Here is a 71344-nt window from a genome sequence, read left to right as displayed (position 1 = left end):
TTTTATTCCTGACATTTTTTGTCTTTTTCTTTCCTTTTCCTTTTTGATCAATCTTGCCAAAGCCTTTGTCCGTTTTATCATTTGGTTTTGTTGGTCTTTTCTATCAGTTAAAAAAAATTGTTTTAGATTTATTTATTTATTTATTTGGCCACACAGCGTGGCTTGCAGGATCTTAGTTCCCCGACCAGGGATCGAACCCAGGCCCTTGACAATGAAAGCACGGAATCCTAACCACTGGACCACCAGGGAATTCCCTATCAGTTTTTGTTTTTAGTTCCTTAATTTCTGCTATTTGATTATTATTAATGATAATAGACTCTTTTTTTTGGCATACTTTTGGGGTAAGTAGGGCTGCGATTTAGTTGCATTTTAGCATTTTTGCTATAAGTAATTCTTCATATCTTGTTTTTGTCTCATATAGTAGGCCTTTCTGAGCTTTGACTATTATTGTCCAAATAAACTTTGCTTAAAGCTTAATGTTTACCTCTAAACATCCTTTAATTAAATAGTGATTTATAATCTTTAAATCATGTTAGAATTAAAATTAGCTATTATTGATGTTTTTATGCATCTTTATGTAGATATGTTCATTTGCTCCTTTCGGTGTAAAAAATCAAAGGGGTTCTTTATAGATAATGAATTTTCTGTTATGTCTAAAATGAAAGTCGATTTTTATTTAATATTTTGGCCCCCCGCAAAATATTGTATTTTTTAATTCAATTTTGGGTGTAAATGTGGAATTTTGGGGGCAGACCTTAACCTCTGTGACATTGTAGGGTTTTTAAAAATATTCTCTTTTGATTGGACAAAGTTTAAACGCCTTTGCTCTGTATCACTTTACCCTTAGTAATTATTATCAGCAGGTGTAATAAACTATATTTTTTTATTTCAACTTTTACTTTAGCTTTTCAATGATCTGTTTAAGAATAATGCAAACCGTGCTGAGAATACAGAAAGAAAGCAAAATCAGAATTATTTTATGGAAATGATGACTTTAGAAGGAGTCTATGATTACCTGATGTATGTAGGTAAGATATCTGTGGTTACTGTTAAAACCTGTTTCTCATCCATGTATTATATTTTTTCTGTGATGCAAATTAATGCTCTTGAGTATTGCCCCATTATAATCTTTTTTAATTGAAGGTACTTTTTAAAATAAGAATTCAATGTATATAATTGATCTTGAACATATTAAAGTTATTAGTGTTTACAAATAAAATATTGACCATTTGTATTTTTTGCATTGGAAAATGTTCAGATATCTATTTACCTTAATGAAGTGTTCTGTGTGATCCTTCTCAGGACGGGTGGTTTTCCAGGTTCCTGACTGGCTTCATCATCTCTTAATGGGAACTCGAATCCTCTTTAAAAACACCCTGGAAATGTACACTGATTACTATCTTCATTGTAAACTAGAACAGTTATTTCAGGAGCACCGTTTGGTTTCACTCATAACACTTCTCAGAGGTTTGTATTTTCTCATGTGTTTGTTTCATGTTTTGAGTACTCGTAAGGATTTTAATTAGACCTAAAAGAGCGAAAAGTCTTGCTTTTCTTTGTTTTATTAGTATTTCTACCATGAGGAAATACTTTGTATATAATAGGTGAAAATTCCAGCAAATGTTTCTTTTTGTCTCTTTTTAGATGCCGTATTTTGTGAAAACACTGAACCTCGCTCTCTCCAAGATAAGCAAAAACGAGCAAAACAGACTTTTGAAGAAATGATGAATTACATTCCAGGTAATGTAATATTTAAAAAGTAGTTTAATATAGATTAGCACTCTTTTGAGGTCATGATGTATAGTAATTATTGAGGCTAATTTTTACTGTGAGTTTTAATTTTAGAAGTAGTTACAGAAACCAATTAAAATTAACTCAATTGGTTAAATAAAATTTGGTTTTTATGATGTTAGCACTAAGAACTTTAAGGTAAGGCTGTTTCTACTCACACAATAGTCGGATTCTTTCAATAACTTAGAATCAGACTGATCAAAGTGATAGGTTTGTGGGACGGTTGGAGTCCTGCTGCCCAAGCACTTCACCAGGAGAAGAGCTAAACTAGTGTGTGTGAGTGAAAGGTCAGAATTCATTCATTCATCCCAAGTTTATTGAGCACGTTCCATGTGCCAGGCACTGTGCAGAGCGCAAGGGATATAAAAATCGTACTTGGGTAGCTCAGTCTGGCAGGAAGGTAGACATACAAATAAAACATACATGTGATTATAGAGCCATGTTCAAGTTACATAGTATCTCAAAGGAGGAGGGTGATCCCCTCTCTTGTAAAGGAGGTAGGCTTGGGCCACTAAATGAATGAATGGTAGTAACCTCTTACTGAGATGGGAAACATGAGGAAAAAACGTCAAGAGGTCAAAGCAGAGGATATTTAGTTTAGGACATTTTGAATGTGAAGTGCCTATACATTATTCAGGAGGAAATGTCTAGTAAGCAATTAAATATCCAGGTTTGGAAATTGGAGGAATGATGATATAGGATAAATATATGGGAGTCATGTGTGAGTGGGTAATAATGCCCAGGGAGAAAATATAGAGTAAGAATGGAAAGTACCTTAGAGAATTCTCATCATTGAAAAATGAGTCTCAGAATGAGCCTGCTGCTCTGTGAAGACAGTTAAGTTAAATCCCTGGTCTGAATGTGAAAGTGAACCACAGCTGTTTTTGAGTGAATCTTCTCTAGGTATATAATGAAGTAATTTCTTACTTCTTTTGTATTATAGTGACCTTTAGCATTTACAGTTTTAATAACAGTCTTAGTTTTAACAACATGGAAAGCCAGTGAATGTAATAATTTCTTATTTTGCTCAGGCACGAATTTGAATCACATCTACTTCAAGACTTCATTTGGGAAGAAGTAATTTAGCTACTGAGGAAGCTTAGCATGCTTTCTGTTGTCCTCTACTCATTTCTTCCTTAGTAATGAAGAATCTGAAAGGATCGTTTATTTTTGTCCATTATGCTTCATGCATATTAATTGGGAAATTCTGTGTAGTATTGGTGAATTAAAGGATTCACAAAGACGCATAAATATCAAGGATCTACTAAACTTATTATAAATTGAATTTGGCTTTTGCCTCTCAGGGTTAGATTTACCTTATAAAAGCAAACATAAAATGAGCATTTTCCATGAACAGCATTAAGAGTTTCATTATGATCAGAGTGGAAAGGACAAATATTTGAGCACCTTGTTTACTTAAAAATAATTTTCTTTTCCTGCTTGGAGGAAAACATTCAGCACAGATTTTAATAAGGACTGACTGTGGTAATAGGAGTGATACATGACAGCTGTGTAGTCACACATGAATTGGAACTTTGGGGACTCTAAATTAGTGTGTAAACATTTTCCCAGGAGATTGTTCTGTAAGATAGTCAATACTAATTATGCAAAAAGTACAGAAATAAAGTGGTCATATTCATTGAAGAGAGTCTATGTTCACCATAAAATTAAATTAATTATTAAAAATATTAAGATATTCAAATATTATGAAAACAGAGAGAGTAAAAAGTAGAAGCCATCCTGTCCCCACTGTGCAGAAGTAGCTACGAGCTCCCGTTTGGTGTTAATCCTCACAGACAGTTTTTATGTATCTCTATACATGTATGTACAAATGTACGTGCATAATTTTAGCATTTTATTTTGTTTGTTTTACTTGAATGGGACAATAAAATATGTATTATTTTCCAACTGTCTTTTATCACTTAATAGTATAAACAGATTTCTTTACTGCAGCATTCCCCAGAGCTTGCAGTATGCATTGTGCATTGTGAATCTCCCAAAGGAGGATTCCCAATACTGCATTTCTTGACCACAGAACCCTTTTTTCCAAGAGCTTCTTGCCAGAACACTGATTTAGGAAATGCTAATTTACAGTATTTGCATAATACCCGGGAAAGAGAGTGGAGATTTTGCTTTATGATCCAGTAAATGATAAGTCACTTTATAATATAAAATTGTTTCACATGTGGCTTTCTTGTTTAGATCTGATAGTCAAGTGTATTGGTGAAGAAGCCAAGTATGAAAGCATCAGACTTCTTTTTGACGGTTTACAGCAGCCAGTTCTCAACAAGCAGGTAAAATTCATTAAAGCAGGTTGACTAGTGTTGGCTACGTTTAGCAAATGACACAGTAGGGTGTCTGGTATATTATTAACTGTGAAGTGATGCTATACTAAAGGAAGGCAATGTAATTCAAACATTTGGATAGGAAAAAGTATCTTTGTTAATAACTCTCTTTTGCTGAATACCTTTTTTTCTTTATAACATGAACTGTTTTGATTTAAAATAAATATATATTCACTATAGAAATTTGGAATATACTAAAAATTCATGAAAAAAGTAAAAATTTAAATATCAAGAATTCCATCATTCATTCAGGTTACATAGAATAACCACAGTTAACATTTTACTGTTTATAGTCTGTTACATAGCCCGTTGAGATCTTACTACAGCTACAATTTTGTATCCTGCTTGTTTTCTTTAAAATTGTTGTTACATATAAAATGTTTAACATAAAATGAATTATGAGGAATAATAGTAAAATGAACTCATGTGTATGTAAAACTCATCTTTAAAATAGAACATTATGGATACTATTGAAGCTACTGCTTTTGTGCTTGTTTTATATTGTCAGTTTTATTCCCTGCCTTCCCCTTTAGCGGTAACCATAGTGCTAAATTTGTGTTTATCGTTTCTATGGGGTTTTTTTGTCTAATGCCTTAAAAAATATTTTTTTGGCGTTTTAGCTGACTTATGTTTTATTGGACATTGTGATACAAGAACTGTTTCCAGAGCTCAGTAAGGTAACTGAAAAGCGCAATTTTTCTTTATGTTTTTAGTGGTATGCTGGCATTTATTTTAATTAGAGACATAAAAATTAAGGAAACCCTTGTGATTCTGATCATTTTAAAAATGAACACCCTTATTTTCTTCATTCAACATGCTCAAACATAGAGTGGATTTTGGGAGATAGGAGCTGAATAGCCTCTGCCTTGACTTCCTCCTTTCCCAATTACAGTCAGATAGGGACACTATACCCTGTAGGGCCAGAGGAACCTGCGAGTTTACCTCCTAGCAGTAGGATGGGCCAAGCTCTGCAGGCTATCATCTGCAACACTGAATGCTGTGTAACTCAGACTTGAGCATTTTTGAAGCAGTTGAGCTTATATGAACCCAAGAACACAAAATGAATTGGAATTGGAGGATGCTAATATTATTATTATATTGAATTTTGAGGATTTTGAGTTTTGAGCATTGCTTTTTACTGTTTTTATTTTTTGACCAATCCCTTTGGTCAGATGAAATAACTATTCAAGGTTGTGATACAGCAATGAAATGTCAGTTTCATAGAGGAAACCAGATTTGGACTATTTACCTACTGAATACAAGTTTTCAAGTTATGGCAGTATTAAATGTATATTAAAGCAGGGTGGCAGTTATGGATAGTTTGTGTTCAGTTTACATGGGAATCAGTACCAGGAAACCTCCAGCTCTCTGCTTGAGACTTTATGAGGTCTATCGCTATACCTTGCCATTTTTCTTCTCTCTAAAACGTAAATAATTTCTTGTGGATACATACACACACACACCCCCCCCCCCCCACATATACACAATATCTTAGGTTAGGATTTTAATACACTGAAACTGTTAGGCAATTTACAAATCAACTCTGGTTTGTTTGTTTCTTTCTCTTCTATTAAATAGATTTCTTTTTAATTTAGGTACAAAAGGAGGTTACCTCTGTGACGTCCTGGATGTGAACATTTGGATTGGGGATAGAATAACCAGTTGAAATGTCTGCTATGCTAGTGTAGTCGATATGTGCTGTTTTTTCTTTTACTTTTGTATATTCTTATATATATCATGTAATTCAGTGTCTGAAATTTGGATTTTGTTTTAATAAAGACTAACACGGACTTAATAATGATGAAAAGTGATTGGGTCTCATAGCCTCCTTTATGAGTTTTTCGTAGCAAACAAGGGACTTCTTACTCTTGCTGGATGATTGACAGGTTATATATAACCCTTTAGGGTGTAAAAACTGAGTACTTAAAGACATTTGTGTGATTCAATGTGTGATTGAAGTTGCATTTCATTGAACTGTATTCCAAAAACTTATATAAACAACTTAGTCAAGTAGATTTTGGGTTTATGTTGTCTCTCCAAAAGAAAAATATGAATTAACTGTATTCTTTGAGGAAAGTTAAATAATTATTTTTAAAGTTTCAATGTTGAGAATTCTACTGATAATTTCTTCCCATGATATGGTTTTCTCCTTCAACCACATTTGTCTTTCAAGAGTGGGCGTTTTGTGTTTGGTTATTGGCTGTAGTGTTCATTCACAATATATTTATTGAGTTTCAGCCATGTATCAGGCACTGATAATGTGGGAACTCTAAATATAAGTTGGAAAACTAACCCATTTAATGGTACTATTCATGTATGTTTTTCAAAAGTTTGTAAAAATGGTCATTAGATATTGTAAATGTTTTAAAGGTTTTGCCAGTAGTTCTATTATTTTTTTTAAAATTATCAGCATAGAAATTTATTTGAATTCAAAATAATATGGTTATATTTAGGATAATATAATAATTCTCTAAAGCACATATCATCGTTGGCTCTGAGACAGTTCTAAAGATGTCATTCTTTTGAAGTCAAAATGTAGTAAGAATGTACAAGGAAGCAAAAATATAAAAAATAAGTTTGCTAAGTATTGGGAGTTGTTATAAGAGGGGCACACCAAGGTAATGTAACAGAGTTCAAGTTACATAGCATGCAGCAAGGAGTTCTCTTGCTTTACCAACTCCTGGAAAATAAACCAGTAACCTCAGAATGCAAGAATACCACCACTGGGTTAGCAGGACAAACTTTCTGAGGGACACAGGGAGTAATTCACTATACTTCCCCTTTCTCTAACTCCTTGCCTCACACCGATTTCTTTTCTTTCCTCCAGGATAGGTTTTATCCCATGGAAAAAAAATGTGGATTTATTTGTAAAATGGAGTAAATAATATCCTGTTTGAAGTAGGCAACGTTTTAACTGACAATGCTTAGGAATCAAACTTTTGAGAAAGGTCAATCAGCTAGCTAGCAGAGACCATCAGTGGCTTGCAGAAAAAAAAAATTCAGATAATATGTGTTTGCTAAATATATAAAAAGAATAAGCAGTTAAAAATGGGTGGAAAATCCCAGGGTTTATTGTGACCTAGACAATCAGAAGCAGGCAGGTGACCTTTGATTAAGCCCATTTACTTGTGGAGTGAGCTGTGAGGGGCTCCAAGGTAGAGTTTGGTTTCCAACAGTGTCCACAGCCAAAGGGCAAACTCAGAACATCTCCTTGTCTCACAGAAACTGGAACATGGATGAGAAGTCTTTTTTGGAGTAGCCCTTCATCCTGTAGATCTGATGGGCCTGACTGCCCAGAAGGATTGGGCTCTTCGTGCTGGCAGCAGAGTCCTGTGTTGTTCCGAATCCACCCTGATAGTTATTAGCTGAGGGAACTCCATCCATCACCCCAGGTACAGGATTATAAGTGTCACTTGACCAACATTATCCTGAGCTCATATTTAGGATTTTAGCCAAGAGTTTGGGGTCAGGCCCTACCTGATTCCCGGATGCATAGCTGCAGCAGTCCCAGCCATACTGATAGCTAACAGCAAGTTGTCGCAGATCTTCGCAGCCTACCCAGTCCCAGCAGTTCCACGCCGCGCCACATTGCAGCCCACGCACCCCGGCAGCTCTTGGGCAGCAGCAAATTCTTCTGCGACTCCTCCCACCGCAAATGTGAGGCTCCCAGACCGAACAGCTCCCACACCACCAGAAACAGGGGCATCCGTGAAAACTGCTCCCATTTCCTCAACTTCTTTGGCCAATTCGTTCAAAACCATAGGATCAACAGTACTGGAATCTATTAAGAGTGAGCCTTTCTTCACTTGTTTTTAGAATTTCATTTGCTCCAGAACAAGCTTCTTTCGCATCGATGCTGGTGGGCAACATTGTAATAATTCTGTCAGCTTTTTTGGCTACATCTGCTGGGGAAGACACTACCTGTTCACCTGCGTCTAGAAACTCCTTGCATGCATCAGGGAACACATCATAAATAATGAGTGGATAGCCATGTTTCATGAGATTTTTTTGTCATTGGATTCCCCATGTTGCCTACTCCAGTGAATGCAACTGGAGTCTTAGAAGCCATTGACCTAGAATACACCGCTGCAAGGCTGGCCACCGCCGGTTGCTGCCGGCAGCTCCAGTACCAGAGGCCAGAGGCAGCTCCACGGAGCTGTAAGGAGGCTGCCATTGCTGCCCCCGCCCCGCCTCCCCACGGTGACCTCCGCGGCTCCCAGTTCACCTACTGGCTGTTAGGGTGTGTGGTCTGTTATCTTTTTAATTGCTTAAAAGTTCTAGACTATGTATGAATTTCTTTGAATCAGTGCTTTACTACCAAGCCTTAAACATTTACTAGTTTCTCAGGGACAGGTGGGAAATTAATCAGTCTAATTCTTCACATTTAAAAATCCATAGCATTTTGCATATTATTATTTAAAGTGTCATGGTGAACTGGAAAAATAAAATATGTATAGCCCTTTTATGCCATCCTCACCCACTTTCCTATAAATTGTGGTATTTTGTTTATTTAGATGAGAAAAAAATTCTTACGAGTGTATCAAATGGCCTGGGCTACCATGACAAAATACCATAAATGGGGTGACTTAACAGAAATTTATTTCTCACAATTCTGGAGGCTGGTAAGTCCAAGATCAAGGTGGCTGCAAGGTAGGTTTCATTCTGAGACCTCTTCCCTTGGTTGTAGACGGCTGCCTTTTTTCACTGTGTGCTCACATGACCTCTTTGTGCGAGCGTGTGGGAAGAAAGAAAGAGATCTTTCTCTCTCTGCTTCTTCTTATAAGGCCACAAATGCTATTGGGTTAGGTTTTATGACCTGATTCAACCTTAATTACCTCCTAAAGACCTCATTTCCAACTATAGTCATACTGGAGTTTAGGGTTTCAGCATGTGAATTTTAGGAGGACACATGTAAATCTATACCAGTGAGTGAGCTCTATTTAAAGAAAATGTGCTGTATAAAAACCTACAAATACAAAATCATTCGCTATATAAAAGGGAAAGGAACTAGATGCATCCTCTGTTGGCCAGGCATTTTATGTCACATTTCACCATCCAATACCTGTGAGATGGTATTATTCCTGTTTTATAGATGAGGATAATGAAGCCAGAGAGAACGGTAAAGTTGGAATTCAAACTTAGGTCTGTCTCTAGTCTTCGTGTTCTTGTCATTGTTGACCCATGAAAGGAGCCTTTATTTCCAAAAGCGGCCACTCTGGATCCCTTTAAAAAGTAAGTTCCCCTGGTGCATTTCAAATATTTTACTTTGCACATTCCTTTCTATCCATCTCTATGTGTGTCTTGTAGTGCATGAGTTTCACATTTTGAAATGTGTTTATTAGAAATAACTCTCTGTTTCTGGTTGGGGGATAAAATGAAATTAAATAGATGGGAAGATACTTTGAAATTTATAAAGGACATTATAAGTTTGTGCTATAAGTGTAATCATTTAGCTGTAGATAGCAGAAAATTCTGAGAAATGGTTGAAAGAAAGCAAACATATTTATTGACTTCCTAAAAACCGTTAGATTTTACAATAAAAAGTCAGAAGTCTAATCTGCCACTGTTCTTTGCAGACTGTATAATGATATATATACAAGTTGTAACTTCAGATATGGTCAACATTAGAATAAAAATGACCGACTGACTAAATGAATGAGCAAACATCTTGCTAGTCTGCTCCACTTCCATTTCAAAGACTGTTGTCTTTTATGTATCCAGTAGTGTCTTCAGTGTTGCTAGATACGTAAGGAGAAATCCGTAACCTGAGGCCTGTGGCCCCTAGAAGATCGTCAAATCCAGTGAAAAATGTTTTTTGTATTTCACTATTTTTTGTTAATTTGATGTTTATGATTTTCTTCTATCAAATTATATTAAAGTATTATTCCAAGTAAGGGATGTGGCTGTATTCCAGTAAAACCTTACTTACATAAAGCAGTGGCAGGCAGGATTTGGCCCTTGGGCTGTAGTTTGCTAATTCCTGATGTGGAAGAACGGAAGCAAGGAGGGAAAAGGGATGCTCTTAGAAAACTTGCAATCACCTTCATATTAGGGAGTGGCAGGGGGGAGGCTACAAAATTTACTCTTTGGAGAAAGGCACCTGTCCTTCTTGGGGAAGACTTAATTGGCCTTTTGGTTGCAGAGGGGTTAAAGAAGAGTCTAACTGCTCTGCATAATGAAAAGGGTGTTTAGGTAGAGAAGTTATTTTCTTAATTGCTTACTTTCTCTGGAGGGGCTGATACCGGAGAAAAAGGACTGTGTGGCTTTTGGACTGAGTCAGGAGAGAAGGAATCATGCACGATTTGTTCACCTTATTCTACACGTGTGTATTGAGTGCTCACTATCTGCCAGGCAGTTTTAGATGCCAGGGATATATTTGTGCATTTCTAAGCTTACATTCGAACCCAGGGAGACAGACAATATAAACAATATAAATAAGAAAACAGTATATAGTATGTTAGAAAGTAACAAGTGCTCAGAAGAAAAATACACTGAAAAGGAAAATAAAATGGTATGGGTGGAGGTGTGCAGTTTAAAATAATGTGTCCAGGACATTGTAGAAAAGACCGGAAGGAGGTGAGATATCAAGCCATGCAAATATTTTGGAGCCCATATTCCAAATATTTGGAAATAGCAAGTGCGAAGGTTTGAGTGGGAGTGTGCCTGTTTTGTAGAAAGAGTAGCAAGGAGATCAGTGTGGCTACATCATGGTGAGTGAGGGGAGATAATGTCAGAGAAATGACGGGAGACAAGATCACAAAGGGCCTTGGAAGCCATTGTGATAACTCCCTTTTACCTGGTGTATGATGGAAAGATTTTGAGCAGGCCAGCAGCTATATTGTGATAGAATTACTTTGGTTACTGCATTGGGAGTGTTGAGAACAGATTAAAGAGTAAAAGTAGAAACAAGGAGCTCATTTAGCAGGCTGGTGAAGTAATTCAGTTGAAGTGACAGTCATTTGGATCAGGGCAGTACTTGTGGAGTTTTCTTGAAGTTGAGGTCTTTTGTTTTAAATTAGGCAACAGAATTTCCTGATGGACAGGTTGTGAGTTTGAGAAAAACGGAGCAGCCAAGGATGACCCCAAGGTTCTGCCTGAGCAATAGGAACGATGAAGGGCCTATTAAATGAGCTGAGGGGGATTGTGACTGGCACGTGTTTTGAGGGGAAGATCAGGAATTCATTTTTGGACACGTAAAGTTTGGGGGGGCCTATTAACCGTCTTAAATAGAGATGCCAAGCAGGCAGTTGTATTTATGAGTCTGGAGTCCATGGGAGGGGTTATAAATTTGAGAGTCACCAGGATCAGGATGTAAAACTGGATGACAGCACCGAGAGATGAAGTGTAAACAGAAGAGAGAAGCAGTCCAAGGACCGTGCCCTGGGGCTCTCCAGTGCTTAACACTAAGAGAGCTGAGAAGGAGCCCCAGGAAGGACTCCCAAGTGATGGGTTTGTGGATGCTTTTTAGGAGCATTGATATCTCACACTGAGCTGTAAGTTTTCTTCTTCATTGTAACTCCCTCCATTTATGCCCACTTAACACTTCAACATTATGCTAGCTGCTCTTGGGAGTGAAGGGAGTACTGTATCCATATTTGGGGACAATGCCTGGCGGAGAAAATGGGTACGGCCTGGAGACTTCAGTTTTTAAAAGTGGCTCAAATGTCTGAAAAAATGGGTGACATTGAAATTTCTTTACAAGGAAATGTGTTTTAGGTAGTTTTCTAAAGTTTGTCAGATCCATTTTCGTCATACAAGAATGAAAACTGCATAATTTTCCCTGAGGGATTTTATTCATGTTACTTAATGTCGGAACTGTGCTTCCTATTTAACTTCCCTCCTGCCTCACCGCACACACAGGTGCTCAGGGGAACTTTCTGACATTTTCTCCTAGTGTGGGCTAGTTTAATCTCTTGATTGTAAGTGATGGAACTCAACTTTGCTTTAGAAAAAGAAAAGAGGAATAACATATTTTTTCATGTAACCCAACTACAGAAAGGCAATAATGGAGTTGTCCTCAGTATGACTTACCCAGCACTTGAATAGTGTCAGGACTCTCTGTGGACATACGTCCATTTCTTGTCTCAGCTTCTGTCCTGTTAACTGTTATTCTTGTGGATGCCTTCATGTGGGAGAGGACGGTTAAACAAACTGTGGAATCATGTGATGATACAGAGGGGCAAAGAGGGAGCTTGTCTCTCTCTACATCTATACCCATATAAAACCTTGTGGAAGGATTCTTATTGTCTTGGCTTGCCTCTTAATTCAGACCAAGATGATCAGGCACTATAACTGTGAGGCCTAGGTCATGTGCTTCCACCAGAGCTAAGAGATTGCTTCTGTAATTAACTGTCCCACCAGAACTACCTGGGATTGAAGAGGTTCAGTGTCTCCCCAAAACGGGGGCTCTTTCCAGGAGTGGGAAGAGATGCTAGATTGGCAAATACGTGCATGTGTTTCTGTTTTCAGATGTTAATTTTGGCTGTCACTTCCACTTAGCTGTGAACAGTCCAAGTGCCAGGTTGTGTCTTTCTCACCCCTGTATCACCTGTGCATAGTCCAGCAGCACCTGGCACTAAGAAGGTGATGGGCACAAAAAGACTAGCTTGTGGGGGGATGGACACAAAACGACTAGGTGAGTTGAGGTGGAATGTACGTGCAGGGAGTTAAGAGGCAGGGGTGTGGCCTGTGATCCAGGTCCCTCACCTCTCTTATGACTGTTGCCAGAGTGAAAGACATATTAAGACCAGGGCACATGCCTCTCTCTGTGATCCTGAACCAGTGCTGCAGGTAAGGTGATCATGTCAGCTAACCTCAGGACACTGGTGACTCATGTGCACACTCACAGATTTCTGAATCAGATAAAAGGCATTTCAGGAGAAGGAGGAAGCAGAGAGAGGTGTTGGAAAGAAAGGGAAAGGGGCTGCTATAGAGGTCTAACTGCTGAGAAGTTATAAGGGAGCACGAAGACTGATATTGAATTTTTTCCCCAAATAGCCACAAAAACAAGAAAAGTTACACTGAATGCGGCCAAAGTATTGAATAATTGAAGGACATTAAGTATATAAGAGATACAGCTGTGTGGACACTGACAGATACACTTAAGTTGAGGAGGCAGGTGAGCTGAGCACCAGAGGGAGGGAGAATAGCCCTGCTGAAGCATTGCATTCCGTTGAACTGCACCAAGTGCTCACTCTTTCAATTTTCGTTTTTTTTGGCCACACCATGCAGCTTGCAGGATCTTAGTTCCGCGACCAGGGATTGAACCCGGGCCCCGGCAGTGAGAGTGCTGAGACCTAACCACTGGACCACCAGGGAATTCCCTCAATTTTCTATATTGATGAAAAGTTTAAAGATGTTCATGCGGTCTTAAATAGATTAATCTTTTGTAAATGACGTGGACTTGTGTTAATTTTTTTTTCTTTTTTTAAAGAAATTTATTTATTTATTTTTTGCTGCGTTGGATCTTCGTTGCTGTGTGGGTTTTCTCTAGTTGCGGTGAGTGGAGGCTACTCTTCATTGCAGTGTGCGGCTTCTCATTGCGGTGGCTTCTCTTGTTGCGGAGCACGGGCTCTAGGCTCACGGGCTTCAGTAGTTGTGGCATGTGGGCTCAGTGATTGTGGCTCACAGGCTCTAGAGTGCAGGCTCAGTAGTTGTGGCGCACGGGCTTAGTTGCTCCGTGGCATGTGCGATCTTCTCGGACCAGGGCTCAAACCCGTGTCCCCTGTATTGGCAGGCGGATTCTTAACCACTGCGCCACCAGGGAAGCCCTTGTGTTAATTTTTACAGTCTATTAATATTTCTAATAGTTGTACACTCTCCTTCCTCTGTTAAGGGACCTCTGGCATTAAGCTGTGGCTGGTATCTAGAGGAGATTAGCAGTTGTCTCAGCTCTGGGATTGAGCCCACTGGTGTCTCTTGATCTAGATTTGAAGGGGATGACTAGTAATTTATTACAGGGAATAATATTTAAAATACTTAAGTCAATGTGTGATTTATTTTTTCTGTTTATATTTTAAATGTGAATTGTATTGGCTTCCTCATTAGCCCTGTAATGCTACTCCCATTCACTTGCATTGTGGGCTTTCTTGAATGGGTTAGGGAGGGGCAGATGAAGCAGTGATCAGATAGTCAAGGAGCCAGCAGCCTCCTTATCTGTGGTGTCATTCTAGAGAACAGTAATGACCGAGGTTACCTTACTAGTTTGTTAATTATGTCTTGTTCTACAGTAGTGTCTGGGATCTCTTGTTTTATAGTCCCATCTTCTCTTTCCACTTTTACCCAAAGATAGATACTCAGTAAGGAATAAGGCGAGGCTACGAGAAGAAAACTTGAGCAGGATAATGATACACCTGTGTGGTAGATGAGCAGGAATGATGCTATATGCATTTCTTAGTTATGACACAAGAGTTATCACAAAATCAGTTTCACAACATGATAAATTAGTGAAATTTTTAGGAATGCTATATAAATGTAAACATATAAAGTCAATACATTGTGATTTTACCAGAAAGATAAGACTTGTTTATTTTTTAAGTGTATGGATTTCCTTACTTCATCTGCAGAGTATAGATCTGAAAAAAAGTCAACACCAAATTAAAAACTCAAGCTCAATTAGAAATTTGATTAGCCATATTTATTTTTTCTTTATAAAAAATATATATATCTTAGGGACTGATTTCATTACTAATACGCTTATTATTTAATGATTAAAGTACCAGAAAAAGTTTAGTGTTGTTTACTTTTAGAGTGATTTTGGCTTTCATAAAAATCTGGATTTCATACATGTGAATGTACATTGTTGGAGTGGAATTTAAGAACTCAACATAGTTTTCAAGACACACTCAGAAGGTAGCGTTTTTATTTTTAACATCATTTCATATATATTTGTTGTACTAGGAGATTCTCAGAGTACTCACAGGGGCCACTTCTCACTTTTGATTGTCCGGAAGTGGAACATCTTTATTTGGAGGAATTCCAAGGTAATTGGGGGAGGGGGCGTTGAAGGAAGCCAAAAGGCTGGAGCTGAGTCCTCACTCAGCCTTCTTTTATCTTTATGAAAGACAGCTTGGGCCTGAACCAGGCTCAGCTTGTTATTTGCTCCCATCTGAATGGAGGCACCAGGCAGCCAGTGGCCCTGGCAGGTGTAGCTGTGGTGGAGGTGAACCCAGCAGCACCAGGCTGGTGTATGAAGGCTGTTCCCGTGGCAGGGTTTTAGCCATGCCTCACTTTCCTCGCTTGCTCTGCATTTCTAGGCCTGGCTCTCCACGCTTCCAGATGATTCTGGGGACTAGCTAATATTCTTCTGGTATGTCTCTGCTGATAGACTTTTTGTTTTTGCAACCCAAAATCCCAGTGAATAGTGAGTCTATAATTTCCATTGTTGCTTTTATTTTATTATTATTTTTGAAGTTTTTCAGTTTTATTTATTAATTTACTTTGGCTGCACCACACTGCTTGTGGGATTTTAGTTCCCTGACCAGTGATCGAACCCGGGTCCACGGCAATGAAGGCCCGAGTCTTAACTGCTGGACCACCAGGGAATTCCCTCCGTTGTTGCTTTTAATATGCCAGTATCCATGTCATAGGTCAGAGTTAAATTGTCTTCATACCCTAACTAGCTTACTTGTTAACCGAATATTTTCATCAAGTATTTCATTCAGGTTCTTAGAGGGCTCAGTACGCCTTACTAGAGATTGGAGATCTCCCAGCTTGTTATGAAAGTTGAAAGCTCCTGCTTTTGACTGCATTAGTTAGGAAAACTCGTTCCTTTTGATTTGCTTGGGTTGAGCCAAATCAGCTTCTAAAATGTGTCCTATTTTACCAGCACAAAAGTAACATTAATTGTAACCCTTCATTTGTAAGGTTGCCTCAGGGCTGCCCCGGCTGATTACGTAGATCACCTAGGGGACGGTTATGGGTTGAATTGTGTCCCCTGAAAAGATGCTGAGGTCTTGTGGCAGGACTTTAGTCCCAACCCCGTGTACCCGTGAATGTGAGCTTATTTAGAAATAGGGATTTTGTACATGATTAAAATGAAGTCATTAGAGTGGGTCTGATCCAGCATGACTATGACTTTATACAGTATAAGGGGAAATTTGGACCCAGAGACAGACATGTACAGAGGGAAAAGGATGTAAAAGCGTGGGGAGAATACCATCTATAAGGCAAGGAATATCTGAGGCTAGCTAACCAGAGCTGGGAAGAGGCCTGGAACAGATTCTCCCTCCCAACCCTCAGAAGGAACTAACCGTGCCAAATTGATCGTAGACTTTTAGCCTCCAGACGGTGAGATGATGAATTTCTGTTGTTTAAGCCACCCAGTTTGTGGTACTTCGTTACAGCAGGCCCAGGAAACTAAATCAGAGACCGTTACTAATTTAGGCAAGCCTAGTCATGTATCCACAGGGCTACATACTCTCTGAGGGCACTTACTCTGCTGAAAACTGCTGAGGGCAGCTCTGCCACCAACTGCATTTAATGTGTCTGATCACGGTGTACCAGCTGGTCTGCTCTATCTTCAGCATTAATTGAGGAAAATTCTTGACGTACAACCAGTTCAGATAAGTTAATTAAAATCCCTAACACTGTATGACTTGAACATTTTTATTTTTAGGAAACCACTATTGGTCTTAAATTCTGTACGTAAAAACCGTAAAATTTAGTAGTCTTACTTAAAATATCCTTTATTTACTGTTCTTTCCTACCTAAAAACTGCATGTATTTTTCTTGTTTTGGGGGTAAGAAGGGGGACAGGGAGTGTTAGTAGATGGCAGGGGCTGATAATCAAGGGAAGTGATACCAGTGATGAACTGGCAAAGAGTTTTCCATCAGTCATATTGTCTTGGGTTGTAGGTGTTTGCTTGAGAGAAGTAACTACCAGAGACAAGGAGTATATCTTCAATTTTATTGTTTGGAACCTACAGTTGCAAAGTGTTTTCAGGTCATTTCTTAAACCACTGAATAATACACGTACACATATTTAGAAAACTTACAAAATGTTTTTTAAAAATTTGTGCTCCAATAGGATTTACCCTATTTTACAGGCCAAGCATAAGAAAATACACCCCAAATGCAATCTTATTGACATTTTCCTCTTACAGTCTATGGACATTTGGTTATTTAGGGCCAGTCTGTATATGCATAGAACCTAGGGCATTATTTTACTGCAACATTTACAAAGAGGTTGTGAAATTTAAAAGTATGTTTTGTATCAAGAATACCTAATAATTGTAAACATCAAGAAACATTCTCACTCTTCCATCCTTTAGCTGCTGTTCACTGACTCTGTGTAGGGTGAGGGCTCCCACTTCTTACTGAATCATTTCTACGATAACGAGCAGGCTCACGTGGTCCCCCCACCCCCTTAAGCAAGTATTTGTTCCTTGTGCATAAATCATTCATTTCGTCGGTCTGGGTATTTCCTGAGCACCCGCTTAGAGGGGCACTCTCTCAGGCAGGAGTTCTCATATCTGTGCCTAAGAATGACTGAGAGTGACTGTTCAGATTTGGAGGCAGAGCTGACTTTAGATTTAGGTATACCACTTAAAAAAAATCAACCTTGGCTCCGCTCTGGATTTCCCATAACTGGGGGAGGGGGCGGAGTGTGTGTGTGTGAGACTAGAATCAGTGCTGGCATCTTGCTGGGGAGAGACAGGTGCAGGTTTAGAGCTACACCTTCTCTAAGAAGGTTCTCTTCTCATGACACCTTCCCATTAGGAAGAAGGAAGAAAGAAGCAGAGGGAGAACTGATAGAATCTCATAAAATTATTAGTAGCTAACGCCGTGTGTCAGGCACTCTGCTGCTACTCCTTAGCAAATATGTATTTAACAAGTGTAAATGGCCTTTAGCTCTGACTCTTCTATAATGTTAAGTTGGTCCTGGGCATCCTGGTCTTTCCTTCCCTTTCTCCCTGCCCCCTGACTGCGTTCTACAGCTCCTGGCCTTTCCCATTATCTGCTGCACCTCTTGTCCCAGCTCCTCAAAGGCACATGGTGGTGCAGGAGAGAACGCCACCCTGTGTTTAGTCCGTTAAACTCCCTATAACAACACGCGCTGAAAAGGAAAAAACAGAGACCAGAAATAAAGCAGACTTGTTCTACATGAGTGAGTCTGGGGCTACGGATAGTTAAAAAGAGAGGAGACCATTAAGTATCTTCCTGAACAGTTAACTGGATATAATTGAAGGAGTGCGGGACTGAGGTCAGAAGGCCCAGGTGCAGGTCTGGGATCTGTCACTTTTAGCTATATGGCCTTAAACATGTCAATTCTTTCTGAGCTTTAGTTCCCTCATCTGTCAAATGGGAAAAACAATACCTGTCTTGCCTACCAGCGAAAGTTATGGGCATCAAATAAGATAGTGTGCTTAAAACTCCCTTGTAAATGATAAAGTTCTATGTAAACATAAGTTGTTTGGTGGATTAGAATGGATATAAAGGAGAAAAATGATGTGTATGTTTTAAAATTGTTTATAAAGTTTTATTAAAATTTGCATATGTAAACTAAAGATGGTTGGCCTTCTCCTCATGGGGCCCCTTTTCATTTCTTTTCTTGTGTGTTCGTTAAGTTGCTGATCCTGAGTGATGATGTCAGTGTCTTCATTTACAACCCTCTAAGCTCAGCTTCTAGGAGACTGCAAGGATGGTCCACACCATCACAAAGCCAGTTCCTAAAAGGTAGACTTGAATCTCACTTGAGAAAAAAATACAGTTCCATTAATGGCAAGGAGAATTTTTGGCTATTGGTATAAAACTATGATCACTGCCAAAACTGAAAGAAGTATTAGAGAAAAACTTCCATGGCAATGACTTCCTGCAGAAAACTGGATCCGACCTTCAACTGCTGGATAAATTACTCTCATTTTTGAGATGTATGCGGAAACCACGTTGATATCTTGGTCACCTAGAAAAATACATACATTATTTTAACTACAGAAAAAATAATTATCAATTAACAGTAAGAAGGGGAAAGCCAATGTACTTCTCGAAAGTCCTTTGTAATTAGATATAAGAGGGAAGATATTCCTTTCATAAGCAGGGATAAAGTGTCACAGAAGACAAGAACAATGGCGATCACAAGTGCAAAGAATCTGATTGCTTTTTCATGTTCCAGATGTGAAATGTGCCCATTGTCCAGTATTGGATAATTGGGGGGAATAAATTGTCTAAGCTCTGAGATGACTCAATATAGAGGCTCTTGTCATCAATGCCTCTGAACCATTCCGGACTGAGGGCATTAGGGAACTGGGTCAATATCAGTTAGCTGAGACATAAAAGTGGCTTGTTTTTTTTTGGCTTGCCTGCTCAGGAATCATTTTCACGTAACTGATGCTGAGGCAATGGAGTCTTCACTTGCAAAAGAGAGGAGGACCGACAAATACTAATCGCCTGTAACTACAACAAACCCCTAGGGACCTGACAGACTTTTATTTAAAAAATGCCACACTACAGGGCTTCCCTGGTGGTGCAGCGGTTGAGAGTCTGCCTGCCGATGCAAGGGACACGGGTTCGTGCCCCGGTCTGGGAGGATCCCACGTGCCGTGGAGCGGCTGGGCCCGTGAGCCATGGCCGCTGAGCCTGTGCGTCCGGAGCCTGTGCTCCGCAACGGGAGAGGCCACAGCAGTGAGAGGCCCGCGTACCGCAAAAAAAAAAAAAAAAAATGCCACACTACAAATCATATATCTGATAGGGCGGTTAATATCCAAAATATATAAAGAATGTATACAACTCAAGTACAGGTGACCAACAAGCACGTGGAAAGATGCTCAACATCACTAATCATCAGGGAAATGCAGATAAAACCACAATGAGATATCACGTCACGCCTGTTACAACGACTGTTATCAAAATGACAAGAAATAAGTGTTGGTGAGGATGTGGGGAAAAGGAACTCTAGTGCATCGTGTGCAGAAATGTAAATTTGTGCAGCCACTATAGAAAATAGTAGGAGGCTCCACAAGACATTAAAAATAGAACTACCATATGATCCAGCAATTCCCCTCCTGGGTATTTATCTAAATAAAATGAAAATAGTAATTTGAAAAGATATATGCCCCCCCCGCCATGTTCATTGCAGCATTATTTACAATAGCCAAGATAAGGAAATGAGTGTCCATCAGTGGAAGAATGGATAAAGAAGATGTGAGATATATATATATATATATATATATATATATATATATACACACACACACACACACACACACACAATGGAATACTCTTCAGCCATAAAAAAATGGCCTCTTGCCATTTGCAACAACAGGGATGGACCTTGGGGACATTATGCTAAGTGAAATAATTCAGAGAAAGGAATACCATATGATCTCATGTGGAATTCAACAATAAAAGCAAGCTCAGATACAGAGAACGGACTGGTGGTTGCCAGAGGTGGGGGGAGTCAGGGGTGGGTGAGGATGCACAATGGGTGAAAGGGGTCAAAAGTTATTCCAGTTATAAAAAAAAATAAGCCCTGGGGATGTAATGTACAGCATAGTGAATATAGTTACTAATACTGTATTGCATATTTGAAAGATGCTACGAGGGTAGATCTTAAATATCCTTATTACAAGAAAAAAAATTTTTGTGTGTGATTATGTGAGGTGACAGATGTTAACTAGACTTATTGTGGTGAGCATTTTGCAATGTATACAAATGTCGAATCATTATGTTGTACACCTGAAACTAATATAATGTTATATGTCAATTATACCTCAATAAAAACAATATATTACTATCAATATACTACTTAAAAAAGAACTCTTCTCTCTGCAGTGTTTCTCACCCCTGGGTGTACATCAGAATCACTGGAAGAGACTTTTGCCCCACCCAGGTAAATCAGAATCTCTTAAAAGTTGGGACCAGTGCATTGGTATTTAATTTAAAATGCTCCCCAAGTGATTCTAATGAAGAGCCAGGGTTGAGAAGCCTTAGGGCCAAGGCTTCCTCAGCCTTCTTCTATGTAAGGTCCTTCTCTCCAGCACCTGTCAGTCTGGCCTTGGTGATGCACAGTCATCAACTTCTTTGTTTCATGCAGGGCTCGAGAGGACACCTTTTAAGCCTGCCTTTCCATTTCCTATCATGGGATGGGTGGAAGTGCCTGGCGCCTTTCCTCCCAGGAAAGGCTGTCTCCTTTGCCCTGGATCTGTCCTTCACCCTCCTTGGGATACACAGCGAAAATGGCAGTCCCCTATGATAAGGCTGAAGAGGAACCTGGCTGAGCTCCTTGCTGGAGACAGATGCAGGGAAGCTGTGCACGTGTCTTGTAAACACACTAGTTTCTGCCCTGGAGAACAGGAAGGGGTAGTGTACTGGCAGTGGACTCTATGCATAGGAGGTGGTTCTCAGTTGGATTTTAAAAAATGAGCAGGGGGTATAATGACCCTCACTGCTGCTGGAAATATCACCTGGGGTCAAGTGTGGTGGTTCCTATAATTTGCTCCAACCCACTGTGCAGAACGGGGCAGGGGACATATCCCATCCACGCCTACCTGACCTGTTTACACTAAAAGCTTCTTCAAGAAAGCTTAGATGATTTAATATAGTTTCCCACATCCAGCCTAAAGTTCTAGAAGTCTGGTTTTTCTATAAGTGCCACACTGATTGATATTTCACAATTTAAATAGCTGGTTATATGTATTTAAAAGAGTTTTAAAACACATGGAAAAATTTTTTTCCCTGGGCTTGGGTGGATGGGTACGTGTGCTGGGGAGAGGCAGGGCAATATTCCCCCAGGCCGTGCTGCTGTTTCCCAACAAACAAAGCAGGAAGTGGTCAGCAATGTGGGGACGCATCTGGATTTCTGGCTTTGCCCTCCGAGCATTATGCGTAGCTCCCCTCTTGGGACCAGTTCTGTTCTCGGGTACCTCTGGGCTAGGGAGGGGTGGAGACACTTGTGCTTACCAGAGTCATGTTTTAACACTTCGTCTTTTATCATCCGGAATCCATCCCCACCCTTGGCAAGGAAGTTCGGGAGGATCACCTTGTACACCTCATCCATTCTGAGGGGCTCGTAACTGGGCACGCGACACTGGGTGCAAAGGACCTCTAATTTGACCACTCTTTCCCCGGGGTTTCGGGAAAGATCGTACACCACGTGAATTCCTAGAAAAGAAATGAGCCTGTATGTTTTCACTGGATCCAAAGGGAAATTTCTGTTTTCTAGGAAAGGGCCAAATCTGGAATTGGGGCACTGGGCTTAGTTTTCATTTAGTTTGAGCTTGAGTGAAATTTCAGCAAGAGAGCTGAGGTGACATTGCAGCTACCCTATCTGGTTAGGTTTGTCCTTGAGTCCTTCTGGGAGGTCTGAGAACCCCCAGGAGGAAAACTGGCTCTGGCCCAGAGTGGGCGAGAGGTGACTCTGCAGGGAGAAAACAGACCTTTTTAAAATCCTGAGTTAATTGGTCCAGCAACTCGGTTCAGTGGCTCTGGAAAATGAGGAACAGATGACAGGCACAGAACCTTGCACCATCTTGATGACTAAGAGACGTTAATAATTTGGGCTTGGGTGACTTTCACAAAACATACGACTACCCAGCACTGTGCTGGGGCACCAGAGCCCCGGTGTTCCCTCCACTCTGTCCTGGAAAACGCAGAATATCTGGGCTACCCCACAGGCAGCAGCCTGGACCCCACCACACTCTGCAGCCCCTCGATCCCAGCAGCGGAGTGCCCTGCAGAGGGAAGACTTCACAAAGCAATCACAGCCCTCAGGTGCGGCCCGCTATCTACAGGCCGGAAACTCAGGCCAGAATGTGGAGTCAGAATCAAACAAGATTATTCATATTAATTTAAAGTTGAATTCATTGGACTGTGGACTTAATTATTGACGAAAGCATTTCAGAAGTCCATGACAATTTGGGAAGCATTTGTTTTCCTTCCGTTTTCACTGCAATCCATGAGATAAGCAGGCCCATTTTCTCACTGTGCTCCTAGAGGCTGAGGGCTTGCCCCAGGTCCCACTGGAACCAGAGCCAAGTTCCTATGTCTTGTCCAGACTGCCCCGCCCAGAAATCATCCTTGTTAATACTTATTGGACACTGCATTCCTTTGAACTTCTGTATGGTTCCAGGCACTCACAGAAAAAACAGACACAAAAAAATCCTTTTCTGTTTTTTTACGAAGAATATTGAATGTTGAAGCAACTAAGATTTTAATAGAAACTAGACCTCAAGGCAGCTGACCTGCTTAGAGTTTGGGGGGCCAGCTCCTGCCGAGACCATCCGATGTCCAAATCAGACTTGGCAAATGGTGCTCATTTTCGGGGCCTTGGGGCTTTGACCCCGACCTACTCCAGTGGTCTGGCCATTCAAAGACTATGCGTTGGTGTTGGGTGTGTGAAAACCCTAACAGGCCTGACCAAGAGGTTCTGGTAAGGGGGGAGCTAAGCCAACCAGCAGGAAAGCCCACCCCACCTTGCAAGGTGACTTACCGCCCACCTGCAGGAACTCCCCTGTGGACTGGCCGTAGCGGTACACGCTGTGCTCGAAGGCCTTCTTCAGGGTGGAGCCTTTTAATTGGACCAGGTCAAAGGTGCCTCCAAAGGGCAACACAGCAGCCAGGTTCTCCCAGGTAATTGTGCCTGTGGGTAGTCACAGAGGAGGCGAGGAGGAAAACAGCTGGAGAACTAGCACACCCCATGGCCAGTGTCCTTTAGGACTGGCGGAGCAGGTTAAGGAGACACGGGGCACAGGGAGGCTCTGAGGACAGCACAGCTGCGTCTAAGTGTTCCTGACACTTAGGGGGAGGATGGAATCAAGGGGCCTCTGGCCGTGCCCTCCACCACTGAGGCTGACACTTTTTGACACCGTTATAAGGGAAGACTACAACAGTGTCTTGAATATCTGTCTGGTTGGTTTGTTTTACCATGTGCTATAATCCTGGATACCTGTAAATGCACTAGAGGAACTTACCCAGCTCTTTTTTCCCAGCACCTAAGATGGGCAATTTTTTTTTTTTTTTTGGCCATGCCGCATGGCATGTGGGCTCTTAGTTCCTCGACCAGGGATGGAACCCGTGCCCCCTGCAGGGGAAGCGCAAAGTCCTAACCACTGGACCGCCAGGGACGTCCCAAGATGGGCAATTTTGTCCTCCTCTTTCCAGATATCCAGGGGGAGGCCATCACTATTTTGCATATATCAGCCACCATTTGCGTTTTGCTGTGTGAATCAGAAGTTGAGCTAAACCTTGGTGCCAGTAAGGCTGGCTGCTCCCTCTGTGAGCAAATGCATCCAAGAACACACAAGCCTGTGTGCGCCCTTCAGGTGGGGCACTGACTCGAATGGCCGAAGGGCCTGGCACGGTGGGGGGGGGGTCTTGGGGGACTGGTCAGACAGCACGCTGAGCTGAGGCCGGGGGCCAGGAGCCGGGAGCATACCGTTGTTCCGCTCGTCAATGGGTGACCGGATGCTGCCTCCGTTTAAAATGCACATGGACACATGGTTCCAGGACATCTCATCCGGGTGTCTCAGGTTGTTGTTAATCTGCAACAGCAGCATGAATTTACACTCGTTATTCTGGGTCCTCCTCCTTAGGGTCAGTGCCCGGAACTTGGTTAGCTGCACCGAGCAAATAAAGCTGCTGTTGCCCTGCTCCTGTGTGTGCCCAGAGCTTTCTCAAGTGTAATTCATCAGAACTAGTCTCATGCCCTGAGAAGCAAACCTCAGACACTGTGACCAGTCCCAGGTCAGACTCTTGAGTAGCCAGTAGCTCTGAGCCCCTCTCCTAAGACCCCTGCAACCCGCCAGGCCAGGGGCCCTTAGCAAAGCCAGCACTCGAAGTAGGAGAAAGGGGCTTCTGTGCAGACTGACCCACAGGGCTGCTCCCCCCGGGGCTCCTCCAGGGCAGGACCCACATTTGCTCCTAAGGGTGGAGCCCAGAAGCCTTTCAACTCCAGACCTCAGGCCACAAAGGACCCTGGCATCCATGTCTAGGTCCCCAGCCAGTTCCCAAGTTGGCAATTTTGGATACAAGAGAGAGACGGGGGAGCCCCTGAAACGGGGGAGAGTCAGTTTCATTCTTCCTTTTCTTTTACAAAACATATGTTTAGTTACAAGAAATAAAACGAATTACATTCTCATTTGAAAACATATGATGGTGGAAGAGATGAGGGAGACACAGGGCCACAGGGCGGCTGAGGGCAGCACAGCTGCAGTGTTCCTGATGCTTAGCGGGAGAAGGGGCTCATTCTCTCTTTGTTAGGTAAGCCCTGCTAGAGCCTGGGGTGTTTCCTTCCAGACCTGCCTCTGCACATTCACAGCTCTGGCTTCTCGTTAGCTGCTTGTCTCGCATTGACCGTGCGATGCTGAGCTTCCAGCACTTGTCCCACCTTGGAAAGCGTGAGTGTCGTCATTTACTTGGCAGACACTTATTGAGTGTGGCTGCCTCCCAGGTGCCGGGCACCCGGCACCGAGCTGAGCCCAGACAAAGGAACGGCCTCCTGGGTGCCCCTGGGCGTGGTGAGTCTCAGCTGGAGACCTCGGCTGGGCATGGCGGCCCTCCCGGGGGGGCTGCCCGCAGACAGGTGGACAGAGGGGTGTTTTTGGTGTGGGAACTTGCTCTGGGACTTATTATTCTTGTGATAACGGCCTTGCTTGTGAAGGTGGTTCACACAAGGCCGAGTTCTCTGGGGTCAAGAGGACAGATCAGTGAAACACACTCTGGCCTAGATAGGCCCAGGCAGATGCATTTAATTCTATGTCTACTTCTTGGGAGGAGCAGAGTTTGTGGATTCAGGTCATCTTACCAAAGGAAAGCAACATCCAATATTCAGACACCTAAGATGAGCACCTTGAAATAAAGGCTTCTGTCCTTTTTTTTTGGGCGGCACTGCGCAGCATGCAGAACTCACCTGAACAGGGATTGAACCTGCACCCCCTGCAGCGGAAGCATGGAATCTTAACCACTGGACCGCCAGGGAAGTCCAAGGCTGCCGTTCTTGTAAAGCAATAAAGGGATGGCCCACTGGTCTGGTTCGGGCACCTTCCCAAGGTACTCAGTGTGATTACACGCCAAGCTTTTGTCTGGGGACTAATTTCTAAAAGTCCTCAATTCAGTAACTGTCAGGTTGTCCGTCCTTGCATCCTCCCCCACTAGGCACGGGCCCTGCTCTCCTGTGGACCACTCACCACAGCATCACAAATCAGGTTGCCCATGTTGCATTCTCGAAAGCGGCATGACTGAGTGGTACCATCCAGATAGACAATTGTTTTCCCCAGTTCCTGGGTCGAGTAATTATCTAATTTTGTCCTCCATTTGTTAATGTCTGCTTTTATGCTCGGATCTAGAAGAAAACAAACAAATCAGCCTGCAGTTAAAGCCTAAATGTTGGAGAAAGGCTCAAACGTCATTCAGCTCACCTGGCGTGAGTACACAGTTCTTTACCGTATTTGTGTACATTTTGATTTTGACTGGGAAATTTCCTTAGGAACCTCTATTCCGTTTCCTGGGAGTAAGACCCAGCTTGGATCTTAAAGACGTGCCAAGTAAATCAGCATCAACTCGTCACATCTGAATGAGTGTCTGCTGGCTCAACGGGGAGGGCATTAGTGGTGGGGAGACAATGAGAGGCCCAAGGGCAGGTATAAAGGGTTGAGACGTCCGGCTACAGGGTCCCGGCCCCTCCCTCTGGCTGTCGGGAGCTCTGGCTCTCCAGGGCCCCTGGTCACCTGTCCTTCCCTGTCTGATCACGGTAGGCAGGAAAGGGCAGGCGAGAGAGAAGCACAGGAGGATGTTCATGTACACTGTACGAAATGCATGACATGAAATGTCTTTTCGTTTTGATTCCCAGATCAAAAAGTAAGAAAGACACACATGCATTTGATGACCTGAAGCCCATGGAGACTGGGCTGCTTGCCCAGCTCCCTTTGCCCCAACAATCAGCTCTCCTCTGGACATGGGCCGAGAGTGGCTCTCCTGCGCCAGGGTGAAGCTGGAAGAGACACGAGAGGCAGCGACACAGTGTCTGATGCTGAGAGGGCTTGGAGGAGCACGTGGGACTTTTGCAATTCGTGTGTGTTTTAAATCTCCTTATCCACGAAGAGGGTAGGGTAAACTCAAGGGAGAAAGAAGCTCGGGTCTTCAAAAACATTGTCCTGAAACATTAACCAAAAAATAAAAAGGAAAAAAAAAAAGAAAAAAAAAAATCCAGCCACCAGATCTTTGCATTGGTGGATCCCTGCCCTGAATTTCACGTACCTTCCAGAATGCTGCTGTTGAGAAGGATGGGATTTCCATGTGAAGTGACGACGTTTCCTTTTTCATCAAACTCGACCTTCAGATAGCCTAGGTATTTGCCAAAAGCATAGGCCTGGACCACGGGAACCTGCCGTCCGTCATCGGACGTGACTATGAATGGGTACTGCCCCGCCGGCACCTCTTTGGAAGGTGGAGTGCCTGCAATGAAAGATCCAAAGTTAATCAAGTGGGCCCTTGTTCACGGACGGCCGGGAGCCTGCAGGCTGCCGGCCAGGTGACTGCGAATTCTGAACTGACGATTTGCCAGCTGCTGCTCTACACAGCTGGTCTTTCAGAGCCCAGCTCGGGCATCTGCCCCTGTTTCCGAATGCCCTTTTGGCACGTGAATCTTTCCATTCTCAACTCAGCAGCGGTTGCTAAGCTCTTGCTAAGTCCTGGGCACCGTGCCCGGTGCTACGTGGCATACAAAGATGCGACACTGCTAAGACAGTCCCGCCTCCATCCTGACCCTGGCTCCAGTCTCACCGGCCCGGTGAAGCAGCCAAGCCACTTCACCTCACCGTGCTTCAGTTTCCCCATCTGTAAAATGGGCATAATAACGGGTGATTGCTGCCATCCCGGGCTTGGCAGTGCCAATTTCAAAGCCCTCGGGCAGCAGACTCTTGTGTCTACTGAGTCCTCCCTGGTGGCGGAGTCCTTCTGTGTGTGGGGAACATGTCGGAGTCCCCGGTTTGGTGCTCCGGCGCTGTCGGGCCTCTGTGACGTGCAGAGGGGTGCTCTGGGCGAGAGTGGGGCGGGGGGACGGCGGGTGCACAGGCAGGCTGTGAACGGTGCCGACTCCTGAGGTCCAGTGTCTCACGGTGACCTCTAGAAAGGGTCCGTTCTTCACTGGGCCCAGAAAACCCCATACAATCATGCAAATCAAGCGGTTCAAATCTTCGTGTTCACTGTAAGGACACTCATGAAACTGCCCAGGCCAAAAGCCACCAAGTATCTGAAGGATGTCACTTTACAGAAGCAATGTGTGCCATTCCATCATTCCAACGGTGGAGTTGGTAGGTGCGCCCAGGCCAAACAGTGGGGCCGGACGCAGGGTCGGTGGCCTCCAAAAGGTGCTCAATTGTTACTGCACACGCTCAAAAATGCAGAGTAATGCTGAGCTTAAAGGCTTAGATGTAGATTCTCTGGTCATGGAGCATGTTCAAGTGAACAGAGCCCCCAAGATGCAATGCAGGATTTACAGAGCTTGTGGTCGGATCAACACAAGCTCTCCCTGCCACATTGAGATGATCCTTCGTGAAAAAGAACAGACTGTTACTAACCCAGAAGAGGAGGTTGCACAGAACAAAAAGATACCCCAGAAAAAACTGAAGAAACAAAAACTTATTACCCGGGAATAAATGTTGCAAAAAAAAAAAAAAAAGCAAATAAAAGTAAAAGAAAAAAAAAGGCAAAATAACAATTCCTATTTCACAGGAATCTTGAGAGGATTAAACATTTAAACTCTCTTGCTGGGACTTCCCTCGTGGTCCAGTGGCTAAGACTCCGTGCTCCCAATGCAGAGGGCCCGGGTTTGATCCCTGGTCAAGGAACTAGATCCCACGTGCCACAACTAAGTGTTCGCATGTCACAACTGAAGATCCTGTATGCCGCAACTAAGACCCGGCACAGCCAAATTAAAACAAAACAAAACAAAACCCTCTTGCAGACTGCCTGGCGCATAATACTCAATAAATGTGTATTTCTTTCCCCCATGAGGGAATGGCAACCTCTAGAAACGCTAGACACACACTCCAGAGCTTAGACTCTTTAGTGGAAGATCAGCAGAAATGACAAGAAATTAACACAACATTGTAAATCAACTATACTCAATAAAAAGTAGAAATGACAAAAGGCCATCCTTAGGTTTTTTTTTTTTTTCATCCTTAGGTTTTGTTGCTCAGTTCTGTGTCCCCTCGGGTGCCTTGAGGAAGAGCCGCATTCACCGGGGTGGCCGACTGGCACACAGACCTCCCGCCCCAGCCAGACCACAGACCTGCCAGGTTCTGCTGAGTTCTGTCTCAAAGGGGAGCCCTAGGGAGAGCCTGGGAGCCACTTATCTCAAAGGGGAGCCAGAGGCTGAGTCCCATCCCAGCACGGTCTCCCGGACACACGCCGTGTGAGGGTGGGAGCCCGGCACTCAGAACATGAGCCCTGGGCTCTGATCACCTGGCACGTTTCAGTTCTGCAACTGCACCCCTCCTATGGGTGCCCTGTACTTCCCATCTCACCTCCGGCGAGAGCGGGATCTCATCTGGGCTGTTCTGAGTCAGAGACTATAGAACAGATACCCTTGACCCACTACTATTTCTATCACCTCCCTCTGCACACCCACTACCAGCGCTTCCTATTAGATGTTCACTGAGAGCCCGGAGAACTTCAGTTTGTGTTGGTTCCTCATTGGACCAGTTATGAGAGTCAGCCAGGAGCCAGCCCCGGACTAGATCTCACTTAATCCTCCAGGAATCCCACGAGGCAGCTCCTATTATCATCCCCACACTGTAGACCAGAAGACCAGTTGTCACAGGCATGCGTCCATGGTCACGCAGCTGGTATGTGAAGGAGGGCGGGTTGAAAAGCAGGGCTGTGAGACACCGGAGCTTATGTTCTCTCCACTGCCCAACACAGCCTACGACGTGCTGTTCTCAGAGAGCCTGCGAGAGCTGGTTTCCAAAGGGCACTCACCAAAGCAGGTGCAAGCCCAGTGGCTGCACCTTTGTGCCCCAAGCTGTGTCTGGGCTTCCCTTTTCACTGAAGACATTAGGCTGTACACCTGGGTTTATGAAAAACCCAATCCTGCCTTGCGCCTGAGCCAAAAGCAGCCCCTTTAGCTCAGTAACCACAGAGCAGAAGTGCTGCAAATACCAACATTTCACCAGCAGGAAATATTCATAGCTGTGGCCAATCTTAATTTCCCATTGTCTTGCTTCCTCTGGATAAAGAAGAAAGCCTTGGAATTTTATTTCTACAAAAGCACGGACTTGAGATCCAGTGCAGGCCGTGTCCCATCTCCATTTGCACAGGCTTACGGGTGGCCGGCAGATGGTGGCGGTGACTGCCATAGATGGTCTGATGCATTGAAGAGTAGCATTCCGTTTTGTGGTGGTCCTTGGACAGACTTGGAGCCTGGCCTTTACTTCAGGGGACGGGGATGTGGCAGTCCCCTCACCTCAGCTGGGCACGGTTAGGGAAGGTGGCTCCTCCTCTGAGCCCAGAGAAGCCTGGCAACGTGCAGTTCCCATTATATCCACAAGGTGGCGCACAACACCTCGTCCAGGCCCCACATCTGTTTCAGAAAGGGGTCTGGCAGATTCCTGGAAACCCAAGAGAAGGGCAAGCCTGACTTCTTTAGCCTTTATTTTTTCTGCCTTCCATAAATATATCTGAGTTTAAACAGAACGTAAAAATTCGGAATCGAACTATGGGGTCAGATGCCTCATCAGATCAGCTTGCTCTTTACAAACAGGAGCCACCAACCCCAGCTCCTGTAGCACAGGGGACTTTCTCCGGCGCTGAACAGAAGATGTGTCATCTTCATCTCGGATGGACTTAATCGGAGTCAAGGAGGACGTTTCCCACGTGGCTGAGACAATAACCAGTCTAGTTTGGCTCCAGTCTGCGTTCCCCACAGCTGGGCCCTCTCTGCTTCCTGTGCACTTGGCAACCCCAGAAAACCACTGGCAGGGAAAGCAATCCAGGGCTTCAGAGTTCCCACAGCACTCTATTCAGCCACAGAGGCTCACGCCCCAGATCGTCTCTCCACACACAGAGCCACATATCTGTCTTTAGAAACGCAGCCTGTCCTCTTGGCAGGGGGAAAACCGTTTACCAGAACTCTATTCCAGCCTTTTGGCAAATCCGTCCTCTTGGAAGCAAGCCTTGGAGGAGCCAGGAGCTGTGGGCTGACATTTAGAGCCGGTAACAGGGTATTCCCTAGAACAGTGAGGGTGTCTGAGGGAACGGAACAGCAGCCCCTCAGGAATGCGGGCGTTCCCAGCGCAGGCCCGGGCAAGCGCCTGCCCAGCTGATACGGAGCAGGGCCCTGTGGCACTCCTGGGCACAAGACTCCTTGCTCGGCACCTGGCAAACAAACGCTGTACTTTCCTTCACTACAACCTGGTGTCAGTGGACTGGCTTTTCTGCATGGCGGGTGAGCAGACCCACGTTCGCTTTGATAGCAACACTACAGTTTTTGACGTGAGCATCATAGCCTATCAGACCCACATGATGTGGCCCAGCTTCATCTAGACCCTCCACCCTGCACTTCAGCAATCTTAGTTTCTCCCATTCCTAGACCACGCCCGCCTCCACAGTCATGAATATAGAGTAAGACCTGGAACCGGAGGCCCACAGGCAAATTATTTACATCTTTTTGTTTCAGTTTATTCATCTGTAAAAGGAGAAAATAACAATACCTGCCTTAGAGGTTGTTTCGAGAATGAAAGAAGTTAAGCGGCACATGAAGCCTGACTCAGGTAAACGCCCAATAAAGGTTAGAGATAATTATTTCCCAAGTTACCATCATCTCTAATGATTCCCCAGACGCGATCAGGCGCTCCTATACCTGCTCTCCCAGCACCGTGGACTTCTTCCTTCACAGCATGCTTTGTAAGTACATATGATTGATTTCTCTGCATATTTAAAAAAAAATCTGATGGGCATCAGGATCCCTTTCAAGCCAGTAAGTTCCATGCGGGCAGAGGCTGCTGTGTCTCTGGGGCTGGCCCAGCACATAGTAGGTAGTCAATAAATGTTGAACGACTGATTTTAAGGGGTTTAGCCAACAGATTTCCAGAGATCAGACGAGATTTACATGCCCTTCCTGTGGAGGAATCCATATGTCAAGGGGAGTCATGCCCCATCCCCCAACTCCCCTCCGTTCAATTTCCTCAACTGATGAGCTGGGTGGGGCTCATGAAGCCAAACTTGTCGTCGAGAGAATGGGTTTTGGCGCCAGCTCCCTTTTAATCTTGTTTCACAACCTCGGGAGAGACTTTTAACTCCTGGGACCTAAATTTATTTCCTGTATTTGTAAAACAAGAGATTTGATAGTGTCTGACACCAAAAGTGGTTTAATTTTTTTTTTTTTTTTTAAGTTATGAGCATCTTTCACATGCAGGAAGTCTTGTGGCGTTGCAAGCCATGAAGTAGGCTGGCCAAGATGCCCTTCCCCCCCCCCCCCCCACCGGGCAGTCAGGCCAGCTGCTGTCAAAAGGTGTTCCGCAGCCAGAGGGGTGAGTCCCTGTCTCCTCAGCCATCTCTGTACCCGACCCTGATACACAGGCTGTCATGTCTCCTCCAGGGAACTCAAGGGGCCACTGACATTCTCCATATTGGGACTGTGTCCCTCTGTTTTGTACATGCTTCGATAGACTGCCCACATTCTGGCTCTTGGACATTCAGTGATGACCGGAAGGTCTAACAGTGATGATGTATCTTCAAGTGGTACCCAGAGTGGGCACAAACTCTCATGAAGTCCAATCGGCTTGTCTGCCTGTACACAGTTCTGACTGGCTGGGGTAAATAAGAGACCCCGGCAGGGTGGGAATGGGTTCACACACATTCACTCACTCAACAAACACCTCCAAGCTCCAACAAGTGCCCAGTGTGTGGGACTCCACTGTCCCGTGGAGCCAGGCCTGAGGGCTTCGCTTCATCTCTGTGAGGCCTGGAGAGGCCACTCACTGGGGAAAGAGCAGGGGATGCAGTGATACCCCCGCTGTCCACCACCCTCTTTTCTTCACGGAGGATCTAAGCCAGGGTGACTATCCTTCCAGACACCAGACTTCCCATTCGCTTTTTACATTATAGAACAGGGTTTTATATAAAAATTAAAAACAAAGTCATAACAATGCAGCCATCCCCTGGTTCTATCACTATGGCCTGTTAAAATGCAAAGTCCAAAGGAACGGGCTGGAGAGAGAGAGACTGATTTTCATGTTAACATACTTTGTAGTTCCATTTGAAATTAAAAAGGAGGTCCACAGGGCCATGAATTGATGTAAATAAACCTGACATTTTTTTTTACGGAACATCAGCATTTAGCTGGACAGGGCATTCCAGAGTGGTTCTGTACCCTGGGAAACGCTAGGGGTTTGTATTCACTGAGGGTCTGAACTGCTGATTTCCACAAAGCATTAGCTTCGGCCACAGTGGCGGGCAGTGGAGCACACGACGCACAATTCAAACGGGCTCATCTCAGAACCTGGAGGACTTCCGGTGGGGAAGCCCGAAGCTCTGCTTCCGCAACATGACAGACGATTTGGAAATTTCCTTACACGTGAGACGTCAAAACTGACAACTGTATGAGTTTCTAGGTTTGGGGGAAATTAATAAACTGAGGACAAGAGATCTGAGTGAGGCACAGCCAGGCTGCTTGGGACAAAGCACCGCACTCCCGGTTTCTTATCTTTTAAAGGTAAGAAGATACATTTGGTCATTTGTGTATTTAGCTCAGATTCTCAAATTGAGTATATGCCTCTCCTTTTAAAAAAATTTAACACACATATTTATAAGAGTTCAAGTTGTGAAAGTAACCAGGTCAGGCCCAAGATGGAGCCACTCATGCTAAGATTCCCATCAGCAAACCAGAACTCCACTGCGCTTCTCCGTGGCTCTCCCAGAACAGGCAGGCCCGGCGCTCCCAGCCCCGCAGGCCCGTGCTGCACAGGCTCCAAGACCTCCCTGCGCTCCACAGAAGGGAAGTTAACCGTCAGCAATGCCCAGGGCAACTTCCTTGTTTCTGCTCCCTTTGGTCTCTAAGACCCTATGGCCTCCTATAGCTCTTCCGAGCCCCCTTTTCTCTGCCACATGGGATGCTGCTCCGCCCATGAATTGCCAAATAAAAGCCTACTGATCAGTAAATTGTCTGGAAAATTTTCTTTTCATAAACTTTAGGATTAATGGTTCAGTTTCTAGGGTTTAGAGAGGTTAAAAAATTTTTCTTTTTTATCAAAGTAAAACTAGCATGACATATTTGGCAAATGGAGAAGAAAAATTTAATTGCAGTCCCACCCCGCCATGGCAATAACCAATATAATTTCTGTGAATTAAAAAATATATATAGGTATGAAGAGAACAGACTTGTGGTGGCCAAGGGGGAGGGAGGGTGTGTGAGGGAAGGATTGGGAGTTTGGGATTAGCAGATGCAAACTAGTATATATAGAATGGATAAGCAACAAGGTCCTACTGTAGAGCACAGGGAACTATATTCAATATCTTGTGATACACCAAAATGGAAAAGAATGTAAATATATGTATAACTGAACCACTTTGCTGTACAGCAGAAATTAACACAACATTGTAAATCAAGTATACTTCAATTAAAAAAATATATGTAGGGCTTCCCTAGTGGCACAGTAGTTAAGAATCTGCCTGCTGATGCAGGGGACACGGGTTCAAGCCCTGGTCCGGGAAGATCCCACATGCCGCGGAGCAACTAAGCCCGTGTGCCACAACTACTGAGCCTACGCTCTAGAGCCCGTGAGCCACAACTACTGAGCCCACATGCCACAGCTACTGAAGCCCGAGCGCCTAGAGCCCGTGCTCTGCAACGAGAAGCCACCGCAATGAGAAGCCTGTGCACCGCAACGAAGAGTAGCCCCCGCTCGCTGCAACTAAAGAAAGCTCGCGCACAGCAACAAAGACCCAACGCAGCCAAAAATAAATAAACAAAAACAAACAAATAAATAATAAATAAAATACGTATGCACGGATAGCAAAGAGGGGGAAATGGGTGGCAGAATCCATTCTAGGGAAAAAATCATTTTCTGTCTAGTAAACACCTGTGAGAGGACCAGGGTCCACCAGGCTTCCCTAATGACGGTCTTGGGTCCTCATTCCTCTCCTCCTCCCCAGGGGGAGGTGAGGCAGACCTGCCTGGAAGGACGGGTCCCCGACAATGATGGGGATGGTGGAGCAGGGGTGCACACAAAGAGCTTAATTTTTTGCATAAAAATAGTGGGAGAAAACTTGAGTTTCAGGGGTAGCCTTGGATCAAGGGGGTGAGGACAGGAGTAACAAGAGGAGAACCGGAATGGGAGGAGGGCGGGCTGCAGAAGAAAGCCAGAAAGCCAGCCAGTGAGGCACGCCCTGGGGCGGCAGAGACTTGGAAGGAAGAGTCATCCCAGGCTGCACAGCGGTGGGTCCCCTGCTGTGCGTAGCCGACTTGGAGGGAAGCTGCCTCATGTGGATGGAATTCAGGGAGATCAAGAAGAAAGGGCACTCTTCCATATTTGGGTCTCTGCTGCATGGACAAGAAGAATGGTTTGAAAGAGGCAAGAACAGGGGGGACACAAGTAAGAATTAGGACCTAGGGGATCAGGAAAAATAGAGGCTCCCCAAGGAATGATCAGATTTTGGGGGGAGGGGGTGAGAAGAGCTCCAGTGTTTCCTGAGTTTTGTAGGATAAAGAGTCTTTTTATTTATTCAAGAGAGGAATGACCTCATAAATTAGTTTGGAGTTGTGTCAAGTGACTACAGTCTGGGTAATAAATGTTTGTATAGTTGTAAAAGAAAAAAAATAGTTGGGGCTTCCCCGGTTGGCACAGTGGTTCAGAGTCCGCCTGCCGATGCAGGGGACACGGGTTCGTGCCCCGGTCCGGGAGGGTCCAGCGTGCCACGGAGCGGCTGGGCCCGTGAGCCATGGCCACTGAGCCTGTGCGTCCGGAGCCTGTGCTCCGCAACAGGAGAGGCCACAACGGTGAGAGGCCCGCATGCGGCAAAAAAAAAAAAAAAAAAAATGTATCTTCCTCTTTTTCATTTAAAATGAAATTGTATACATTTTCCCATGTTGCAGAATATTGGAGAACTGACATATTTTTCTTGGACCCACTATGTTCTGTTCCTATACCACCTCATTTAATCCCTACGACATTCTCTGAGGTAGTCGTATCACTGTAGCGGTTTTTTAAAATAAAAAGCTGAAGCTCAGAGTGGTTAAGTAACATGTCTGAGGTCGGACAGCCAGTAGTGACCAACCCCGGGGGGAGACTGTGGCCGTCGGAGTCCAAAGCCCTGTCCATGACCCCGTGCTGCTTGTCACAGTGAGGCTGGAAAAAGGAGGTCCTTCTTGAAGACCATCAAGGGGCAAACTTAGGGCAACACGAATGGCAGCCCCGGGAAGAGATCTGCCCTGTGGCAGGAGCAGGCTTTGGATTTCACAATATGCAGTCAGTCATCAGCTTGCCTGACAACTCAACCCTGCCAAAGGATGTGACCCTGTTTTACAGATCATTTGGGGTTTGGCTCAACCCGCTTCGCCCTGGAAAGCGGTTTCATGAGACGTAACTAAAACCGATCAGTGTTATGTGGCTGCAAAAATCGTTAAGCAGAAGGCTCTGGCTTTGCTCCATGAAGGAAGCTGCTGCTGTGCTGGCCTATGGCTGGAAGCTGACCGAGGGGTCCTGAGTAGCGACCCCTGGGACAAGTGAGTCCCGGTACCACCAAGGACATCATCTTTGAAGTTACCGGCCACACCTCTGTCCTCTGGCTCATTCTCCCGGCTCACTCAATACACCCACACATCAGCAATCCTACAGATGCCCAAAGGAAGCAGTTCTTTGTTGGAGTGTTTTTCTGTCCTGTGGATGTAGTAAATAATAAGACCACTTTCGTGTTCTAAAAGACAAGATTATCTCAACTACAAGAGTGAAAATCAATGGCGAGATGAACAATGATTGCAAACCACAACCAAGGCTTTTGTCCTCGCTCGCTTATTCTAACAAAGCAGGGATGGCTCCGCCCCTGCACTCGGAGTACCCGGCCGCTGGCTGCCGTGGGTAGAACAAATGCTAAGGTTTCCTGGTTTTGTTTATACTTAAACTGTGAACTCCATTTGTTTTGAGAACAAAATACGGTGGTTATTAAAATCATTTATGTTCTCTAAGTCAATGAAAAGGCTTGAATTTCATATTCAAGAAACGTGTGCCAAAATCCAGAAGCAATACAAATGAGGTACTTAATACAAAAAGCTGTTCAAATAAAGAAATCTTACTTAAAAAATAAATTTTTTTTTTTTTGGCCACGCCATGTGGCATGTGAGATCTCAGTTCCCTGACTAGGGATCAAACCCATGCCTCCAGCAGTGGAAGCAGGAAGCCCTAACCACTGGACCACCAGGGAAGTCCCAAAAGAGCTTACTTTTAAAGGAGCTACATCTGTCAGCATTCACTCAACAATCCTGGGCACCCGCCTTCCGGGTGTCAGCCAGAGACGTGGTGGTGAGTCTGTAATGGACGCTCCCAGGCTAAGGAGGAGAAGTGACACCTGCTGGGCTGGGAGGGGAGGAGGGTTCACCACACCGAGGTTTCCGTGAGGCTGCAGGCCTCTTCGCAGAGGAATAAGGGTGAGAGAGCCTTAAGGAGAGGAGGGAGGTGGGCAGTGGGGCTGTGGGCATGCCGCAATTCAGGATGATGACCGGGTCTCAGCCTGTGGTCCCAGAAGTGAGGTTGCTGAAAAGGAGGCGACAGTCACGAGTTGATAGGATCAAGGGACTCTGAACTTGGGTACTGGCTCCACCATCCATATAGACACTCAGCCAGGATGCAGGCAGGAGCGGGAGTGCAGAGGAAGACAGGACGTTGGGTGCTAAATTCTTGGTGACACCAGGGATGGGCTTAGGTGACAGTGATAACGGGGGGGAGACAGGGTAACCAGGAGGTGTGAGCCTCAAAGGAGCTGGAGGTATAAAGAAAATCACTGCAGTAACCTAAGGAAGTTAGAGAGTATTCTACCAAGAAATGTTTTACTTCCCCAAATTCCCGCAAGTAAGCAGTCAGGCTCTTGGCACGGATGCCTTTCTAGGGAGCAGGGTGTTTGAACAGAAGGGATCATAGATGTCACGCTTGTAACTCCTTAACTGTGCAGATGGAGGAAAGGACGGACGTCTACACTCACCAAGGCCACAGCAAACTGATGGGCTTGCATGATCCAAAATCCAGTTAAAAAAGCGGGAGGCAAACAGAGCGACAGCGTCTCAGGAGCCCGTCTGCCTTCAAGGGTCACACGCAGAGGAGAGTCCCCTGGCACACCTGCCACATCTTCCAACCTGCACACACTTTAACTACTTTTTTGTCCAAAGGCAACAGCATGGACCAGTTCCTCAACTCTAGGATTTAAATCCTTTAGAAGTCTGCATTCTAGCCCTCATCCTCGCAGCTCTGACATTTTGCAAGCCTGGACGTGGAAGTCCTCTCCTCATCCCAATGTGAGAATGGTCAGGCAATACCAGGGTTGTCTGGTCTGCATGTGCACGGCGGCTGTAATCCAGAGAACCTGCAGGGGCTTCACTATTTGGAGGGGAACCGTCCATGGGCTATTTGGGTCGTGCCCCACTTAAAGCTGAGGTTTTAAAAATATGGACTGGTGACAAGACAATGAATCTTATTTAACAGGCAGTCACCAGCATTTTAAAAAAATTAAATAACAGAATAGAAAATATCAGGTGCAATCCCGACACTTTGTGAAATTCCCTTTCAGGTGAGTGTGTTTGTGTGTGTTCGGTCCTGTGTGTGTGCTGAAATGGTTCTCGGCAAGATTTAAAATTCCAAAAGATGTATTATTTTAACCCTAATTTGATTAACTAATCATATTTAACTTTAAGCTAATTCCAAAGGCAATTCAGCGGAGGGTTGTTTCTTGTTGTTGCTTTGTTTGCTTTTCGAGGCTGGGATAATTTATTTAAACAAGCAAATATGCCTCATCCTCTACTGTGTCCTGGAATCACCTTTCATTGTTAAGTTCATTCCTCACAATGATGAATGTGCAAATTGAATATTTTCATGAGAACAAGTTTAATCTTGGTAAGCAGTCATGAAATGTGAGATAAATGACAAAGACTCTACAGGCAGTCTTTTCCAGAGACTGTAATTATCTACTTTAAGGTTTATGGATAAGCAAATTGTAATTTTTATCCTCAAATCTTTCTTTCATCCAGTCATTCATCATTCACTAAATTCAGCTCCTTCCCAAAAGGCACATCCTCTTTTGCAGGATTTCATTGGAACATCGTCACTGACATTCTGAAGCGAAGCTAACAGGTTCAGAGAGGGTGACTACTCAAGGTCCTTCAAGTGAAACAGGAATAAGGACTTCTGACCCAATACAGTATTTCTTTCTTTCCTTTTTTTTTTCTCTTTCCTTTTTTTTTAAAAAATAATTTGTGTCTCTTTTTCTCATTGTAAAAACAACATGCATTCATCATTTGAAAACACTCAAAGGTGCTAAGAAGAAATTAAAAATTACCCATACTCTCTTCTTAGTGAGAACTTTTAACAGGTTTGGACATTTCTTACTGCTTTGGGTTTTTTTTTTTTTTTTTTTTTTTTTGTGGTACGCAGCCCTCTCACTGTTGCGGCCTCTCCCGTTGCGGAGCACAGGTTCCGGACCCGCAGGCTCAGCAGCCATGGCTCACGGGCCCAGCCGCTCCGCGGCATGTGGGATCTTCCCGGACCGGGGCACGAACCCACGTCCCCTGCATTGGCAGGCGGACTCTCAACCACTGCACCACCAGGGAAGCCCTGTTTGGGGTATTTTTAATTGCTGCTTTTATAAAAATAGGATTGCCTGAGATAGCTCACATAGAGACGGGCGAAGCAGCAACCTCTCCAAGGGGAGGGTTGTTCCCCATCGAAGTCGTCCTTCCCAGAGCTGATAGAAGCCAGTTCCAGCAGGCTCTGCTGCTCGTCTTCCTTTTCTTGAAAATACTTTAAAGCCCCATGAAGCAGTGGTTGGGGCAGGGAGAGGGCATGGTGGGAAAGACTCACTGAGCCGGACCCAAAAGTTTTGCGACAGTATATGTTCAAATGGGAAAAAAAAGAGTTAGACTTTTCCTAACTAAAACTACCTGATACCAAGGTGGGGGGGGGGAGAGAGAGAGAGAGAGAGAGAGAGAGAGAGAGAGAGAGAGAGAGAGAGAGAGAGAGAGAGAGAGAGACATGTGGAAGGAATGGAGGGAAGATGGGAAGGAAGGAAGAAAAGAGAGAGGGAAGGGAAAGAGGGAGAGGAGGAGGGAGGGATGGAGAGAGGGGAAGGGAGAGGAGGGGGGAAGAAATCGAGGGAGGAGAGAGTGCTTGCAAGAGCACAGGGGCCTGTGGCTTCTAGGGCACCACAGTCCTGCGATGCTGCAGGGTTAGGGCTTGAGCCCAGAGTTCCAGCTTCTGCCACCTGTGAACCTACCAATCAAGTCCTGTCACCTTGAGCTGTGAAGGCCTTATTTACGTTACGTTGTTTATGCTTAAAATTTTTATACGCATGTTGCTTTTTGATGTACAATGACTTTTAGTTGGGCCTCAGTAACCTTTTATATATTTGAATGTGTATGTTATATATATTTATAATTTACATAAGTGAATGGAATTGACATACTCATGAAACCGATAAGTTACTCTTAGTAATGTCTTTTTGCATGGAGGCAACCAAAATGTCCATCAACAGATGAATGGATAAAGAAGATGTGGTACATACACACACTGGAATACTATTCAGCCATCAAAAAGGATGAAATAATGCCATTTGCAGCAACATGGATGGACCTAGTGATTATCATACTAAGTGAAGCAAGTCAGACAGAGAAAGACAAATATCATATGGTATCACTCATATGTGGACTCTAACTTAAAATGATATAAATGAACTTATTTACAAAACAGAAATAGACTCACAGACATGGAAAACAAACTTATGGTTACCAAAGAGGAAAGCAGGGGACGGACAAATTCGGAGTTTGGGATTAACATACACACTACTATGTATAAAATAGATAACCAACAAGGACCTACTGAATAGCACAGGGAACTCTACTCAATATCTTGTAATAACCTATAATGGAAAAGAATCTAAAAAAGAATGTACATATACATATGACTGAATCACTTTGCTGTAAACCTGAAACTAACACAACATTGTAAATCAACCGTATATTTCAATAAAATGTTTTAAAAAGTCTCTTTGAGTAAGATTTATACATGTTACCACTCAGTGTGCACCACCTATGTACGTTATTACATGTATATATTATACTATATATGTAACGTATATCATCTAGCCCTCCCGCTGCCATTACCTGTGTAAAGAAACGTGTTGGAATGTCCTCCCACCACTACGTCCACGCCCTTCACTTTCTGAGCGATGAGTTTATCCATTTCAAAACCAGAATGTCCCAGTGCAATAATTTTGTTCACATTTAGAGTTTGTAGCTTATCTACTTCAGGTTGCAATGCAGCGATTTCATCTTCGAATACTAAATTCGTTCCTAAGGAAGAAAATAAATATGGACATTTATTGACAACAATTTTTATTATATTGCTTATTATACAAGCATACCAAATAAAAACACCTTCATCTCCTAAAGCTCTTAAATTACTAAGACCAAAACTTATTTATAAATTCAGTATAAAATCTCTACAAAGCCAATAAAAATTCACAGCAATATGCTCAGTTGCATTCGCTTAATGTTGCACCGGTTTAAGGTTGTGGATGATATTATGTTACTCAAATTCCAACAGTGAGGAGGCTTCAGATTTGGAATCTATTTTTTTTACATCTCTTTGTATATTTAGACTTCCATCAGGCCAGTGCTGAGCGTGGCTAAGCACATAAGCATGACGGGTTGTACCTATGCCAAGTCACTATGCTGCCCACCTTAAACCCATACAGGTGCTGGATGCCAATCATATCTCAATAAAACTGAAAAAAACCAACCAGATTAGCTACTCTACGGCTTTGTTTGCAAGTTCAACATAATCAGTCTTCACACTTGAAACTCTGTCAGCAATTAGCCCTTGAATGCCAATTGTACGACACCGTTGACAACTCTGTCTTGTTCACTGGCTAAGGTCAGCATTAGAGCATCACGGAGCTCTGATTAGATGGCAGCGGGCGGGGGGTGTCCCATCCAAGGACTGCCGGCCCTGGGAGCATGCGCATCCTTCCCTGGAGGCTCGCCCCGCACTCAGTGGGAGCGGAAGCTTGACCGCTGGTGCAGCTGGTGAGTATGGGTGTGACTCCCCAGCTGGCCGCTCTGTGTGTCGCAGGCACGTGCTACCCCTGTGGCCAAACCCCAGCGCGGCTTGAGGGCTTACGGCTCTGACTGGCACACAGGTGACTGCAAACACAGACACGCTGCCCTGAAGTCACGTCCAGCCGCCTGTGACTCGGGATCCTCTAGAGGATCCAGATTCCCTTATGCAAATATCTCAGAACCATCTCTCAAATGAGAATGCCGAAACATGAATCAGTCTCGTAACGATCTTTCGAAACCCAGGAGTCTGCCGTCTCCAGTGTGAAAAGGATTCAACTCTCTAAGGAGCTACAGGACTGTTAAACTCATCCCTTGTGATGCCGTGGGGTTTGGGGGGCCTCCGTGTGCTCCAGCGGGGAACTCTGGAGTCTCTCGAACCAGTCAAGCCAACACGTGCCAATGAGCACATAAAATAAACAGCATGGCTGACGGCAAAGCCGGGGGCATCCCAAACGGACGGCCTGAAAACGAGTGGCTCACAGATGTGGGGTGGGACCCGCAGTGCTGTAACGCACAGGCACCATTTAAAAATCAAGAGGTGATGTCTGCAGGGTAGAAATAGAGAAACAGACGTAGAGAACAAACGTAGGGACACCAAAGGGGGAAAGGGAGGGTGGGATGAATGGGGAGATTGGGATGGATATATATACACTAACATGCATAAAACAGATAACTCATGAGAACCTGCTGTATAGCACAGGGAACTCTACTTAATGCTCTGTGGTGACCTAAACGGGAAAAAGAGGGGATATATGTATACATAGAGCTGATTCATTTTGCTGTACAGCAGAAACTAACACAACATTGTAAAGCAACTATACTCCAATTAAAAAAGAAAAAGAAATCATCTATCCAATCCTACTTTACTTTTGAAAAGTAAATAAATATCGATTTTTTTCAAAAAAAAATCAAGAGGTGTAACAGCTTGGCCACCATTGTCTGCCATGAGGCCATCAAGAATAATAATATGCTTCTTGCCAGTCACCCCAAGAAGCTCAGGGCTCCCAGGTCACCCCCAGTGCCATGTCACCATCTCTGTGAGCTGCTCATGGGGTCTCTCCTTAAAACGACAAGGTGAGCTCACCCCTATGCCCCACTTGCCACCCCGTCTCCTGCTTAATTTCTCTCTGTATCTTTTATCACCTTCTGGCACCACACATTTTCCTCATTTATTTCTTCTCCCACTAAACGTGAAGCTCCAGTGGGCAGGGCTTTTTGGGGGGTCAGCATCTCTGATGCCTAGAACAGTGCCTGGCACAGAGGCAAGCTCTCAGGGGAATGAATGAAAGAATAACTGAAGAAATGTTTGCTGAGACTTTCAGACAACGCTACCGTCCTCTACTTCAGTGTGGCTGGCAAGAAGAAAGAAAAAAGTTGAGAGAAAGGCCTCTGAGGACAAAGGAATGTGTTCTCCTAACACATCAGAAACCTCACAGGATCGGTCATCTCACATACAGAAAGCGTGGGATATATTTCAGTATATCATGAGGGGAGTGAGAGGAAGTTCATTATCTAGCTAAAATAAATTAAACGTGCTAGAAATACAAATGATACTTGTGGGTCACCAGCACGGGAGGAATGAGGCTGGATTTGGGGTCAGAGGTCTGTAGGGGGAGCTGGGCTGCTGGGACTGTGGTCTTGGGAGAAGCAAGTGTCCTTCTCCACCCCTGCCCAGCTCCTGCCCTGGCCCCTGCATGGTGCAGCCTTTCTCTCTTGAGAGCTGCTGGAAAGAGCATGGCCCCTTCGGAGCCCCCGTCTGTTGTAATCTGGTAAAGAACTAAGATGGGGTGCTGTCAGAGTCCCAGACAGGGTGGTCTGAGCTCTGGAGCCCTTTGTCTCTCCACCACCCCACTCCCCTTCTATCTTTTTACCGGTGACTATTTAAAAAAATTTTTTTGAAGTCTTTATTGAATTTGTTACCATACTGCTTCTGTTTTATGTCTTGGTTTTTTGGCTGCGAGGCATGTGGGATCTTAACTCCCCGATCAGGGATCGAACCCGCACCCCCTGCATTGGAAGGCAAAGTTTTAACCAGTGGACCGCCAGGGAAGTCCCTTTCTTGGTGGCTATTAAAGGAGGGGTAATGCTTTTCTCCAAATCATGCTGAACTCCTCAGCCTGACAATCCAGTCTTCAGTCCCCCTTTCTAGCTTTCTCTGCTTAGAACCCATGTTCCAGAAAACTGAACACCCAGCCACTTTGGGACTGTGGTCCCACACCTGCCTGCTCTCACGAGTTCATTCCAGCAACTTTCACTGGGAACCTCCCCTGTGCTGACACCCAGCAGGTCCCTGTCCTCAGGAGCTTGCGTCCTATCAGGTGACTCTGACCTCACTCCTGGAATGCCCTTTGCCCCAGTTGCTTCGCACACCCTGGAGAGGCCAAGTAAGGTCTTCATCGCGTCTACCTCACCCCCAAGCTGGCCATCACGTCCTTCGCTCACCAGAACCCCTCCCTCTCCCTCCCTGACTTTGTTTATGACTCTCCTATGGCGTTAATTACATGCCGCCTTAAATGAACTCAAAACCCCCTGGGTGGAACAGACATTATGGAGACACATAACTATTCAGTTATTCAACACGTCCACATCTTTAGCCCAAGATCCTCAGCTGGCCACTCTACTGTGTTCCAGATTTTCACTGAGGAGACACAGCTGTGTCCTCAGGCTGCTCCAGCCATGCAGGAAGCCCAGAGCGAGGACAAATGTGATGAGGGGGAGGCGTTTTCTGGGGGTGACGGGGACCCAACAGCAGAAGCGTCCCACCGAGGGCGCCCTGCGGCAACCAGGCCACATTACTCCAGCCCTACCCATGTCGGTGATTGGTTCACTCTGTAATCGCCACCCTGGCCTCTTGGCAGAAAAGCCCCAGGTGGTTCAGAGGCAGCACCCCCTGAGCCCCGGGGAAGGTGTGATAAGCCCGCACAGCGATGTCTGCAGGGGTGGGGAGAGGAAGAGGTCAGGCCGGGTGGTGGAGAGCAGCCCGAGACCAGGTCCCTCTGGTGGGACCACGTCCCTCTGAGGCAGAAGAGCACTCCTAAGACACTTCAAAAGCCAGTGCCTCAGCAGAAGCTTACACACCAGTGTAAAGCAATTACACTCCAATAAAGATATTAAAAGAAAAAAAGCCAGTGACTCATCACGTCCGTGGCTACCCTCTGTGGCTTCACAATGATCTCAGCAACAGCCGGTGACCGTGTGCAAAGGCTTGGTCACCGTGCGATAGACGTCCACCTGCTGCCTGGGGTGCCTGACAAGCCCCAGGTCCCCAGCCGTGGAGAGCGGCCCAGCCCTGCATCCAAGCCCCGCAGGACCCTCTGGGCCCCGGAGCCGCTCAAGGCCAACCGTTGACCTTTTCGTTGTTTCCGACGGCCTGCAACTATTTTAAACAGCAGCAACAGACATGTGACTTTTCTAACTGTTAATTAGATGTCCTTTATCAGTTCATTCTTAACGAAAACCCTTATTTCCCTTTTTTCTTCAAATGCGGAAAGAACACTGATTTGGATAATTTAGAAAAAAACATCTTTTTGTTTTTACTGCCAAGGTGCTCCTCTAAAAGTGGCTCAAAAATGTTTTCTGAATGGTCTCAGGGTTATACGTGTGTGTGTGTGTGTGTGTGTGTGTGTGTGTGTGTATAGATAGAGCAGATATATATATATCTCCTGTATGGTATATATACACATATACACACACACACACACACACACAAGACCATTCAAAAATGTATATATATTTCCCAGAAAGCCAGATACAACAAAGTCATTAAAACTGTAAGAGACAAATAACTAAGAACAGAGAAAGCAGAGTTAACTGGACATGTAATAATCATATCAGAAAAGGAAAGTTGAGGTAAATTGAGGTAAAACCCTGGCTCTGGGCTCTGCCTCCACAGGAAGAAGGGCGTGAGTCACGTGGCTCTCATCCTCCAGTGAGTGACTCTGTACGGTTCAGCACTGGATATCAACGGCCCTCTCGTCCAATTCTGAATGCACTGAATTAAACAAAGATACTGTTTATGTCAACAAAGAAGTTCACTGAGCAGGAGAGCAAATGTCTTTAAGAAGTAACTCAGGGCAACTGGGAGCCACTGGACTCGTTTTTCAGTGTCATCCTAAGTACACACGTGTCCAACACCACACGTTCCTACTTGAACCAACGGTCCAGAAAAATAATGCCAAGCTCTGATTCAGTGCATCTATTTTCAAGCAACAAGTGCTGTAAAAGAAGAAAATACCTGGATTGGAGAGGAAAGGGGTTTCTTTTGAAGTGTATCCGACAATCCCTACAACTTCATCACCAACAGGAAGAATTTTATACGGCAAATAAAGTCCTGATATTTGAGACGCCAGCGGCCCCTTGGCTTTAATGTTTGCACTCAGAATTGGAAATCTGGCCTCTTTGAGAAGTGGATCAATCAGGCCTTCTACACCATTATCAAATTCGTGATTTCCCAGTGCCTGGTAGAAAGGGAAAAGAGAAAAAGAATCAGGTACTCTGGAATTGCCAGTAAAAGCATACTTTAAAGAACATTACCTTGGGGAATTCCCTGGCGGTCCAGTGGTTAGGACTCCGTGCGTTCACTGCTGAGGATGAGGGTTCAATCCCTGGTCGGGGAACTACAACCCTGCGAGCCACGCGGTGTGGCCAAAAAACAGTTACCCTGGCACAGGGCTCCCAAACCTGGCGGAGCCCTAGGAAGCCGACTGCATGACTGCTGTCCTTCTCAGGCTCAGAGACTTTATTCTGGGGCCCTGGGGTTGGGCCCAGGGGCAACCAGATCACCAGGCTCGTTTGAAAACTGCTCCCCAGGGTCCACACCACCTGCTGAAGGTGGCATCAACGTGCATAGGAGTCACCCAGAGACCTGGCTGGGTGTCCACTGACCTGCCACTCCCAGATCTGGGACAGGTCAAGGGTCTGCACGGGCTCAGAGCCAGGGCTTTGGGAGGAGCTGGCACGCTTTAACACAACCCTTGTTCCCACCTGCTTCCCTCGTTTCCTTTCCTCACTGTTCTGGGACTGGCTCTAGGGGGCAAAATGACCACTTTGACGTCTGGCAGCTCCCCCTGGGGTGATGCTGACAAAACACAACGTGCCAGCCACCTCCTCAAAGGCCTTCCGCCCCCTTGTCCGCGGGCCTCCTGGAAGAAGCCCACCTCCTGGGGGCACGCACTCACCTGCTCTGGCAGCCAAGGCTGATTTGCTAACTTAGTACTTAAACCAGCGAGTCTCAAACTTTCTCAACACCACACCCGATTCTGCTCCACCTTGAGGGTCATCTGAGAACAGGCCTGGAAGTGCTGGCGGGCGACCCCTCTGTCTAAATGAACACCCCCCCCCCATATTCTCTTACTGCCCCGCCGTTCTCCTTCCTGCACGCTCCCCTCCGCAGCGGTGCGCTCTGCATGCCCGTGGGGTCCTCCCCGCGTGGAGGGCTCCCTGAGCCACTGCGTCCCACCACCTCCACCCTGCTCAGCCCTGGAGCCCCTCACCTGCCCGGCAGGTGCCCCCTGGGTGCCTGGGCTCAAAGGGCCATGTGCGTCGTGTCCTCACGTGCACTGCTTCTCCACGGAGAAAGCAGCACTTCATGTCCCCATGTGCCTGTCTCTCCAACCAGACTCAGAATTTCTGAACTTGCCTTCCCCACCCCCCCCCCACCCCGTCTCTGAGTATCTGCTCATTTTTACTTCTTCCTCTTACTTAACTGCTTCCCTCTTAAAGGCTGACCGAGTTAAAGGTTCTCTCAGTCTTCGGTAATTGCCTTTTTCTCTTCTATTCTTAGAATATTATGGTTCTTTCCTATGGTGAAATAAGTCTGCCTTATGAGGTTACAATAACTATCTTGCTTAGCTGTAAAGTTTTTTTGAAAAAATGAATGTTCCTACAGCTCTTCACGAGAGATTATCCAGTAAGTCAGCCGCCTTACACTGTACCATTATATTGCTAGCACTCTGCAACAGCTGAAGTTACATTTTTCCTTTATTTGTCTTGCTTGGTGTCTCCTCCTTGGACTTGAGTGTAATGCCCTGAAAGTGGTGACCTTGGCTGCCTTTTCCCCTCTCTGCCCCGCGGGGACAGGAGCCCTGATCCGGGTGCTTGGAGCGGTGCACAGGTGCCTGAAATATCTCCCTGGCACTCACACCTTCCACTCCAAACTGAACATCTGCTGCCCTGTCTTTTCTCCTGACTCTTCATCTGTCTGTCCGGCTGCCACGTGGACATTGCCCTCCAGGGTCTTACAGGCACCCCAAGCTCACCCAGTTCAAAGCCCCTGCCTCGGGCTTCCCTGGTGGCGCAGTGGTTGTGAGTCTGCCTGCCGATGCAGGGGACATGGGTTCGTGCCCCGGTCCGGGAGGATCCCACATGCAGTGGAGCGGCTGGGCCCGTGAGCCATGGCCGCTGAGCCTGCGTCCGGAGCCTGTGCTCCGCAACGGGAGAGGCCACAACAGTGAGAGGCCCGCGTACCGCAGGAAAAAAAAAAAACAAAAAACCCCTGTCTCTGGGATTCCCATCTTGGTCCAGGTGCTATCATCTCCCAAGTCAGTACAGCCAGAAGCCCCGGGGCAGCTGAATCCCTCCCCCTCGCTGCCTCTCCCACATCTCCCAGCAGCATCCCTTCCCTTTGGCTAAATGTTCTGGTCCAGCCCACCCCATTGCTCCCACCTGCCTGCGCCCTGGCCACTCCTTCTGGGAACTGCAACAGCTTCCCAGCTGGGCCTCCAGCTACCACCATCGCCTTCTCTGAACCATTCTGCACGCATCCTGCTGCCAGAATCATCTTTCCAAAACGCAAATCTGAACTTGTCCGTCCGACCTTAAGGTCCCACAGAGGCTCCCCACTGCCTTTGTGATAAAGTTCAATGTCCTGAGCTCTCTGAGGTCTGGTCTCGCCTTCCCCTTCAGCCTCCCTCTGACACCCACCCCCAGGCAGCAGTCAGGCCTGACGCCATGACTAACGAGCAGTGATTCAGGCACATTTCTAAACTGCAGCTTCCTCCGGAAGAGCAGTCAATGAATAAAACAAAAGTCGTAATGGAAACGAGCCGGCATTTACTAAGCACTCTCCACACACCATGCCAGGTGAGTTTGCAGAGCAAAGCTGGTTTCCTGCTGTGACGTTGGTACTATTACTATCCTCATGTTACAGAGGAGAACAACCGAGCTCTACAGACATTAAATCAATCGTTCAAAGTCACACCATTAGGAAGCGGTGGAGTTGGGACCAGAGCCACTTCTGTTTGACTCCAACCTTCTTCACCTCTATGCTTGGATGTAATGGGTTTCGCATAAGGCCTAGTACAGGGGGAGCCCTCGAAGTAAAATCCTGACTCCTCGTACTTTTCCACGCTCTCACGGATCTCTGTCCCTCTGTATATGATGGAGAAAAGATGATCAACTGATACATACATAGGGAGACAGAACATTCCTTTCCCATGCCAGGCCTTTACTACTTTATTCAACTAATGGCCTTAGCTCCTGAAGTCTGATGGTCCTTCTGGAAGAAAGACTTCCCCAAACCCTCGTGGTCGTCCCTGAGTTAGCTGTCCTTCTCTGCTCCGAAGGTCCCCTCAGGCAGCCCTAGCAGACCCCACAACTGCCCACTGAGTCCCCGTATCACCCAGCACAGTCCCTGGAGCAGAGCATGAATAAATGAATGAGCAGAAAAATCTCCATCAAATGTCCTTCTCCTACACACAGCTGACTCTTCCTACAAAAATCAAGGCAGGACGTGCTCCACGGAGTTGCCTGGGAGTGACCTGGTGCTCACTGCCGGCTCTCCCACCCTCCCCATGGCTCCCCGCTGCCCCCTATCCCGCCATCAACCTCCAGCAGGAACTTACCCTCAGTAAGCCAGTGAAGGAGACACTTGTGAGGATGCGCGTGATCCCAGGTGTTGGGAAAGAGTCTCCACAACCTCAGAGAAACCCCTGGAGAAGCGCTGCAACACCCAGGCGCCCCTCCCTTCCCCTCACGACCCACCAGCCACCAAGCTCCGTTGCTCCTGCACCGCCCCAGCCAGGGCGCCCCTCCTCTCTGCGCTCCCAATGCCCCACTCTGCCTCATTGCTCTTCACCCACACCTTTGCAGAGCCTCCGAGCCGGTGTCTGGTCGCCAGGCTCACACACCTCTCGACCACAGCCCGCGGGCCCCCAGAACGCGCATCCCCAAACACCCACCCGACCGCTTCTAGCCGTGGTGTGAGTCTCTGCGAGACTCCCCCCCTGCCCACCGAAACCCCAGCCCTGCCTCCTCGGACGCCGTATGAGCGAGCCACTCCCTGATCTCCCTGAGCTCTCGCGTTTTTTCTGCCAGACCAGGTGCCCTCAGTTCCAGGAACACTAATCCACCTGCACGCAATGAGCTGCCTTAGATGCAGCCCAAGGTGAGCTCCGTGAGAAGCCTTTCGTGGCGCCATGACCGCAGACAGCCCTCCAGCCACATCCGTCACACCTCGCTGCCGCTGTCCACACATCTTTCTCCCGGAGGCAGGAGTGGTGTCGACTGTCCCAGTGTCCTTGGTGATGCCAGATGAGCGCCTGGCACCAGCGCCCTGCAGGTGTTTACTGAACGGATAGTAAAACCACCTGCTTCTTTCAAACGGGCTCCATTTTCACCTATGATTTGGTAAGTGAGCCACTGAAACTTTTCAGTAGAAGGCAGGATATAAAATCACTTGGTAAATAGTAGTTAAGTGATATTTAGTTGTAAAACAAGAGAAACCAAATTGCTTGGAAGCAGGTGAACCAGACGGTAAGCTTGGAAGCTTAGCCAACTGCTTCACAATTTATCGCCTGGTCCTCTTATTTCATTTCCTGTGTGTGTGGGTTTTTTAATTAATTAATTTATTTATTTTGGACTGCGTTGGGTCTTCGTTGCTGCGTGCGGGCTTTCTCTAGTTGCGGTGAGCGGAGGCTACTCTTCGTTGTGGTGCCGGCTTCTTGCGGTGGCTTCTCTTGTTGAGGAGCACGGGCTCTAGGTGCACGGGCTTCCGTAGTTGTGGCGTATGGGCTCAGTAGTTGTGGCTCGCGGGCTCTAGAGCGCAGGCTCAGTAGTTGGGGTGCACGGGCTTAGCTGCTCCGCGGCATGTGGGATCCTCCCGGACCAGGGATCGAACCCATGTCCCCTGCATTAGCATGCGGATGCTTTTTTTTTCTTTTAACATCTTTATTGGAGTATAATTGCTTACAATAGTGTGTCAGTTTCTGCTTTATAACAAAGTGAATCAGCTATACATATACATATATCCCCATATCCCCTCCCTCTTGCGTCTCCCAATCCCACCCCTCTAGGTGGTCACAAAGCACCGAGCTGATCTCCCTGCGCTATGCGGCTGCTTCCCACCACTGTGCCACCAGGGAAGTCCCTCCTGTGTTTTAATTTATATTTCCACTAATATCTTATTGGCATTTGTTGGTGAATAGATTTTTAAACAAAGTTTTCTGAACTGTTCAGTGTCTTGTCTTGCACATGTGAACGCTGTACAGATTTCATGATAGCAGTTGGCAAGAAAATGGAACTTTTTGAAGTGTCTTTCTATTGGGAATCTACCAAGGGGATCAACTCTTTGGTCTATCAAAGGATACCTATAGGGTATCTGAATTAGAAAGGGGACATTTCATAGCCCCAGTTTTGTCTACAAAGAACTGTGAAAATTACCAGTGAATTTGACATGAGGGAATTTCAAGAAAGAGAAAAAATTTTAAAGACAAAAAAATGACAAAAAGAAATACTAATAGTTAAGACTTCCCTGCTACATGGCCAAGCCCTGTTCACACATGAACTCATTCAATTCTCACAATGCTATGAGGTAGGTGCTATTATTTGTCCTTTATAGAGATGGGAAAACTAAGGCACGGGGCTTCCACAGCTAGCAAGCGGCAGAGCTGGGGTCTGAACAAAGCGAGGCTTTAGCATCCGGGACCTTAACTATTCTGCCAAACTGCCGCTAATACAAGCACCTGTAAACCATGATGTAAAAGGATATAGAAAGAATGTATATATACATGTATAACTGAATCCCTTTTCTGTACAGCAGTAATGAACACTACATTGTAAATCAACTATACTTCAATAAAAAATTATAAAGAAATAAAAAATAGTTATTATACACAGAATGGATAAGCAGCAATGTCCTACTATAGGGCACAGAGAACTATGTTCAGTATCCTATGAAAAACCATAATGGAAGAGATTATAGAAAAATACAAGCCTCTGGAAGGGATGAGTATCACTCAACAACCCACTGGTTTCTTCCAGATTTCTACAGCGCCAAGCAACACGGCCCTGGTCCTTGTCCTTAGGAAGGGTAGGGCAGACAGGGAGAGAGCGTGACATAAACACATCCGTCCATGCATCCATCAAGCAAGTGGGAACCACAGACGGGGACGTGTGTGAGAGAGCCTGGCAAGGACGCAGGCCCGCCCTGCCCGTTAAGGATGGCCAGGGCTCCAAGTGTGAGCTTCACTTGGTCAGGGGAAGCCCCCAGGCAAATGACATCAGCTATATTAACAAATGAGGGGATGAAGACATGACAGCTGAGATAGTCAAAAATGTTCCAAGTGAAGACAAGAGGCTTAAATCCAGGTGGAAGAGAAACGAAGGAAAGAAGAACTGATTTAAGAGCAGCGCAGGACGCATTACACAGAAGAAAAGAATTTCTGTTTTAATCCGCAGAACTCAATTGTGAGAACGTCAAAAAGCCATTTGTCAGAAATTTGCAACACATGAATTTAGTGAGTCATTTAGACACTAGCTCATCCCATGAAGGAGTCTGCAGGAAACCCTATAATTTAAGGGTGAGGGGAGAATCTGATCTATCATACAACAGGGCTCAGCTGCCAATCACTCAGGGAGACTCAGCAACAACCGTAAGTGGGAAGGATCACAAGGTAGGTCTGGTTTGGGTGGTACATTTCTGGCGCTGTGGCCACTTCTGGTGTTGGGTTGCACTCCACACCCCCAGTTTTAGGCCCTGGCAGGTGAATGTGGCAGCTGACTGAATAGCAGAAAAGATCCCCAGACTTAATCCAGCTTTCCTGCACCTCAATGTTCGCTGAATGAATGACTGAACAAACAAGTACTGAACAGACAGCATTTCACATTTGCCATATAAGCTCTCTGTACATGCAAAATACCCATACCATTGTTACCTTTAGAATCACCTGCTCAACTACTTGGGTTCCAGGCAGGTTTAACTACATCTCGGAGGGGCTAGAAGGCTCCAGCTAATGTTTGGATTCTATATAGAACCAACTATTCAGGTGAGGGAAAAGAAGTGTCAAGGGGATTTTCAAGTTCTGGTTACGCAGCTGAAGAACACAGCCAGGGAAGGCGCTTACACAGCATTCAGAGGCGTCTGTGAGTGAAGTGGGGAACACTGTCAATCTGCTGTGGGATTTGTTTGGTTCCTTCCCCTTTTCAGTTAAGAAAACACAGATGGCTAGGACAAGATGAGCTAAGAAGCTGCCTTTGTTTCCTCCTCTCCGTGCCTGAGGCTGGTCTCACCCAGCCCAGCTCTGGTGTGGAAACTCAGACTGGAACAGGAAGCGTAAGGTCCGGGACCACAGCCACAGGACAGGGTCGGGGTCGGGGGGGTGAATGTTCACATCACTGAGGCCCGAGGATCCACAACCCACTAGACATGTACAACTTCTGAGGTCTGAGCTCTAGGAAAAACTACCAACTTTCTTTGCTTTTAAAAAGAGAACAACGAAATCCCCGCTGCCATTAGATATCTCTTTCAAGCTTCCCAAACCAGCAAGGCTAGTCTGTCTTCCCAGAACATCTGCTTTGTTATTGAAGATAAACTCATTAATTTCCTCCATATGAGAGGCTTTGTCGTTAACCACTTGAATATAAGGTGACTTCTCTTTGCTTAGGGATTGGTTTTCTGGGGAGGAGGGGAAACATGCCCACTGTTGATTTGGGCATATATGGTACCCGGGCATTGTCTTCTGCAGACAAGATGTTTAGTTGGAGAATCCCTTTGCACAGGTATTAGCATTTCAGTCATTTTTGCTTTGCTTTGCTCCTCCCCCCTCCCCCCCTTCATAGGTCCTACCCAGCCTCTTTATGTGGTTAAGAAGGGCTCAGGCGGGCATGGTCCCCTCCACTGAACAGTAAGTTTCACCCTGGCAGGTCTTGTTCACTGCCTGAAGCACTCAGCACGAAGCCTGGCACAGGCCAGTGCCTAGTGAATATTTGTGGACTGACTGAATAAAAGAACCTCACAGACAGCAGGCTTGAACCTGGGCTCATCCTCCTCCCATTGTGGCCACCGCCTTCTATTACGAAGAAGGTAACCCTCCATCCAAAATCCTGGGAACCTGTTTGTCTGGAAGCAGTGGCCACCTGCAGGTACCTGGGAGAAGACCCAAGCCATCCCTCCACAAGGAAAGAGCCGCCATGAAAGGGATGGTGAAGGGGAAATAAGAACGTTGTCAGGCAAACTTAGACTTGTGCGTAAAATTCAGGGCCAGCACCAGCCGAGCTATGTTGGCAGATTAGAAGCAAGACAGACGGCAAGGGCTGGGGCGCTGAGAAATGACAGGGGCAGACCACCCTCTCCAAATGCCCTGTTCCATAGAGGAGGGATCTGCTGCCCAAACCCACATAGATAATGACCTGCAAAAGCCAAGAAGTAAAACCTGGGTGTCCTGAGGTCCCGTCCAGATCTCTTTCCACCGCTTCTGTCTGCCACAGCCCTACAGGGGACAAGCATGTCCAGTAAGTTCAGGAAACGCCTTTAGCTGGAAATAACAGGCTTCAGCTGTCAGGGGGTAAGCTTACTACACCTCTGCACTCCTGAGGTGTAGTGTTAAACAATGCTGACTCTCCCCGTGTCTGCGGCTTGAACCCTCTTAGTCATCTTTTGATTATAACCTCTCCTGAGCCACTCCTGCCAACCGAAGGTGACCGTGGCTAGCACTGTGCAGAGAACTTTCCATGCTTTATCATCTCCTTTAAACCCCACAGCAATCTATGGGGGGAAGACTGCCATCACACCCACCTTACTCCTGCGGAAAGGAAGGCTCCACGAGGTCCAAGAACCTGCTCACAGCCCATAGATTTTAAGTGGTAGAAAGGGGACCTGATCCCAGACAGTCACCCCCGAGTTCACCCTCACAGCCCTGTGCCACGCTGCCTGCCCACTGAAACTGGTCCCGGTGGCTTCAGCCTTCCTTTCCCCGTCACCATAGTTCCGAACCAGAGTCCCCCTAAAACCGAGCTCCCTTACTGAGTTTATGATTAATCTCTCTGTTCAAAACTTTATTCCCTTTCTTGTCCCCTCTGACCTCAACCAGGTGCTAACTGAACAGTAATCAACCAGAGTCAGAGGAGGAAGATGGCCCGTTGTAGATTTCATCATTAACTACAAACTCAGGTGGTTCTCCTAACAGGCCCTGGAGCCATGGACCACCTGGCCAGAGAATTGTAAACAGGAGACACCCTGACTCCAGAAACTGTGATTAAGAAATGTCATAAGACAATGATTAATCCCAGCTCCTTTGTTCATCCCCTTTAAAAACACCAGTAACTCAAAGTCTAAGCTGGAGTGGATCTGAGGCTCATCTCCCACTCCCTTGCTTGGCGCCCTGCAATAAACCTTGACTTTGACACAGACTCCCGCTGTCAGAGTTTGGCTTTCTGCGCCGTGGGCACACGAGCACTTTGCCGGGTTGCATTCAGGGTCCATCATCTCCCACCTAGACCGCTGCCCAGCCCCTTCTCCCCTCCTCTTCTCTGGTATCTTCGCCCTCCCATCCATTTCTGTTCATCTTCCCAAACTAGGATTTCCTTCTGTTGCTGGGAGGTGTCTTCTCACATCAACCAGTTCTCTAGTTCTCTGCGGTTACCAACTGTGTGTCCAACAATTCAATTCCATTTTGACACTGTCTACCTGGAGTGAGCATCAGATCACAAATCCCAGGCTCAGAGCCACAAGCCTGCCCCTTCAGATGCCAGCTGCAAGTCTTGGGTCACTTGTACTTCTGACCCATCAGCTATAAATCAAGGATTCCCACGGCCCCTCCACAGGCTCGATAATTTGCTAGAACCACTCACAGGATGCAGGAAAGTGCTTTGGTTACTGTTACTGGTATATTTTAAAGGATACAACTCAGGAACAGCCAAATGGAAGACATGCATGGTACAAGACGTGCAAGCAGAGGGGTGCACGTGGCCTCCTGGAGCACACCACCCTCCGGGCACCTCAGTGTGTTCACCGTTTAGGAGTTTTTACGGAGGTTTCATCACACTGACATGATTGATTAAATCACTGACAACTGGTGATTGGTTCAATCTCCGGGCCCCCTCCCCTCCCCAGAGGTTGAAAGTTCCTACCCTCTGGCCTTTTCCTTTCTGGCCACCAGCCCTCATTCTGAAGCTGCCTAGGGGTTCCCAGCTATCAGTCACCTCATTAGCATACAAAGGACACTCATCACTCATCCCCAAGAGTTTGGGGAGCTATGCTGCCAGGAACTGCAGACAAAGACAAAATGTTTATTTTTCATTAACCACAGTCCCTCTACTCAGAAACCTCCAGTGGCTCCCCATGGCAACAGAGGAGAGCCCACACTTTTCGGGTGGCCTGTAAACCGTACACAATCTCATCTCCCCTGATTCCTGCCACCTTGCTCTGGTCCGGGCTGATCCATCGTGCAGATTCCTGCCTCTGCACCTGTGCTTCATCCTCCTGCCCCCTCACTAAATCAAAATGGAATCAAGGGACTTCCCTGGTGGTCCAGTGATAAAGAATCTGCTTTCCAATGCAGGGGTCGCGGGTCTGATCCCTGGGCAGGGAACTAAGATCCCACATGCCGCGGGGCAATGAAGCCTGTGCACCACAACTTCTGAGCCTGCACGCCTCAACTAGAGAGCCTATGTGCCACAAACTAGAGTCCATGCGCCCTGGAGCCCGTGCGCCACAACTAGAGAGAGAAATCCCGCATGCCACAACTAGAGGGAAGCCCGTGCACCACAACTACAGAGAAGCCTGCGCACCGTAACAAAGACCCGACGCAGCCAAAAAAAATTTTTTTTAAAAGGAAATAAATAGAAGCTCGCGCAGGGCAATGAAGACCCAACACAGCCAAAAATAAATAAACAAACAAAAGAAAATAAATAAAATAAATTTTAAAAAATGGAATCAAAACATTTCTTAGGACGCCATTGGTTTAGAGATGTAAGGAACCTCAGATTTTATAGATGAGGAACTGATGACCCAGACTGCTGAATGGCATAGCCCCAGATTATAGATTCATTATCTCTCAAAGGCAGAGAGAAAGGTACCCATCTCTGAATTCCGGGGATGAGCGCTGGGGATGACAAGCTCCAAATGAACAAAGTCTTGTGTAAACTTTCAAAAGCACAAACCACACACACACACACACACACACACACACAAAATTAATTTGATTATACCAAGTGGAGGATTTCTGTTCAGTGAAAAGACACTACGGACAAAATTACTAAACCTAAATAGAAGATATCTGCAATGTCTAAACTTGATTACAGATCAACACTTAGAATTCCTGAAAATCAGGAAAAATAGAGCAAACCTAATTTTTAAAAATAGAGCAAAGTATGTGAACATGCAATTAGGGAAGAGGAAACCCCCAAAGTTAACAAACATATCAAATTCACTAGTTATTAGAAAAATACAAGATCAAACAATGAGATGTCATTTTACACCTCCTGGAAAGCTGGAGAATGATGCAAAGCAGGGGTAAGGATGCGGGGCTCACATCTGCCTGGGGGTGGGTGTGGTGAGTAGAGGGCTCCAGGAAAGCAGTCTGGCGATCCTTACAGCGCAGTCCCTGTGGCCAGCAATTCTGCCCTTGGGTGTGGATCCCAAAGAAATCCTCACAGGCGGGACCCGCAGGAGGCTGCTCCGGGCAGCGCATTTGTGGAACTGCAGCACGATGTGTGCGATCTCCAAACCCATCATGGGGGAGCAGATGCTAAAACGTGTGGAGGTGTCCATGGAGCAGGATGCACAGTGTACGTACGGGGTAGATACAGAGTGACACCACTCAACGAGGAAACATTAAGAATAGCTCAGGCCAAAAAAAATAATCATCACACCTCTGGTGATCCCTGCAAATACAAACTGCTACATGGTGTTACATGATTAGCATTTAAAAATAATTTTTTTTAATAAATTTTTTTAAAAAAATGTATAAAAAAATTAGTTCAGACAATGGGACTTAGAAGAGATGGTGGAGGGGCCGGAGGAGGGTGGTAGGCTGTGCGGGGCAGTCAGAATCGGATTAAACTGAGAGCTGAAAACCCAAACCCCCATTCCTCACAACTTTTGCTCTTTTTGGCCGGGCACATGGAGCTAACCTTTACTGAGTACTCTGAGCCAGGAGGGTGCTAGGGATTTGTACATTTATTATCTCATGTGTTGCCTGCAAAACTCCTACACCGTTGGGTAGGGGTGATCCCTCCTGTTTTGCAGTTGGAAACAGGACACTCAGAGAAAGCAACGTGCCAAAATCACATGGTGATGCACATCGGATGCACATCTGAGCTGTCTTCCTGTTCCTCTGCCAATAAAGCGACACCAACTAGCGACTTGTGACATTCTCCCTCTAGAGTTTTCTGCCTGGCAGCTGGGTCCAGGGGTCTTCCCCAGGCTTGCCCTAGGCTCCAGAGCTATCAGAACCCACCCCCCCCCAGCTCTCTCCCTGGGACATACGGGTCCAGAGGTCTAGGGTACTCCTGAAGTTAAGCTAGATTCTAGTAGCTTCCTCTTTGCCCTCCAGACCCACGCATCCTTAGATGTGGCTCCTCGAACCAGGTCCAGTTTCTAGAGAACTGGAGACGCCCCTGCACAATTGTTTTCCACCCTGATCTAAATCTCCAGCTTCCTGGGAGTCAAGATGTAGCGGCAGGTGGGTGGGCATGGGAGGAACATTAACAGCAGAAAAGCGATAAATTCCCTGAGAGCAGTATAAGTAAAGTGACAGTGAAAAACCTCTGTAAACCCAGAACACGGCAGAGCTTTGTTAAAGCAACGCGAGAACTAGGATTTTACGCAGGTCAAATCATGTTTGTCAAACCCCAGAACTGCACAGAGTTAAGTCTGATAAGATGCTATCAGGAATCTGGCTGTTGACCCTCCTCTCCCTCCTTACCCGCTGCCAACATTATATAAGCTGCCTAGTTTTCCTCAGGCCCCAGTCCAATTATTCTTAGTGAAACTGAAAAGAAAGTAATTCCATCCAATAGAAAGTATTCTAAAAGGTCCCAGTGGTGATGGGCTGTAACTTGCCGCAGACTGCTTTGGCTTTACCCAGACTCCTTCATAAACACTTGATATGATGACTAACACCATGAGTTTAATTTGACTTAAAGAGAAAAACATTATTATTCAAGAAAACTAGGAATTATCCATCTTTTTTTCACCAAAAAGAGTCTACACAACCGTGGACAAAAGAGTGACACAAAAAGAAAAGTTTAGAAAGTTGTGGTTTATACATGAAATCAAAACAAACTTATGTAAGGTTTATTCTTCCTCAGAGGAAATGGCAACGTAGGCTAGTAACAGGTTAATTTTATAGATATTTATTCTGCTGTTACCTTAGGGCAAAGCATCAGGCAGGATGAGCTGCGCAGATAAGAACGCGATGAGGCCACTCACGGAATTCTTGGGACCCACGATTCTTTGGTGGAGTCCAGATGCTGGCGAGCTCCCCAGATAAACTCTGGGGCTCAGGGGTCCGTTTGTATTGCTGCTGCTTTGAGCATCCCTGATAACCTTAAAACCAACGATCAGAATGGAGAGGAGAGCTCTCTGCCCTTCTTTCATCTCTCTACAATGAGCTTTCTTGGAAAACCCCCCCCAAACAAAACAACTCTACCGTCTTATCTTCTCCTGTCCTCCTCTCTCCAAGTTTCCAGCTGGGGTGGGGGGTGGGGGAAATACAGCACTGTGCTTTGCTGACCTCTGTGCTCTTCTGATACAAAGTGTGCCATTAGCCCTCTGTATTCCAGCCTGTACCACACCTCTCCCTGCCTTCCAGATGCACACACATGGACTTCACAGATTTCCTTGGACCCCTGCTCTGTTCTTCTAAAGCTCCTAGGATTTCTTGCCCCCAGTTTCTCCACAGAATCTCTTTATTCTAGGATTTTACACAGGGTTAAACTTGGTGCTGGTTTGAGTTACAAAAGTCATACCTATTTATTATTGTGTAACTAACTCCTCTCTGCTCCTTTTCTAGAATTCAGTCTAACCAATAAGGCACCACCTTTAACAGAGCACTGGGGAACTTGGACTTAAACTCTTGCCCATGTTTTAAGAGCCTCTCATCTCTTAAGCTGGAGTCTCTTCCTAAATCTCTTCTGCTAAACTGGTTTTACTGAAATCCTTTGAAACCCAGTGTTTTCAGCATTTTGGCCTCCTCTCGAAGTTTCTTTCTTTCTGTGTTTAAACCTCTACAGCAGGGTCTGGTAATAATAAGAACTAACATTTAAAGAGGCCATACTATGTGCTAGGCAATCCTCTAAAGTAGATAGAATTATTACCCCCATATTACAGAGGAAGGAACTGAGGCAGAGAGAAAGTCAATTGCACACAGAAGGTGCCCAGCCTTTTTCCCAAGTCTGCCAGCTTAAATATGCTTAAGCTGCGGGGTCAAAGGGCTCTGGAGTCCATTCTTAACCTGTCTCCCTATTCTGGACCTGCATAATGCACTCAACCTCTTTGACCCTCAGTTAGTTTCACTTCCAATTATTGGTAAATCGAGATAAAGCATTCTTCGAAAGACCGACCAGTAAATGAGAGGTTCGTGACGAGTCTACCTCGGTCCCAGGCTCTGGATAATTGGGGTCCTACGCACCCCAGCGGAACGCCCTCACTGGCAGGGCTGGAACCCGTTCCTCGAAACGCCCCATCTCACGGTGAGGGTGCAGCAACATCAGTCCGTTTAAGACGAATCGGCCAAGGGACGTCTATGTCTGCGTCCACCTGGCACACTGACGGGGAGTCTCGCTTTCTCCCCACATCGCTCTGCGCCCCGGTCCCAGGCTCGCCACCCGTGCCTCGCCGTCGGCGGCTCCTCCACCCCGGCTTCTCTCGGTCCGGGGACTCTACCCAGGGGGCTCCCGAGCTTCCCGGGCTCGCCTTCTTACCATGGCATCGTAGCGCAGGGCGTTCATGAAGTGCGCCACCTCGGCGCCCTTGTACACGGTGAACCAGATGGTACCCTGGTACTGGTCGCCGGCGTCGAGCAGCAGCACGTGGGGCTCGGCGCGGCGGATCTGGCGCACCTTGGTGGCGAGCCGTGCCACGCCGCCCACGCAGCGGCTGGCGTTGACGCACTTGCTAGAGTCCTCGCTCGTCTGCTCCAGCCGGCTGTGCACGTCGTTGGTGTGCAGTATGGTGAGCTCCCAGCCGCCTGCCGCGGGCCACAGCAGCGCGCCCAGCGCGAGCAGCCTCAGCGCTGAGGCGCGTGCGCCTCGGGGACCCATGGCTGCAGCTGCCGGCGAGGGCGCGAGGGCGGTGAGTGCTGGCGAGCCGCGCGGGTGGAGGCGCGCGGTGGCGAGCGCGGAGGGCGCCGGAGTCAAGTGCCCTGGCCCGCGAGCGGGCGGGCCGGCGGGCGGGCGAGGCGAGGCGGGGCCGGGCCTGGGCGGGCTCTTCTGAGGCCCGGAGGCCGGCCCCACGGCCAGGCGCACGCCCGCGCGGTCACCCGATACGACCCCGGCCCGCCGGGCTGCCGGGGCGCGGCTGGCGGCTGGCACCCGCTCCGGGCGGGAACAGTGGGGAGGTTGTTCACGCTGGGGACCGGGCACCGGCCGCGGGCCCGGCCCGTCCGGGGAGCCTGGTCGCCGGCGGTGGGCTGTTCTTAACGGGGTGCGAGGGAGGAGTTGGAGGGTCCACCCCGCTTCCAGGTCCTCGCTGATTCTCGCCTCTTTAAAATTTTTCTAAAGAGGGATGCCTTGTTTGTGTGAGTGGGTTTGTGGTTGCGCGAGCTCATCACTTGAAAGAACGAAAGAGGAAAGAGGAGGTGGAAAGGAAGAAGGGCGAGACGAGGGAGACGGGAGCGCTGTGCTTTTGGGGCTGTGGGAGCCAAAGACGGGTCGTGAGCTGTGACTGCTCCCTTGCCAGTTTAAGGACACACCAGGTCTGCGTTGCTTAGACGTAGAATCTCAGAAGCTAGAAATCATTCTAATCCAGTCGCGCGTTTATGGATGATTATAACCTTAGCGACACAACAGCAGCGGTGCGCGGTAGCTCTTGGAAGCTAAAACGGACCATCCCGAGTAAAACCAGTAGCGCTGAGGGTGTGATGCTGCCTTCTGTTGCTTTTCTCGGCTTTTTTTTTTTTTTTTCTGTCCTATTTTAGAGGTTTTAATGTTTTAAGGATGGTGTGGGGTGTGTGTGTGTGTTTAAGGCAAAACTTCTGGCAAGGAAGGCAATGCTAATAGGAATGCATACAGTAAACAAATCATCATTATAATCGAGTTAATATTGCTGCAGAGTTTCCCTCTGTTTAAGAGATTGATTCCTGGGTACAGTTAATAATCGAATTTGGGAAGGGAAGGAGCCCCTACTAGGTGTCCCATTATTTATGCTTTAAAGAACAGCCTCTGTTGTCCTCACACTTCTCCAAAATGCATCAAGCCAGTCCTGCTGTATTTTTTAAAGCTTTGGGGAACAAAATATACATAACATAATTTACCATTTTAACCATTTTAAATGTGCAGCTGAGTGGCATTAAGTACGTTCACATCGTTGTGCAGCGATCACCACCATCCATCTCCAGAACTTTTTCATCTTCCCAAACTGAAACTCCATAGACATTAAAAAATAACTTCCCATTCCCCTCTTCCCTCAGCCCTTGGCAACCACCATTCCACCTTCTGTCTCTGTGAATTTGAGTACTCTAGGTATCTCATATAAGTGGAATCAAACAATTTGTCCTTGTGTGACTCATTTCACTTAGTATAGTGGTTCAAACATGGCTGTTCAAGGTTGTGGCATGTGTCAGAACTTTCTTATTAAAGGTTGAATAATATTCCATTATATGTATATACCACATTTTGTTTATCTATTCATCCATTGGTGGACACGGGTTGTTTCCACTTTTTGGCTGTTGTGAATAATGCTGTTATGAACGTGGGGTACGATATCTGTTCAAGTCTCTGCTTTCAATTCTTTTGGGTATACACCCAGACGTAGAATTGCTGGATCGTATGTACGGTAGTTCTATGTTTCATTTTTTGAGGAACTGCATACTTTCTTCTGTAATGGTTGCCCCATTTTACATTTCCTTAAGCAATGCACAAGGGCTCCAATTTCTCTACATCCTTGCCAATACTTATTTTCTGCTTTTGCTAATAGCTGTCCTAAACGGTGTGAAGTAGTATCTCATTGTGGTTTGATTTTCATTTCCTTAATAATGGATGACGTTGAACATCTTTTCATGTGCTTATTGGCCATTTGTATATCTTACTTGGAGAAATGTCTGTTCAAGTCCTTTGCCTATGTTTTAATAGGATTACTTGCGTTTTTTTGTTGTTGTTGTTGAGTTGTAGCAGTCTTTATATATTCAGGGTGTTAACTCCTTATCAGATATGTCAGGGGTCCCCAACGCTCCTACCAGTACCAGTCCGTGGCCTGTTAGGAACTGGGCCGCACAGTGGGAGGTGAGCGACAGGCCAGCCAGTGAAGCTTCATCTGTATTTACAGCCGCTCCCCATTGCTCGCATTTCTGCCTGAGCTCCGCCTCCTGTCAGCATTATGGTGAGGTGTATAATTATTTCATTATATATTACAATGTAATAATAATAGAAATAAAGTGCACAGTAAACATAACATGCTTGAATCATTCCGCAACCATCCCCCCTGACCCCCACCCCAGTCTGTGGAAAAGCTGTCTTCCACAAAACCAGTCCCTGGTGCCAAAAAGGTTGGGGACTGCTGAGATATATGATTTATGAATATGTTCTTCCATTCTATGGATTGTCTTTTCACTCTGTTGATACCATTGCTGCACAGAGTTTTATATTTTGATGATGTCAGATTTATCTATTTTTTTCTTTTGTTGCCTGTGTTTTTAGTATCATATCCAAGAAATCATTGCCTGATCTGATGGCATGAAGCTTTCTCCCATGTTTTTTTCTAAGAGTTTTATAGTTTTAAGTCTTCAATCCATTTTGAGTTAATTTTTGTTAATGGTGTAAGATGAGTGCAAAGGTGTTCTTTTACCTGTAGATATCCAGTTTTCCCAACACCAGTAGGATGGATATTTATTTATTTATCGTAAGGTATTGGCTCATGGGATATGGCGAAGTCCCACGATCTGCCTTGTGCAGGCTGGAGGCCCAGGAAAGCCACTGATGTAGCCCAAAGGCCCAAGAGCTGGAGAGCCAAGGTGTAGATTCCAGTCTGAGTGTAATGGCCTGAGAAGCAGGAGTGCCAGGACAGGAGAAGTGGATGTTCCAGCTCAGCAGTCAGGCAGAGAGGGAATTCAGCCTTCCTCTGTCTTTTTGTTGTATTCAGGCCCTCAATAGACTGGATGGTACCCACCCACACTGGGGAGGGCCATCTGCTCTCCTTAGTCCCCCACCTCAGATGCTGATCTCTTCTGGAAATATCCTGACAGACACACCCAGAAATACTGTTTAACCAGCTATCTGGGCATCCTGTGGCCCAGTCAAGTTGACACATAAAATTAGCCAGTATGGAGAGTGTAAATCATTTGCCCAGGGAAAGCTGTACAGGTTAGGAGCAGCAGAGCCTGAGGCCATACAAGACCCCTTAATCCTGAAATTCATGCTTTGCAATATTTGCCCACCTGGCTGAAAGATAGAGGAACTGGTAGTTATTTTTTAATTAAAATTAATTTTAGACTTACAGAAGACTTACAGAGGTAGTACAGAGAATTCTCACACACCCTTCACTTATCTTCCCCTAAAGCAAACAGCATATATAACCATCAAAACGAAACAAACGGGCTTCCCTGGTGGCGCAGTGGTTGGGAGTCCGCCTGCCGATGCAGGGGACGCGGGTTCGTGCCCCGGTCTGGGAGGATCCCGCGTGCCGCGGAGCGGCTGGGCCTGTGGGCCGTGGCCACTGGGCCTGCGCCTCTGGAGCCTGTGCTCCGCGACGGGAGGGGCCGCGGCAGTGAGAGGCCCGCGTACCGCAAAAAAACCAAAACAAACAAAAAAAACCACTAAACAAACAATACTGAAACAAAACTATGAACTGTGTTGCTGACTTTGTTTGGAGCTCACCAGTTATTCCACCATGACTTTTCTGTTCCAGCAGCCGATCCAGGGCACCCCACTTAGACCTTAATCTTGTCTCCTCTAATCTGTGACAGTTTCTTGGTCTTTTTTTTGTGTGTGTGGTACGCGGGCCTCTCACTGCTGTGGCCTCTCCCGTTGCGGAGCACAGGCTCCAGACGCGCAGGCTCAGCAGCCATGGCTCACGAGCCCAGCCGCTCCGCGGCATGTGGGATCTTCCCGGACCGGGGCACGAACCCGTGTCCCCTGCATCGGCAGGCGGACTCTCAACCACTGCGCCACCAGGGAAGCCCAGTTTCTTGGTCTTTTGTCTTTCATGACCTTGACACTTTTGAAGAGCACTGGTTTTTGTATACTGTCCCTCAGATTGGGTTTGTCTGATGTTTTCTCCTGGTGAGGCTGAGATTATGGATTTGGGGCGAGAATACTGCAGAGGTGAGGTGCCTTTTCATCACGTCATATCTGTGGGTACATGATATCAACACAGCTTACCACTGACCACTGGAGAACTGATGCTTTGTTGTTTCTTGCTTTTTAAACCTGGGCCATTGAAATAGTCTTCAAAATTCCTGTCCTGGGGATGCCACCAAAATTCTGCTCCAACATCATTCCTCTGTCATTTGTTTGCACACAAGATCTAAAATGGCTTTGATTGCTTATTGGATCAGATTCAAACTTCCCAACCTGGCCTTTTAAACAGTCACTTCATCCATCTAACTTTACTTTCCACTGTCCCTCACAGGTCCATGCTTCCTCTTTCCTTCCCTCCCCACCATTCTCAGCCTGCCCTCAGGCCGAGGCCCAAGTTTCCTTGAGGGCCTAGTTCAAGTCCCTGTGAGATTTCTTTGACTACTCCAGACAGCAGTGAGCTTTCTTTTCTCTAAATTTCTGATCTATTCTTACAATCTCACTTTCTTGTGGTTTTGCCTTTTTCCCTAGGTGTTTAATGTGTGTGGCCTGTCTTTCCTCCAAGTGCTAAATACAAAGTAGCTGCTTCAGTAGTGTGATTCGAGTAGCACCCACCTAAAATCTACCTAGACATCGTTCAGCTAGTAGGTGGCAGACAGATTTTGAATAGAATTGAATTCCAGCACTCAGACTACATTGTATGGTCCTTAAGTGTTAAGGAGTAGACATTATCACTCCTTTTTTATAGGTAATAAAATTTAGGTTCTGCATGTTAAATGGATTGCCCAAGTTTCCACAGGTGGACTTTTCTTTTTTGGCCGCACGGAGGGGCATGTGGGATCTTAGTTCCCCAACCAGGGATCGAACCCATGCCCCCCTGCATTAGAAGCACGGAGACTTAACCATGGACCACCAGGGAAGTCCTCCACAGGTGGACTTTTATCTTTTATGTGTATAACTATATTTCACACAAGTTCTCTGTCCACTCACAATGTTTATTTCCTACTGTCCTTCATCCCGGCATCTCTGATACCCAGGGAGCAGTTCTTGGGGATTTCTGAGGTCCCTCAAGAAGCTTGGGATCATCTCCTACAGCTTTTGCCATGGTCTCTTTGTGGCCACAGCAGGATGGTCAGTGTATAGCTGCCCCTTTCATAAACCACAAGGAATAGAATGGGTTGGGTCCGAGTCAGTCCTGGACACACAGAATTATAGGGCCTGAGGACACAGGCCGTCGTGCCCACACACCCCCTCTGGTACCTCAGCGCAGACCCACCTCCCTCTCCAGCATCCTGGAGGCAGACAGATGTTCGATGTGCAGCCTCTCTGTCACAGCCCACTCACATTCCCCCCCACCCGAAGATGTAGCAGCAGTAGCATCTCCCCCCATCAGACCCTGCCCCCTCCACACAGTGGACTTTCTCCCTCCCCTCAGCCTCCATCAGAAGCCACATGGAATGTGGGCCTTTCTTCCTCCAGGTGAGATTGTGATGCTTTTCCCACAGGCAGGAGGACCTGTGACACTCCTGGGACAGAATCCTCTGTGGCTCTGAGTGGACAGGTTTGAATATCACTGTTGCCTCTAGGCCCCTTCTGCTTCTACAGTATGTAGTACCATGTTGCTGGATTCAGAGTCCAGAGAATTCAAGTACATCCTTCTGTTAGATCCTACCAAATCACCAGGAAGAAAAAGAAAGGTGCACAGAAAAATGTAAATCCTTACTCCATTTTATACCAGAGGATCAACTTGAGAGCTACTGTGATTCTTTTTTTTTTTAACATTTATTTATTTATTTATTTATTTATTTGGCTGTGTCGGGTCTTAGTTGCGGCACACGGGATCTAATTCCCTGACCAGGGATCGAACCTGGGCTGCCTACGTTGGGGACTTGGGGTCTTAGCCACTGGACCACCAGTGAAGTCCAAGAGCTATTGCAGTTCTTAAAGGGAAAACTCTGGGAGCCTTGTTCTCTGTTTAGCAGGGAACAACTTAAGAACTGCTCTTGCTTAGCAGTTTCCATTTACCATGAGCCCTAGATATTTATTTCCTGGCTCTTCAGAAAATCTTCCAAGATGTTTATGTCCATTTGAAGTCCTTAATGTGCTGGGGCAAAAATTAACTTTTCTTCCAAATTCTTGTAACATAACTTGGTGTCTGTTCCCCAAGTGTGTAGGCACTCATGCTTTAGAATTAGGGAGAGTTCCAAGCAGAATTGTTAATATCTTCAATAACAAATAAAATTGTATCCAGTGCTTTGCCTGTAGTGTGTGCTCAGTTCATATTTTACTTGGTTTGAGAGAAGTCCATAGGAATTGGGATTGGAAGCTCTTTGTTCATGTATTCAGCAAATACTTACTGAACACTTACTATATGACAGGTGTCAGAGGAGGCCAAAATGTTATGGGTTGAATTGTGTCCCACCAACTGTGACCTCCAGGACCTCAGAATGTGACCTTACTTGGAAATACAGTCTTTATAGAGGTATCAAGAGGAAATGAGGTCATTAGACTGGGCCCTGATCCAGTATGACTGGTGTACTTATTAGGGAAATTTGGACACAGGGACAGGTGCACATAGAAAGAAGGAAGACATAGTGAAGACTGTTGAAAACAGACAAGAGGCCCTAAGTGGAGCCACTTATGCTGAGCCCCAAGTCACAAAACCAAGACTTAATTACAGTTTCGGCTCTCCCAGAAATGGAATCTTACACCAGTCAATAAGGCATAGCCTGACCAGCACCAGTCAGGTAATCTGCCCGGCAGGCCCCTGCCATCCCCTATAAGGAAAGTAATCTTGCAATAACCAATCTGCTGTTTTGCCTCCTACAACTTCTTTATTCCTGCTCCCTTCTGCCTATAAAATCTCTTGCCTTGTATAACTCTTCAGGGAACTTTTCCATCTACTAGATTGGGTGCTGCTTGATTCATGAATCTTTGAATAGAGCCAATAAGATCTTTAAAATTTGCTCAGTTGAATTTGTTTTTTAATCAAGACACACACAGGGAGAACACTACATAAACTTGAAGGCAGATAGCAAGGTGAAGCTTCTACAAGCCAAGGAACGCCAAAGATTGCCTGCAAACCATCAGAAGCTAGAAGAAAGGCATGGAACAAATCCTTCCATCGCAGTCTTCGGAGGGAACCAACTCTGCTGACACCTTGATCTCGTTCTAGTCTCCAGAAAAGTGAGCCAGTAAATTTCTGTCATTTCAGCCACTCAGTTTGTGGTGCTTTGTTATGGCGGCCCTAGGAAACTATACATGAAAGCAGAACGAAGCAATCACAAAACTGTGTGACGTGATGCACGGGGCATACATGTGACCCCTCAGGGGGAGCAGAAGCCGAGTCATGCAGTCCTTGAGGGCCAATGTAAGGGCTTTAGATTTGCCCTTGGGTCAAAGGAGGGAAGATAGTGGAGAGACAAGCCAGGAGGTCCATGCCGCTGGCAGAAGGCACATAAGGATTTTATTTTTAGTTTTTTAAACCACAGAAGAGGACATATTCTTCCCCACCTGAACTCTTTTCTTCTAGCAGGATGGAGGCTTCCTCAACTGGAAACAGCTAAGAGATGGAGCAAAGCCCCAAGATCCTTAGCAGCAGAGGGAAGATAAGGAAGATGTAAAAGTACCCCTCGAAGGGTCTCACACTGGAGTGCATGCCCTGGTCCGGCTGCTCCCCCATTCTTGTTGCCCCAGGTGCCGCCCAGGCCACGCCGAGCTGCTGTGGGAAGAAAACCATGGATGGGGGCATTTTGATTTCACGTGTTTGATGATTTTTAGCCAGAATGTCTGTGAATGAAATTATAACAGTTAGGTGAATTAAACTGTTTTTAAAGCAATGATCCTTTTTCTCCCCCAGCAGAGTTTAAAACTCAAGAAGGGAATTTATATTTGGGCCAATAAGAAGAAACCAAAGAATTGATAAGAAGCTTGGCATGAGACCAAGGTCTTCCAATCTTCCAAAGGCAAAAAACTAGATTCTAGAAAGGAGCAGGGAGTTGCCATTCTTTGGCGATGTGCTCATTTAAAAATAATATTTCTTTTTCTGTCAAAACTGTTTTTTCCAAATTTGAGGATTTTTGTATCGAATGCCCTTTAAATTTCAAAAGTTTTTTTTTTAAACATTGCAATAAAACTGGAAAGATCTATGGATTTACCTTGATTTTAAAGAATATAATTTTGTGTTTCATTCTGTAGTGATACACGCAGTTATTACAGAGTGAAAAATTGGAAATTTGGTGTACAGTAAGTATTTGGATTTTTACACTAAAACCCAAAATGATAAATACTATGCAAATGTGATAAAACATGGGATTTCAATTGCAATTAGAGTGTATTATAATGGGAAAAAATAGTGTCTTTTAAGAAGGAAATAGTTCTAGCAGGACCCTGGACTTATATGAATCTATAATATTTTCCTCTCGAACATTCTGAGTAAGATTCATTTTACAGTCAGTGTTTATTTTTTGTTTTTTCCTTTCATATGTTTTGGTTATATATTATAATATTTTAAATTGGCTTGGGAGAATTTGAACTCATAATTTTAAAGTAACCGATATTTGTATTTATTCAGTGACTTCTGAGAATTTGCAGTTCTACACTATGTTTATCTGTAATTAAAATAAGGATCCTGATAATGTGAATTTCACCCAGGAATCTTTTGAACAAAACCTCAAAAGCCTGTATTGCATTGTTTCTTGCTAATTGGTAGTAGGTACCTTCTCTGCAGGAAAATTAAAAACTTTGATGGGCATTGGTTAAAATAATACTAATAATACTAACTGGGAGAATCATTTGGATGTATATGATACACACTTTAGAATAACTATTATATTTTAAATTTATAAGAGACTGTTGCACGTTTAAAACGACAAAAGTTTATAGGTATGAAAAGTGTGCAAAATTTAAAATCTTTGGAGATAAGGCCAGGATGTAACAAAGTTAAAAAATATATATACTTGAACATAAAAATTTTGATGTTACTAGAAATTAAACAGTAGGAGTTAGAATTGGTTTATTTAGTTAGAAATCATATGACTCTTGTATTTATAACTATTAAGTCATTATAGATGGACCAGAGGATGATGACAAATAAACTATTGTTTATCTGCCAGGATTTTCCCATTATTTCAAAATAGAGGACATCCTTCTATTAGTAGCTAAAACCAGCTACCATCTAAAACCAAAAGGAATTATTAGAAAGTTCTGAATTATATTCAGAATTGAGATTTGTATGATACTGTATTTTTTTAACTTAAATTGTGGGATAAAGTAAATAATTATATTAATTTTA

The 71344-nt window shown here is 45.5% G+C and overlaps 2 protein-coding genes and 1 pseudogene across 10 annotated transcripts in view; 1 reads left to right on the top strand and 2 right to left on the bottom strand.

Annotated features, from left to right (window-relative positions):
- The window catches only part of SNX14 (sorting nexin 14), a 68795-nt gene extending 62848 nt beyond the window's left edge, over positions 1 to 5947 (top strand). For 8 of the 9 annotated variants that reach the window (XM_019929388.3, XM_019929387.3, XM_033867535.2 and 5 more), the window contains 6 exons: positions 905 to 1028; positions 1303 to 1467; positions 1645 to 1740; positions 3994 to 4085; positions 4757 to 4813; positions 5732 to 5947. In XM_019929388.3, the coding sequence (XP_019784947.1) occupies positions 905 to 1028; positions 1303 to 1467; positions 1645 to 1740; positions 3994 to 4085; positions 4757 to 4813; positions 5732 to 5770 (573 nt within the window). In that variant the 3' untranslated portion in view covers positions 5771 to 5947. Of the gene's footprint in view, positions 1 to 904; positions 1029 to 1302; positions 1468 to 1644; positions 1741 to 3993; positions 4086 to 4756; positions 4814 to 5714 lie in introns of all 9 variants that reach the window. The other variant, XM_073789394.1, reaches the window with a different exon arrangement.
- A 1387-nt stretch (positions 5948 to 7334) lies between these two features.
- LOC101316090 (3-hydroxyisobutyrate dehydrogenase, mitochondrial pseudogene) lies at positions 7335 to 8373 on the bottom strand (annotated as a pseudogene).
- An 8655-nt stretch (positions 8374 to 17028) lies between these two features.
- NT5E (5'-nucleotidase ecto) lies at positions 17029 to 61863 on the bottom strand. Its single transcript, XM_019929389.3, has 9 exons — positions 61525 to 61863; positions 46619 to 46841; positions 41428 to 41616; positions 27327 to 27524; positions 26258 to 26412; positions 24508 to 24613; positions 23563 to 23712; positions 22035 to 22235; positions 17029 to 19038 (listed from the first exon to the last, which is right to left on the bottom strand). Exons 1-9 carry the CDS (start codon positions 61861 to 61863, stop codon positions 18875 to 18877), a joined length of 1725 nt encoding a protein of 574 aa, XP_019784948.1. The 3' UTR covers positions 17029 to 18874.
- Between the last annotated feature and the right edge of the window lie 9481 nt (positions 61864 to 71344).

The sequence above is a fragment of the Tursiops truncatus genome, chromosome 12 (genome assembly GCF_011762595.2).
Source record: "Tursiops truncatus isolate mTurTru1 chromosome 12, mTurTru1.mat.Y, whole genome shotgun sequence".
Classification (NCBI taxonomy): Eukaryota; Metazoa; Chordata; class Mammalia; order Artiodactyla; family Delphinidae; genus Tursiops; species Tursiops truncatus.
The sequence above is the reverse complement of the archived record's forward strand: the minus strand, read 5'-3'. Positions and strand labels throughout refer to the sequence as shown.

What these genes read in the sequence shown, in the direction of transcription:
- NT5E (XM_019929389.3), bottom strand. Translation starts at nt 61,863, where the DNA reads ATGGGTCCCCGAGGCGCACGCGCCTCAGCGCTGAGGCTGCTCGCGCTG. An exon ending in ACCTGATTTGTGATGCTGTG is followed by an intron (nt 24,614 to 26,257) that starts GTGAGTGGTCCA and finishes CTGCTGTTGCAG; the next exon opens with ATTAACAACAACCTGAGACA. An exon ending in CATTGACGAGCGGAACAACG is followed by an intron (nt 23,713 to 24,507) that starts GTATGCTCCCGG and finishes GACTACCCACAG; the next exon opens with GCACAATTACCTGGGAGAAC.